General features: G+C 34.8%; 7 protein-coding genes across 14 annotated transcripts in view; 3 read left to right on the top strand and 4 right to left on the bottom strand.

The window, feature by feature from the left end:
* The first annotated feature begins 2,302 nt into the window (after window positions 1-2,302).
* On the top strand, window positions 2,303-7,855 carry LOC112737085 (uncharacterized). The gene is made up of 22 exons (XM_025786836.3): window positions 2,303-2,560; window positions 2,649-2,676; window positions 2,995-3,149; window positions 3,245-3,379; window positions 3,480-3,602; window positions 3,708-3,815; window positions 3,910-3,987; window positions 4,073-4,180; window positions 4,279-4,386; window positions 4,584-4,685; window positions 4,772-4,804; window positions 4,922-4,945; window positions 5,179-5,238; window positions 5,483-5,569; window positions 5,668-5,712; window positions 5,790-5,881; window positions 5,958-6,075; window positions 6,349-6,437; window positions 6,574-6,658; window positions 6,752-6,843; window positions 6,997-7,301; window positions 7,571-7,855. The coding sequence occupies exons 1-22, from the start codon at window positions 2,528-2,530 to the stop codon at window positions 7,600-7,602; spliced, it is 2,040 nt and encodes a 679-aa protein (XP_025642621.1). The 5' UTR covers window positions 2,303-2,527; the 3' UTR covers window positions 7,603-7,855.
* Window positions 7,856-8,575: 720 nt separating this feature from the next.
* LOC112737086 (ammonium transporter 2 member 5) lies at window positions 8,576-11,088 on the top strand. The gene is made up of 3 exons (XM_025786838.2): window positions 8,576-9,298; window positions 9,455-9,740; window positions 10,439-11,088. Exons 1-3 carry the CDS (start codon window positions 8,705-8,707, stop codon window positions 10,996-10,998), a joined length of 1,440 nt encoding a protein of 479 aa, XP_025642623.1. The 5' UTR covers window positions 8,576-8,704; the 3' UTR covers window positions 10,999-11,088.
* A 3,543-nt stretch (window positions 11,089-14,631) lies between these two features.
* Window positions 14,632-26,230, top strand: LOC112737084 (uncharacterized). 6 transcript variants are annotated; one of them, XM_025786829.3, is made up of 25 exons: window positions 14,632-15,535; window positions 16,664-17,277; window positions 17,375-17,499; window positions 17,610-17,704; window positions 17,801-18,067; window positions 18,564-18,651; window positions 19,030-19,081; window positions 20,199-20,264; window positions 21,064-21,218; window positions 21,730-21,800; window positions 21,895-22,089; window positions 22,219-22,257; window positions 22,485-22,592; window positions 22,926-23,015; window positions 23,147-23,222; window positions 23,452-23,548; window positions 23,631-23,700; window positions 23,811-23,987; window positions 24,069-24,191; window positions 24,307-24,390; window positions 24,512-24,696; window positions 24,986-25,124; window positions 25,237-25,302; window positions 25,392-25,463; window positions 25,591-26,230. In XM_025786829.3, the coding sequence occupies exons 2-25, from the start codon at window positions 16,697-16,699 to the stop codon at window positions 25,696-25,698; spliced, it is 3,129 nt and encodes a 1,042-aa protein (XP_025642614.1). In that variant the 5' UTR covers window positions 14,632-15,535; window positions 16,664-16,696; the 3' UTR covers window positions 25,699-26,230. The 6 variants fall into 6 exon arrangements, with proteins under 6 accessions (XP_025642614.1, XP_025642618.1, XP_072067258.1 ...); XM_025786831.3 differs by having other exon boundaries at window positions 15,331-15,535; window positions 16,669-17,277; XM_025786830.3 differs by having other exon boundaries at window positions 15,333-15,535; window positions 16,649-17,277.
* A 1,514-nt stretch (window positions 26,231-27,744) lies between these two features.
* Window positions 27,745-42,689, bottom strand: LOC112737082 (MAP3K epsilon protein kinase 1). 2 transcript variants are annotated; one of them, XM_025786827.3, is made up of 24 exons: window positions 42,203-42,689; window positions 41,163-41,297; window positions 40,348-40,368; window positions 40,079-40,152; window positions 39,878-39,968; window positions 39,706-39,789; window positions 38,368-38,469; window positions 37,630-37,761; window positions 37,325-37,396; window positions 37,076-37,179; window positions 36,054-36,141; window positions 35,472-35,864; window positions 34,802-35,137; window positions 34,674-34,718; window positions 33,861-34,040; window positions 33,677-33,760; window positions 32,570-32,661; window positions 32,399-32,482; window positions 31,125-31,873; window positions 30,183-30,571; window positions 29,966-30,100; window positions 29,247-29,653; window positions 28,504-28,618; window positions 27,745-28,276 (listed from the first exon to the last, which is right to left on the bottom strand). In XM_025786827.3, exons 1-24 carry the CDS (start codon window positions 42,260-42,262, stop codon window positions 28,115-28,117), a joined length of 4,134 nt encoding a protein of 1,377 aa, XP_025642612.1. In that variant the 5' UTR covers window positions 42,263-42,689; the 3' UTR covers window positions 27,745-28,114. The 2 variants fall into 2 exon arrangements, with proteins under 2 accessions (XP_025642612.1, XP_025642613.1); XM_025786828.3 differs by having other exon boundaries at window positions 38,608-39,789; window positions 42,203-42,590.
* Window positions 42,690-45,833: 3,144 nt separating this feature from the next.
* On the bottom strand, window positions 45,834-50,909 carry LOC112737081 (GTP-binding protein BRASSINAZOLE INSENSITIVE PALE GREEN 2, chloroplastic). Its single transcript, XM_029291435.2, has 5 exons — window positions 50,792-50,909; window positions 50,403-50,672; window positions 47,423-48,264; window positions 47,122-47,289; window positions 45,834-46,416 (listed from the first exon to the last, which is right to left on the bottom strand). Exons 1-5 carry the CDS (start codon window positions 50,907-50,909, stop codon window positions 46,039-46,041), a joined length of 1,776 nt encoding a protein of 591 aa, XP_029147268.2. The 3' UTR covers window positions 45,834-46,038.
* Window positions 50,910-52,042: 1,133 nt separating this feature from the next.
* LOC112737080 (uncharacterized) lies at window positions 52,043-59,366 on the bottom strand. Its single transcript, XM_025786825.3, has 18 exons — window positions 58,779-59,366; window positions 58,369-58,474; window positions 58,050-58,157; window positions 57,371-57,552; window positions 56,833-57,028; window positions 56,371-56,625; window positions 55,879-56,025; window positions 55,533-55,611; window positions 55,012-55,125; window positions 54,751-54,917; window positions 54,412-54,539; window positions 54,059-54,182; window positions 53,893-53,961; window positions 53,694-53,820; window positions 53,217-53,331; window positions 52,917-53,107; window positions 52,714-52,826; window positions 52,043-52,403 (listed from the first exon to the last, which is right to left on the bottom strand). Exons 1-18 carry the CDS (start codon window positions 59,120-59,122, stop codon window positions 52,137-52,139), a joined length of 2,832 nt encoding a protein of 943 aa, XP_025642610.1. The 5' UTR covers window positions 59,123-59,366; the 3' UTR covers window positions 52,043-52,136.
* A 9,092-nt stretch (window positions 59,367-68,458) lies between these two features.
* Window positions 68,459-69,805, bottom strand: part of LOC112737079 (alanine--tRNA ligase) — an 11,124-nt gene continuing 9,777 nt past the window's right edge. For both annotated transcript variants that reach the window (XM_025786824.3, XM_072211158.1), the window contains exons 20-23: window positions 69,685-69,774; window positions 69,362-69,544; window positions 69,013-69,189; window positions 68,459-68,782 (exon numbers count right to left, since the gene is read on the bottom strand). In XM_025786824.3, coding sequence (XP_025642609.1) covers window positions 68,711-68,782; window positions 69,013-69,189; window positions 69,362-69,544; window positions 69,685-69,774 — 522 coding nt within the window. In that variant the 3' untranslated portion in view covers window positions 68,459-68,710. The remainder of the gene's footprint in view (window positions 68,783-69,012; window positions 69,190-69,361; window positions 69,545-69,684; window positions 69,775-69,805) is intronic.

Below are 69,805 nucleotides of genomic sequence, written 5' to 3'. Positions count from 1 at the left end.
TTAAACAATCCTTTAAAATTTAACTTTCATACAAATTAGCTCTTGATGCTATTCATAGTTGAAAAAGTTCATTCAATTAGTGTAGTTATTATGAAAAAAACTAAAGCTAATTTTAAAAGAAGAAACACAAATGAATAGATAATATTCTTTCGAGTCGACCTCTAATAAAAAACACCAATCTTATTTAAATTTGAAAATTAATCATTATAATGGACATCTAATATGAAGTTTTCAAATTGGCTATCAAGTGTCGAAAGTTGAATAAAATATTATTGTGGGGTCAAATTTAATAATTTAGTGGGGGCAAATAAATATTATTATTATATACTATTCAATAAAATTCCAAATTGTAGTGGAGGCGCTTGCCCCACACCACATGAGTGAATCCGTCGCTGAGCACAACGGAAGTTACATCAGACTTTTTCATTGGATCTAATGGACCATATGAATGGAATGATCTATATATATATATATATATATAGAAAAGTTCTTTGATGTTTATAATTTTTGTGTCTAAATTGTCTAAAAGTAGAGATAAAAGAAGATGAAATTCACTCTTTTTTTTTTAATTCTATGTATAAAATTTAGGCACTATAGAAAGCACCATATATGTCTAACTTTTAAAGAGGTCAAAGATTTAAAAATATTTTCAAACGATGAAAAAAAAAATATATTTACAAAAAAAAAAAAATCAGAGACCTATTTATTCTTTTCTTTTAATAAAACTTGGTTAGTTGGTTACACTTAATCCTTTTTTTTTAGTTGTTTATGGTTTTTTTGTTATTATAATTTTGCTCTAATTCTCTGCAAATTTAGATGGGTTGCTTTTTTTGAGTTGTTTATATATATATATATATATATATATATATATATATATATATATATATTTGAATTTTTATCCGTTTATAATTAAAATATAATAATCAAATTATAAATAATGTTTACTTATTTTAAATAATTATTTGTATGATAAATATTAAATGTAATTACTTTTGATCATACAAATACATATATATAATATTTTTATTTTTAGTGTTTATTAAAAGAGATATTATTCACGTTCAAACAATTTTGACATCCAAATTTATCAAAGTAAATTTAGGTGACGTATTTTTTCCGCTTTTTTCTGTCCTCACACTTCTTCTCTTCTCCCCCGCGCTTCTTCTTCTTCTTCTTCTTCTCACGCTCGTTTACCTACGGAGCGTCTTCTTGTTCTTCGCCTTCTTCTTCGCGTTCTTCCTCCTCCTTCTTTTTCGTGTTCATTTTTCTTCACGTGTTTTCTCCTTATCGTCATTCACTCATTCTTTCGTTGTTGTTGCCTCTTTTCCTCTTTCTCTTCCTGGTGAAGAAGCAGTAGAAGGTGATGAGAAATAGTTTTGAATTGTGCAGAACAGAAATAAACGGAACATGTTATTATGGTGAAACAATTATATAGTACTAAATGAATGGAACATTATCCATTATATAAATTCAAATTCAAACAGCTTTCTGCTTAATGAACATAATCCGTTATTATGGTAAAACAATTGTATATTACTGAATAAATGTAACATAATCCGTTATATAAAATCAAATTCAAACAGCTTTCTGCTTAATGAACCGAACACATACTCATGGTGAAACAATTGTATAGTACTGAATGAACAAAACATAACCCATTATATAAAATCAAATTCGAAACACCTCTGCCTACAATTTAGAGATTATCAATTCAATTTAACAATTGCATTCCATTCAATTCAATTGAAAAAATAATCAATTAGAAAAATGTTGGTGTTATTAGTGATGACGATAATAAAAGAGAAGAAAAAGAAGAAAAAGAAGAGAAGAAGGAGGAGCAGAAGAAGAATCTACGTGCGCAGAGGAGGAGCAGGAGGTATACGTGAATTTGAAAGAAGAAGATGACGACGTATGCGTGTATTTGAAAGAAGAATAAGAAGAAGAAGCGTGGGGAGGAGAAGAAGATAAAGCGCGTGTAATGACATTTTTTTAATGAGAAATATTTTTATTGGTATTTGACCTACTTGGATAAAACTTGGATAAAAAATATTTAAACGTGTAGCATAGTCCTTATTAAAATTTAATCCTTAATATTAATACAAAATATAATGATTATTTATATGAAAATATAAAAATAATAATTAAAAATGATCAAATTACTTAATATAATATATGATTATGTTATAATTATAAATTTATAATTTTCTGAATATAAAAGCCACCAAGCATGTGGGCCAATATGCTGACTTGGAGGAAAAATATCTAACTCCTCTCATTTAGACAGAGTAAAACGCACAGCTTTGGCCGCCAGTTGCCACAAACATTAAGCCAGTTTCAAAACCCTAACCCCCTTCACCGAATACGCAGCGAGACGCACGTATTTATAAACGAAGCAGCCGTAACCTTATTCACTTCTCTCTTTGCTCCAAAACCCTAAAATCTATCAGACGTAGGGTTTTGCAGAGCCTCCATAACATCCTTTTTTCTTCCTCCAACTTCGCCGATTACTCTCTCTTCTCCTCCAACAATGGCCAAGACTAGCAAGAAATCAGCTTCCAAAGTATTTTCTCTCTCTATCACTATATCTATTTCCTTTCAATTCGTCTCTCGTGATATAACTAACGCGTTGTGTGCTCTTTTCTTTGAAGGTTGAGACTGCTCCACCTGTCAAAAAGGGTATGAAAATTCTCTCTACGTCGCTGCTTCGTCATTACGTTTTGATATTGATGGTTTTTTTTTTTTTTTAGTTTGATTTGCTGCTTTTGGTCCATGGTTTATAAAGAGTTTTTTTTGTTACTTACCTCTCTAACGTGCTTAGACTTGCTTCATTGATATGTGTTGGTATGGTTAAGGCATATGAGTATTGATGTTATGAATTTGTTCACTGGAAGTTTTTTTTTTTTTTTTCTTTCAATCGTTGTCGGTTTTTGGTTGGAAGTTTCGTTACTCATTGCTTTTTTGTTGGATTTCCCTGTTGACTGATTCTGATCACAGGAAAGAGGCAGGCAGATGAGGAACTTGAGAAGCAAGTTAGTTTAAAGAAACAGAAGATAGAAGAGGCTGCTCAGAAGCAAAAGAAGGAAGTGAAGGTGCAGAAGAAAAAGGAGGAAAGTAGTTCAGATGATTCTTCTTCAGATTCTGAAGATGAGGTATTGGATATGAATAAAATTAAGTTTTATGTCAGTGTAAATATTGTTGCTTTGTTTTCTTGTGCTTATCTCGTTGCTAACTGTTTTGGGATCAGAAACCTGCTACCAAAGTTGCTGTTGCTTCAAAGAAGAAGCCTGCTAAGAACGGCACTTTAAGCTCCCCTGCAAAGAAAGCCAAGCCAGCTAGTAGTTCTAGCTCTGATGATTCTGCTTCAGAGTCTGAAGATGAGGTACGGCACTGGCATTTACCGTTATGACAAATTATTATTTTAGGGTGTAAAATTGTCCCATTTTTCTTGCATCTGATCTTCCCTCTTTTATTGTGCTCAGAAACCTGCAGCAAAGGCTCCTCCAAAAAGTCAGGCTGCAAAAAATGTTGCTCCAGCTAAGAAAGTCAAGCCAGCTTCCTCTTCAAGTTCTGAATCGTCAGATGATGACTCCGATGAGGATGAAGTGAGTAAATCTTAAGGGATTGTTAAACAGTACCTCATGTTAACCTTTGGTATATGTTTTATTGTTAGCTAGGATGCCTATTTATTTTTCTTTCTTTGTTCAAAGGTGCCCAAATCCAAGGTGCTGCCTGCTGTGGTTAAGAATGGATCTGCTTCTGCAAAGAAACCAAGTGAAAGCTCCGAGTCTGAGGACAGCGGCTCTGAGGAGGAAAAGGTAAAAAAAAAAACTCACTTAACATATCTGTTTAATGATTATCTTTTTCTTGGATAAAATAATAATTGAGGAATTGGATGTTGGAATCATCCAGAAAGCAAAATCAACCAAAAAGGTGCCTGCTAAGAAGGTTGAAACAGAGTCATCCTCTGATAGTAGCTCTGATGAAGAAGTAAGTCTTATTATTTTTATTTTGTCCCATGCTCTAATTATTCTTTTAATGCACTCTGATGCTCATGTATAAATTTTTGTTCCAGGATAAGAAAAAACCTGTAGCCAAATCATCTGCAGTTCCAAGTAAGAAAGTTGAGACAACTGAAAGTTCAGATGATGATTCAAGTGAAAGCTCTGATGAAGAAGAAAATGTAACTTTGTGTACACAGTCTTTACTCTTTAGGGGATAAACCTGTTCACTTAATTGTAAATAACTTCTGGAATGTATTGTATCATTTATGTCATTTAGGGTGCAAAACCGACTGCAAATGCGGCATCCAAGCCTTCTGCTATAGCTAAGAAGAATGATGACAGTGACAGTTCAGATTCTGATGATAGCAGCTCCAAAGATGAGAAGGTAAATATTATAGTTTGTTGATTGTTTTTAATAAATTCTTAGTTGTCCTTTTGAGTTGAAGCTCCCTTTTGTACCATGAGGTCCTACGTGCTCTCAAAATGTGCTTAATTAGATTTTTTATCCCTAACTTGGTTGGTATTTGTATTAAGGTACCATTGTATCATTGTATGACAATAGTTAACCTTTTGGTGTTACAGAAAACTGCTCCCAAGACTGTTTCCAATGCCAAGTCAGCACCTGAGCCAAAGCCTGCCAAGAAGTCTAGTAGTTCTAGTGAGAGTGAGTCGGATGAGGAAGAGGTTAGTTGGTTTATTCTTGATTCCCATATTTACTTGTTAATGTTTTGTCCTTTTACATTAAATGTGTTTCCAATCTTAATTTACAGGACTCATCTGATAGTGAATCTGAGGATGAAAAGGTGTGTGTTTGTTTTATCTTCTTGTACTACTGTTGTAATTTGTCTTTACCTTATTTATGTATTGCTTCACTATTATTTGAATTACTTTCTCATTTTTTATTCATTGTATTGGTACAGAAAACGGCTAAAAGCTCCGGTCAGGTAATTCACCGTATACACTTGATCTAACATTGAAGTGTATATAGATATTAATATTAATTTTAATTAATGTGGCATGTTTTACAAGCTTATGTTATGGATTCATTATTGTTAATATTATCCTTTGTCGATTGAGAATTGTGGAAGATCATGACTGGTGATAGTAATAACTTAAAAATTTTAGTTAATAGGAAAACTTTTGCTGTTTGTTGAAAAGACTCACTTCTCTATAACAGGGAAAAATGGATGTTGATGAAGAAGAGAGCTCTGATGAAAGTGATGATGAGCCAAAAAAGGTCTGTCTTGATATCTAGAGTTATTACGTGATCAACTTTTCTTTCTGGGCCTTAGTTTCCTACTTGTATTATGTAGTGTTAATTTGCTACTGTTCTCTCTTCCATTATATTCAACTTGAATTTCTCAATTTAGATATCTGAATTACGTACTTTAAGACACGTGTTTTTTTTTAAAATATTTTATACTATGTGAACCATTGTTTGTTATTTTGCTGTGTTCAATTTCTTTTGCTATTCACTGCAGCCTGTGAAAGTTTCAAAAGAAAGCAGTGATAGTTCGGATGACAGTGATGAGGAAGAAGAGAAACCTTCTAAAACTCCTCAGAAAAGTGTAAGGATCTCTCTTTGTATTTTAATATAGCTGTTTGAAGGCTTGTTTTGCTTTGTCTTGTGATTGGGCACTAAATGTATTTTCCTCTTGTGAAACAGGCTAAGGATGTGGAGATGGTTGATGCTGACTCAGCAAAGAAAGTTGTATGTTACTGGTCTCATTTTTTTGTTCTTTTTAAATATTCTAATATCTTTGATGGTGATATATCTTTGCTTTGCAGCCTAAAACCCCTTCTACACCTAGTGCTGCAACAGGTGGATCAAAGACACTATTTGTTGGAAATCTGTCATTTAGTGTGCAACGATCTGACGTGTATGTATTGTATCTCTTATATTTCCTTGTTTATAGTGTATTCTTTTTCTTACGATGTCATGTTATTGTTGTTCAGTGAGGAGTTTTTCAAAGATTGTGGAGAAGTTGTTGATGTTCGTTTTTCTGTTGACGATACTGGGAGGTTTAAAGGATTTGGACATGTTGAGTTTGCTACTGCAGAGGCAGCACAAAGTGTAAGCTATTGCTCCTCAAATATCTTTTTCTTTTCTCATTCATTTTGAAGCTATTTTTTTCCAACTACTGCCTTGCTGTTTCTATGCTGTTAACTAATTGCTATTGCTTTATTGATTTGTTTTCTCCTCCAGAGTGTTGTTTGACATGCATCACTGCAATCTATTGTTTGATTACCCTCCATCCCTTTTTGCTTTGAAAAGATGTTTAAATTATGTATTTGTTGATTTATCGGGGTTGTGTATTGATAATCCTTTTGGTTTTTGTACTTGCAGGCTCTTGAATTGAATGAGCATGAGTTGTTGAATCGTCCTGTTAGGCTTGATTTAGCTCGTGAAAGAGGTGCATATACCCCTGGTGGCAGGTAATTATTATATCATCTCCTCCTTCCCTCCCATGCCTCATATCTACTTCTATAACCTTTTTCTCTACTCACTTTCATGGCTTGCTTCCACGTATTTCCTTCTCTTTATCCATTGTAATACTTGTTGCAATTTCAGCAATTCCTTCCAGAAAGGTGGTCAGCGTCAAACTGGCCAAACTATATACATAAGGGGTTTTGATAAATCTCTTGGAGAAGAAGAGGTAATTTTATTTCTATCATGTTGGCTGCTGCTTCCCTTGCATGTGTTTCTTTTTGCAATTTGTATTTGAATACTGCCAAAATTGTGGTTGCAGGTAAGAGCTAGCCTAAATGAGCATTTTGGTGCCTGCGGGGAGATCTCGAGGGTGTCAATCCCAAAAGATTTCGAGTCTGGATATCCTAAAGGGTTTGTTTCTTCAAATTCTTTCTCGTTTATTTTTAGTGAAAGATTTGCTATTTCAGTTTTTTGTGCATCCTTTTGTTTCTCAAGTTGGATGCTCAAAATGATTGTTACGTGTTGCTTTGAGTTTAGCAAACTGACACCAGGTGTAATTTACAGTTTTGCCTATATCGACTTCAAGGATTCTTCTAGCATGAAAAAAGCTCTAGAACTCAATGAAACTGAACTTGCTGGTGGTTATTACCTCTCAGTTGAAGAAGCCAAACCTAGAGATGGCTTTGGTTCAGGTGGTGGAAGAGGTGGCGGTCGATTTGGAGGTAGGAGTAATGAAGGTGGTCGATTTGGAGGAAGGAGTGGTGGTGGCCGATTTGGTGGTGGAAGGGGTGGTAGTGATCGAGGCAGAGGTGGTCGAGGAAGAGGTGGGGGAAGGGGTTTTGGAAATAAACCGACATTTGCTGCAGAAGGTATGCAACTATTTCCTTTCCATTGCTCTGATTTTTTCGGACATTGATTGTTGCCTTACGTTTTGAGGACTGAGAGTTAAGGATTTGATGGATACTTAAGTTTCAACATTCTATAACCTAATAGTTTTTGCTGAATGAATATTGTTTATTATGTTACCATTTTAGCTTTTGATTGATTATATGCATCAATGCAATTTATTCTCCTCAATCTGAATCTGTTGTTTTTTTTCCATGTCAATTTCTGATGATTTTGATTTTCCTCTGTTCAGGAAAAAAGACCACATTTGCCGATGACGACTAGAGTGGTGGATTTGGAAGAAGTTTACTATATTTAGTTACCGTAATTTATTATTCAGCTGTTTTGCCCTTCAATTTTGTTTTACTAAGATGAATTCGCAGAAATCCAGTGTACCGAAAAAGTTGTTTTAAGGGGTGGTCCAGTACGTGTCTGATTAACATTTTTGTATGCTTGCGTGATCCCGATTAGTCATGTAGAGAACTCTTTATTATATAATTATAATATTTTTAATGACAATATTTCATGTTGAGGAAAACCGTAGTGCCCATTTTTTCAGTTGAGTGTGTTTAGCTTATTCGAGGAATAATTGGTTATAAAAAAGGTTTTGATTTTGCATGTTAAAATCGGCTGATACTTTTGTTGAATCATTCTAGAGTTGTTTTAATAATATAAGTTTCCCATAGTAAAGTCATCCCAATATTTGCATCTTTCGATAGGATAAATTACCAAATTCCAAAAGTCTATGATGATTAATAATGAAATTTTAGTGATGCAAGATTCAGTACTACCAGTACATACTAGCTTCTTGCCTTTACTTTAGCAATATACAAGAATAATTGCTTGCACCCTTTCATAACTCTGCACCGTTGTACGTCAAGACAAAATGCAAATTCGTTTATTCACAAGGTTAAATTTCAGTTGTGGGTCTTGCTTTCAGCTACTCCATAGTCCATACTGGATTCCCTTCTAAAATGTCTTTAGAACACTAATAAGACTCAATATTTAAATGGTGTACCTAGACATCTTTCAGCTTTGTGATTGGCAGAGAGTGCCAAAACCGCCAAGAAATAAAGGAAATCTATAAAATGACGAGCATTGGAGATGCCGTTAATAACAAAAGCACTTGTAATACCCGTCAATGTATAGAAAAATATTATTAAGAACGAAGCGGCCTAAGACAATGTAACAACCTTGGACAAAATATGAAACAGGTTACAGCTATGTCAAGAGAATCAAAAGCAATTAAACAAAGTCCTTCAATTTATATAAAGCACCATATTACACCTCTCAAGCTTCCCATTCATTCTCTTTTTCTTTCCAGATAAATAAAGTATACAAACAAGATAGGAAAAATATATAGAAAACATAAAAAAAAAAAAAAAACATGGCAGCGACATTGCCTTCGAACATCTTGCCATCCCCTTCGAGTCCTGATTGGTTGAATAAAGCCGACAATGCGTGGCAACTCGTCGCAGCAACACTCGTCGGCCTTCAAAGTGTTCCTGGACTCATAATCTTGTATGGAGGAGCAGTGAAGAAAAAATGGGCAGTGAACTCGGCGTTCATGTCCTTGTATGCATTTGCATGTGTCTTCTTCTGTTGGATTGTGTGGGGTTATAGAATGTCCTTTGGTGATAAGCTTGCACCATTTTGGGGTAAAGCTGCCGTTGCACTTGATGAAAAGTACCTTCTTGACCCTGCATTTTCAGGGATGTTCCCAAATGCAACAATGGTGTATTTCCAGGGTGTGTTTGCAGCCATAACATTGATTTTGATAGCTGGTGCTTTGTTGGGAAGAATGAACTTTTATGCATGGATGGCTTTTGTGCCTCTTTGGCTCACTTTCTCATACACCTTCACTGCATTCAGTATATGGAGTCCAAATGGGTTCTTGTTCAAGCTTGGGATAATTGATTACTCTGGTGGATATGTTATTCATTTGTCTTCTGGGGTTGCTGGATTCACTGCTGCTTATTGGGTAAGCAATATATGATCATAAGACAGAGTGTTTATATGAATATCTTTATATAAAGATAATAGTTAAGATGCTGATATATATTATGTTAATTATCCAAGTTCCATTATTATATTTAGTTGAAGACATGAATATGAACAAATAATGCTTGTTACGCAGGTTGGACCACGTCTTAACAAGGATAGAGAAAGGTTTCCTCCAAACAACATCCTACTGATGTTGGCTGGGGCTGGTTTACTCTGGATGGGGTGGACCGGCTTCAATGGCGGCGACCCCTACTCAGTAGGCCTGGATTCCTCCCTGGCCGTGTTGAACACTCATGCTTGCACTGCCACCAGCTTGCTCACTTGGGTCATTCTTGATATCATCTTCTTCCGCAAACCCTCCGTCATTGGTGCTGTTCAAGGCATGATCACCGGCTTGGTCTGCATTACCCCTGCCGCAGGTTCGTAGGCTTTTCCTTGTAAGAATTTTAACTTTCATGGATTCCATTCATTCTCAAAAGTAAAAACTCAAGGGCAGTCAAGTCAACTTCACGTGAAGTTGATAGTTGAGAGAGTTAAATAATTTGACTAATTTGACTAAATCTTTGTCTAATAACTCTCAATTATCAAGTGAAGTTGACTGTATCTGAATTTTTACCATACTTAAAATTTTTTAATATTATAATTTTAAATATTTTTACTAGATCAGATTATATTATGATTTAAATTTTGTTACAATTTCATATTTTATACATTTAATTTTCTTCCTTTCTATTTTTTTTAATAAGTAGTTAGGTGTGATTGAGTTTTTTAGAGCATTAGAATATTCAATTTTAGTTTAATTATATTTTGGATCCTACCAAATGCATATTAGTACTTATGATACTATATATCATGAATAATGGTCACTCCAATATTTTAGTTTGAATTCAATTTAAATTTTATACAAAGTAATAAAATTTAATTCGTTATTCACCAAAGTGAAACCGTTTCTTTACATGAAAATTGATCACATTTCATCAATCATCTCTAATCTATTTCGAAATTTTGAAACACCAAAAGCATTTTATTAGAGTTCCTCTTAGTGAATCTAAGTGCTTTATAGAAATTGAAAGTGATGATGAAAAGACAATTGTTGTATCTTGATTTTGTTCATTAGGAGTTGTGCAAGGATGGGCAGCAATTCTAATGGGGATGCTATCAGGCTCAATTCCGTGGTTCACAATGATGGTAGTTCACAAGAGATCAAAGCTTCTCCAAAAGGTGGATGACACAATGGCAGTGTTGCACACTCATGCCATTGCAGGAACCCTTGGAGGAGTCCTTTCAGGCCTATTTGCTGTGCCAAAGCTCAACTTCTTGTTCTATGGTTCTTACAACAAATATGTTGGACTCTTCTATGGCCTCAAAATGGGAATGAGCAAAACAGGGTTTAGACAAATATGGATCCAGTTAGTTGGGATTTTCTTTGTGGTGACATTGAATGTGATTAGCACAAGCTTGATATGCCTCTTCATTAGGATGTTTATTCCTCTGAGGATGTCTGAGGAAGACATGGAGATTGGTGATGAAGCTGCTCATGGTGAAGAGGCTTATGCTATATGGGGTCAAGGTGATAAGCTTGAGAATGCAAGCTCTAAGTATGCAAGTTCAATGTATGATGATGTTGAAGGAGCCACCAATAAGAAAAAGCGTAGTGGCCAAGTTGAGATGATGTAGAAAGAGACACTAGTTAGTAGTATATGGAATAAGTTGATTGGAACTACTGTAATTTCTCTCAAGTTATAGATTCTCTTTTCCTCACAAAAATGTGCCTGCATGTTTTTTTTTTTTTTTTTTTGTTGGTATTATTACAACCTATTAATCAGTATAAATCGCATTTCTTATTTCATACTAATTAATACCGGTTAAAAAAAGCTTTAGCATTACCCACTATAATCATCTCTGAAAAAAGTACGATGATTGAAAAACTCTACATGATGCGAAAGCCTTCGTCTACGTGTGCTGAAAAAAGTGATGATGTAACGTTGACGAAGGAGCATTAAAAGTATAAAAATAAATAATTATTAAATATTTAAAATTTATCGCAAAAAATAAATTAAGCAAAAATTAGAAGCTAAATGATATATACTATAGAATTTACCTAATAATAATAGGCATCTTAATTTGTGTGATATATTTACCGAGTTCGTTTGGATTCCAATGACAACAAATGTTGGAGTTTCTGATGACGTGAACTTTAATGGAGAGGAGGAAAATGAAAGGATAATTCAGTTTGAGGATGAGGATATACGAGAAGGGCTGGAAAAGTGCACAAAAAACTTAGTGGGAAGACTATTCTCAGTCGGCATTTTAGTATTGGGATGCTGGAAGCCACTTTATATGCAATATGGAGACAGTCAGAAAATTTCAAGGTTTTAGATCAAGGGAAAAACCTATTCGAATTTTTTTTGGCAAGGAGATTGACCTAATTAGAATTGAGAAAGGGAAACCTTGACTTTTCAAGAATTATATCTTGAACCTGAAATGATGGAGTGAGGATATTCAAATAGTAGATGCAGAATTTACCCACACCCTAATATAGATTCAACTTTGGGGATTACCAGAGCAATGCAAAACCAAGGGACTAGGTAGGAGAGTCGAAGAGACGATGGGAAGGGTTTTGGAGGCTGATTTGTTTAATATCAAAAGGAAGGAAGAGAGGCTGCTGAAAGTTAAAGTACTGTTAGACATATCAAAGTCTCTGCGCAGAATTCTAAAAATTGCAAGGAGAAATCAGAAGGTTATTGAGGTTCAACCAAAGTACGAAATAATTGGTAATTTCTACCATTATTGTGGCTTTCTTGGACATGAAAACAAAGAAGAAATGCGGGCAGTGGTTATGGGCAGAGTGGGTTGGGAGAAAAATCGAAGAGCAGAAGGAGAATCAACATCCCAATAGATTCTCAGCAGAGGAGGGAAGGAATACAGCAAGTAAGAAGCTAACCCCAGTCAACTTAATTCGGGTCTTTGTAAGTTTATCGGTGAATGAGAGCAATACACAAAAGCCCGAAGAAGAGAAGGAATTTCAAAGCAACCAGAAAGAAAATTTGGTAGAAGAGGAAATAGAGGAGGAAGTAGCTGAAAGTGATAGAGTCTTGGAGGCAGGGAGAAAGGAGACAAATTTTCAGCGGATCTCGGATAATACAAATAATTCATAAAGCCTCTCTAATTCTGGTTCTATGGAGAGGTTGAAAGGAAGAGATACGAGGAAGAAGATATAAGTGACTATCTCCTACAAATCTTTTCTACTTATCTAAAAAGAAGATCTCAATAACTTTTCTATCAAAAGAGAGAAACTAATTTACTATCAAAGGTGAACCTATTTAAAAAGTAGTTATTGACTCTACTTCTACACTTATAAATATTCTGATAGGTATTCTTCGAATTTTAAAAGGGTTAAGTATTTTTTTCGTCCCTAACATCTTGAGTTAAAATCAAAATCGTCTCCGACCTCTTTTCGTTATTAATATCATCCTCCATGTTCAAAAACATTTTAAAATCATCATTTTCCTAATTCTTGGACCAAAATACCCTTCATCATCATCATCCTCCTCCTCACCTTCCTCACCCCACCACCTCCACTGCCACCAACATTGCCAGCGAGAAGAAGAAGAGGAAGAAGAAGGCTTCGCCGGCGAAAAACGACGCAGCAACAGTAGTGGCAACCCGCAACCCCTCCCTCGTTTGCATCGCTTCTCTCTCTTTCTTCTCAGATGAACCAGCGGCGGCAGCACCTCTTTCGCATCGCTTCTCTCTCTTTCTCTCTCTCTCTCTCTCTCTCTCTGATGAACCAGCAACCCAGCGGCAGCAGCAACCCGTCCCTCCCTCTCTTCGCATCGCTTCTCTCTCTCTCTCTCTCTTCTCCGATGAACCAGCGGCGGCAGCGCCTCCTTCGCATCGCTTCTCTCTCTCTCTCTCTCTCTCTCTCTCTCTCTCTCTTCTCCGATAAACCAGCGGCAGCAGCGACGACCCTGCAGCATCAACGGCGGCCCTACAGCAGCAACCCATCTCTCCTTTCTTTGCATCGCTTTTCTCTCTTTCTCTTATCTGATGAACCAGCGGCAACAACGGTGATCCAACGATGACCTTGTAGCGGCAATGGCAACCCAATGGCAGCGGCAACCCAACGGCAGCCCCTCCCTTTGTTATGGTGGCAGTGGATATCGTGCAGGTGGTGGGAGTGAGGAAGGTGAGGAGAAGGATGATGGTGATGAAGGGTATTTTAGTCCAAAATTTTGAAAAAGAATTATTTTAAAACGTTTTTAAACATTGAGGATGATTTTAATAACAAAAAAAGGTTGGGGACGATTTTGATTTTGACCCAAGACGTTAAGGACAAAAAAAGTACTTAACCCAATTTTAAAATTACTGAAAATCTGTCTAAAACCCTTGCTAACTTAAGCATCCGAGTCTCTTGCAGGTACCACACGCCATCTTTGCTTACAACGAATTTGGACAACTTCATCTCACCGGAGAAGACGTCGGACACAATTTCAAAAAGAGTCTGAACTCTACGTTCAAGTTCAAACTAGAGTTTCAGGTAATTTGTGGAACACTAATGATTGACAATTAGTATAATTGTGTATTAAATACCGATTTTTATATAATTATAAAGAATATAGTTTTCTAAAATAAATTGAGGAGAAAAATGTTCATACCCTGACTCAAATTATAAAGCCAGGCCTAATAAAGACACACGTCCCACTTCAAAAGATAGACTCTACTGGATACCCGACCTCTTTGAGAGGTTGGACACGACGAAAGGGACCGACTTGTATTTATCTAAATAAGTAATTGTCTCCCTAAATCTCTCATACTATCTCTATCTCATCTAAAAGATAAGATCTCAACAAACTCCTAAGATATAAGATAAGATAGAACTACCGTCACTATGGAGGTCATCAAACTCTACTATAAATACACTAGTACCTGAGGTATAACTCATGTTCTACTCTAAAAAAACCTGCCTATATCTATTGCTAACTTAAGTATCGAGTCTCTTGCAGGTATCACCCTCACCTCCTCACGAAAAACTCTTACAGGTGGCACCTTGATACCAACAAGTCGGACGCTTGACACCCAAAGGAATCTGGACATCACGTTCAAGCCCAAATCACCGTTTTAGGTAACTCTCGGAACAAAAAATATATACATATTAGTACCAGAATGTGTCATATTATTATTTTTTGTTGCTAAAATATCACTTGTTGTAGAATAATATAATGACAAATATGTATCAAAAACTCATACATACCCATGCAACTATATGGATTTGTATATATTTATTTATTTTTCGGTCAGCGCCCTCTCGGGCAAAAATGACAGAACCCACACCAGAAACCCGACCCACCCAAAGACCCGGACCCAACTGAGCTACCCCGACACCTGAATCCTGATCCGGCTACCCCTTTCCATAGCGCTTTGCCAGCTTTCCAGACCTAGGTATAAGTCGCCACCGCGTCACCAACAGCGGTTTCTGTGATACTCAGACCGACGGCGCCGCTTCTCAAGCCTTCCCAACTGCTGAGCAAGGTGGGCAACCTCTCCTATGAAGATCCATGTGGTTCTAATCCTGCTTCAAAGTCTGAGGGCGACGGTCGAACTTCAAGGCGTAAGCCCGGTTGCAATTCCGGAGAAGAACAGAATCTTGATGTCCCTTGTTGCTGCCCATGCTGCTTGATCCGATGTCGACTCTCGTTCCTTCCTCCCCGGCGAATCAACGCCGGCAAGGCCCTCACCGTCAACACCCCTTCATTATTTTTTTAGTTCAAGAGGAAAAAAAAAGATAAATTGGACCAAAGACCTTTTGGGCTACATGTATGGATTAGGATTTAGAATGGGTTTAATTTGGGCCTGATCTGGGCCTAGACTAACTGAGGACATACTAAACTAAAAGAAACCTAGTACACCAAAAAAAAAAAAAGAAGAAACCTACGGCACACGGATGGAGGCAACACTTGCAGTTAGCCACTTAGGCTTTAAACACTGCGATGAGCCGATGATGTTTAATTGCCTAATTGGGAATTTTTTGTTTTCTTTTATTTTCTTTTCTTGTGTGCACTAAATATCGTCATAACACAACATCGCAGAGGCGCTATCTCCTCTCCAGAACGCTCGTCTCTCACTTTCTTCGCTCTCTCTCTCTCTCTCTCTCTCTCGTATGGGCAAACTCTGAGCTCGCTTGCCACGAAATTAATACACAATAAAGAAGAAGGTATGCTTCTTTATTCTTCCCTAATGAATTAATGCTATCATAGAGCTTTTAATTCCGCCACTGTTTGAGTTAAATAGAGCCGTAAAGGTAGGAAAATTGGAATCCTTTACTTGTTTATTCCTTTTGAGCGTTTTTGTTTGCTGAAGTAGGGGATCTTATGTTATGTTTTGATTTTTTATTTGTTAATTGAAAGTTGAAATACTTGCCTGATTTGCTTTCTATACGCATGTGCTGATATAATTGCAAGAATGTAATTGGATCTTATGGAAAATCAAATCTACATAGCTTTTGGTGCACTTTGTCATGTCAATTCCTGTTCCTCACTCCAATCCTTCTTTTGTCTTGATTGTTTGCTTCTAGGGCGCTTATTTTGATTTTGATTTTGAATATTTCTGCGTATAAGTTTGCTTCCTGTTCATTCAGCATGTATATACACTTCATACTGGAAATGCCTGATTACCTAGAGTTTGATTTTGGTTTGTTGATTCGAAATTTGGTATTTGGCCTTGCATTGAATGGCAATGTTTTGTTTCTGATTAAACTATCATTTTAGAGATAACAAGCATCTAAATATGACAACTGTGTAACTGAAGGTATTCTCAATTATTTAGGAATACGAATCATGAATTGTATTACCTTGGCGGGAACCATAATAGACGTGAATTTATCATTAAAGATAAATTTCACATGTTAAACAATGATGTGAGCGCTAAAAACTAAAACAATGATGAGTTAAACTGTGCCTAGCTAAGAAATTTTCCTGAACTACATTTACCCGAGTATTTTCTTATTTTTTGTATTACCTTATTAGTATGGCAATATCTTGACTTCAATGTGTGCCACAGTCTTTTGAGAAGATGATTACCTTTCAATGTGAGCCAAAACATTTTACAATAACATTAGTGATAGAGTAATTATTAAACACAAAACTTAACTGAATATTAGTCACTTTGGTGCCATTATTTATGCTGAAGCTCAACTGTTGAAAATTTTTAGCTTCACAGAAATCCGTTTGATGTGTGGATTTCATACCCACGTTTAATTGCAGTTTCATCATCTCAACTTCTAGATAATGAACATTTGGTCTGATAACAATGCACTATCTAACTGAAGGTAACTGTGCTGCAGAATAGTAGGAGTTGGGGGAAGACAATAATCTCAATGTACTTGAGGAGAATACAGTGTAGGGACCGGAGATGGGCTTTCGTATTGCAGCCATCAAAATACTCTTTTAGTCCAAGATTCTCAGATCATGCAAACTTGCAATCTTTTTCCTCCAAGACCACTGTGAGAGCATATGCTTCTCATGGTAGTTTCTTGAGAAGACATCTTTTAGGTTCAGATTCATATAGCTTTGCTTCATATAGAAATAATTGTATTGGTCTGGACAAAAGGACTAGTTTATGTATAAGTACTCAGTTACGTGCATATAGTTCTGAAAGTGATGGAAGAAATGCAAGTGAGGATAAGCATGTGCACGTTAAAGATGGAGCTAACATTGATAAAGGGAAAAATCAGAAAGAGAAGTTTGACAAAGATGTCAAGTATTGCAATGAGCATGCACGACTTGGCGAGCAGGATCAAGCGGAATGGCTTCATAATGAGAAACTTGGAATAGAAAGTAAGAAGAAAGAATCACCATTTTTGACAAGAAGGGATAAGTTCAGAAATGAGTTTCTAAGAAGAATTGTTCCTTGGGAGAAAATAAACATTTCATGGGACACATTTCCTTATCATGTCAAGTAATTATGTTTACTTCTCTTCGGTCTTTTTCCTTATTATTAATTTTTGTTATCTTTAAGTTAATTGTGGATTTAAGTTGCACTTTTCCATCCATAGTGAGCACACCAAGAATCTACTGGTGGAATGTACTGCTTCACATTTGAGACATAATTCATTCGCTTCATCTTTTGGTGTTCGTCTCACATCTTCAAGTGGGAGGATATTGCTTCAGAGTGTTCCTGGTGTGCCATTTTTATTCCATTTTGAATGTGATTTTTGTAATATTTATGCAAGGGAAGCCTTTTCTAGTTCTTGTCTTTAGAGTCGTGAATATTTATGTTGTTATTTTCAGGCACTGAACTCTATCGTGAGAGGCTAGTTAAAGCTCTTGCACATGATTTACAAGTTCCATTATTAGTTCTTGATAGTAGCATCCTTGCTCCTTATGTAAGCTCTTCAATAAGCTAGAACTGATAACTTTAGAAATTTCTTAGTGTCAGTGTTTGAAAGCAAACAAGTTATCTACTTTGAATTATTTTGCAGGACATTGATGATGAATTATCATCAGACTATGAGTCTGAAGATGATAATGCAGACTCCGGGGCAGAGGGCTCTTTGGAGTCAGAGAATGAGGATGATAATGATGCTGGCAATGAAGAAGAGTGGACTAGCAGTAATGAAGTGAAGTCAGATGCAAGTGAAAATGAAAATGATAATGATGATGCAATAGCATCGGCTGAGGCTGCTCTTAAGAAGGTTAAAGCAGCTGTTCAGAAACTTGTTCCTTACAACATTGAAGAATTTGAAAAGGTGTATATAAAGTGAAGTGTTTATAATTAAGGGGCGGTATCCTTTGCCTAGAGCAAAATCTAACAAAATGAATGTTTAAAATGCGATATTGATGCTAGAGTTAATATGTGTCTATTTTCAAGTTACTTAAAACACACTGCTGGTTCAATTTTACTCAATCTGCATGAATAGACTTTTTACTTATTGTTGTTCTTTATGAAAAGAGCAAAGGATGTTTTAATTTTTGTAACAAATTATAGGAAATCCATGGGGCATTAAAATGAATTGATGGTGATATCTGTGCAAAGGCAATTTATTTTATTGTAATCTGTTACACTTACTCAAGTAGGATTGTAGGAATATTGGGGGGGGGGGGGGGGTTTATTTTTTTCAATTCCGTGAGGATAATATGGTCTAAATGAAAGTAAATGTTTCGATAATATTTCAGAATTATTGGCTTATTTAGTTACAACAGACTGTTTAATTTCTCACCCCCTGTCCCCAAATCTGCTTGCAGATATCATCTGGAGAATCTGAGAGTTCTGAGTCATCTAGGTCTAATGAAGCCAATTCTTCTGGTAAATCTGGGTGCCAGATAAGAAAAGGTATCATACACATAAGCTGGAACTTATATCATACATATGAACTTGCAAAATGTGATTTTCAACCATGTCTATTCAAGATATTCAGCAACTGAAACTTTTAACATACATATGAACTTGCTGAATGTGACCTCCCGCTTCCCCTCCGTCACCCTCTAGGATCTGGTGCAATATAGGAAGCTGGTAGAGAAGTTTGATGATCTTACTATGACTTGATATGATATTATCCCCCTAAATTCTATTTCAGTTTGTTGCATTTAATTAATGGATGAATATACGTAGTTGTTGCAACGTTAATGATTGACCTTCAAAGCTGTCCACTTTCACATGTATATATTAGCATTCATGTAATTTCTAAATTACTGGTTTGTTACGTTTCAGGTGACCGAGTGAAGTACATTGGACCATCTACTCGAGCTACAATTGATGATAGGTAATGAAATAATTCCTTATTCCCCTTCTAATCTGGAAGATGCTTACTTCTTGAACTGTTGTTTCCCCCAATATTGTATTTATGTGTTGAATGTTCTCTATTTATTGAAGAAAGCATGACCTATATATATCTTTTGATTTGGCTCAGTTGCACTTGAATGTGCCTATTTGTAGTAAGGTGGGGCTAGGCAAATATGGTTTATTTCATTAGCCAATTGGATACAATTTTTTTCAGTGAATGTATTGCAGAAATAGTAACAATGGTTGTGGTGATATCATCACAAGGTGTGTGTGTCATAGTGCTTCTTATGCTTATGGCTATTGTCATGCAACATGTGAGGTTACAATAATGGTGATTGTCAAAGAGCTAGTGTGATACTGTTGAAGGAGACAGAGGATAAACTTATCTATATTGAATTGCAAATTTAAGGTCTTATATTTTATTAGATGAAAATCCTTGCGTATTAAGTGTAAGATGCAAATCCCTGACAAGTTTTTCCTATAGTTAAGAGGACCAAAGTGAAGTTTGGCAGATGATAACCTAGGAAAATTATCAATCACTTCTATTTCTCCTTATCATCTAATATGTGGTTTGTTTTCTTTGCATTTGATGTCTTTATCGTTGTCCATGTATGTGGTTGAATTGTATATGCTAATATTTGATGAATTAATACTGCTTTCTTATCCAAACAGTGTTTATTTTTTTCCCCTGTAATTTCTAGGATTATCCACTTAAAGGTGTTTGATATGGTGCTTTGGATATTGTGTAAAAGTCAAGTACTTTAAACCACAAACATTTGGAGTTTGCATGATATTACTCAGTGAATAGTTTTTTTATATCATTAACTTTAGTACTTAATTATGAAGGCTTTTGTCTCCCATTATTTTTCCCCCTAAAACAAATTGGAACCTTCATTCTGAACCTTGAGGAAGATGTAATATAACTTGGGGGAAAGGTACAAGGAGAAATAATGAACGGGTTTTCCAATATTTTGAGTATTGGACTTGAGGTTTGGTTCTAGGAGAGCAGCCTCTAGTTCCTTGTAAAACCATTATATACACATCCCGGGTGGACTTTTAGCACTTGCTTGACATTGGCATATATAATTTTATCACAGGATCAGATTGGGGAAGATACTGACATCTGATGGGTCAACTAGTGCTTATACTGTTATACATGGCAGGTGGGTCGGTAAGTCATCCTAATGTGTCAAAACCAAGCTTCTAAACACCTCACACCTTTTTGGCATTTTTTTTTGAAACTGTTCATTAAATAGAGTCCATTGTTCTGCCAACTTCTCAGCTAATCAAAATTATACACACACCTATGTAATTTGTTACAAAAATGGGCTTGTATTTAATTTGGGGCTTGACCTTACCTGTGCCTCAACCCAGGAAAGCACACTGCCTAAGCTAAATCTTGTGGCGTTATGGAGAAAGGGCCTGTGGTTGTTAGTTGTTACTGTTGTTTGGGTACGTAGTGCACTTGGTCAGGGTTAGGTAGTTAGACAAGGATTTCAGATTGAATAATTTGCCTGCTTCTGTGTGCACTTATGTTTCATGACCTTTTAACTTTAAGGGGTTTCTTAGTTTGACATTTATATTTCTTCTTTTCCATATTTTTGTTCCGTTATTCGATTCTTGATTGTCTGATCCTTTTACATTTGTATTCTTTTATTCATAAATTTTGGTATTGTATGTTTCTTGGCTGGAACGCCGAAATTTCTTGTATTCATGTATTTTGTATTGTCCTTTAGGCAATTGTTGATTTTTGTATCTGATACAAATATGAGGATTTCTACTATTCTTAGTGTTATCTTGTGACATGCTTAATGTTTATGACTTTATTTTTGTATGTTGGCTTGTAATTTGTTATTTTGATAGATGTTTGTATCTTGCAAATGAGAACTATTTGTTGCAGAATACTCATATAGATTTCAGGTCATGCAGTTTGCACCTTTAATCAATTAGGATACTTTGCAGGCCTTTAACCACTGGTCAGAGAGGAGAGGTATATGAAGTAAGCGGAGATCAAGTTGCTGTCATAATGGATATTAATGAAGATCGTGGCAATGAGGGTGGGGCAGAGAATCTTAGTAGTGACCATCATACAAAACCACCGATTCGTTGGCTACATGGTATATTCTATATTTTTCTTATTCAGAATTATCCTATATATTTTGTGTTCACTATTCAATTGTCTGTAGGAGATATTGGTAACATTCTTATTTATTTATATTTTTTCAAAGAATTAAACTAGTCAGAATTACTGTCACTCAATATATAAAATATGGACATATGGAATTAATCTCCCTTACAAGGAATTGACGTTTGACATTTTTTCCCAAATGGCCTATTTTCTATTCTTGGGAATAGTTCTTTTTAGCCTTGCAGAAGACTAGCATATGTGTTTTCATCAAGGCATCAAGTTATTTTGATTATTGACAAATAGAAAATTAGATATTACTAAGGATTTAATAATAAATTTATTTTATGCGCTTGAAACCCCCCCCCCCCCCCCAACCCACATCCACCCACCAAAATCCCCTGCCATCCCTTGCCCTGTTCCCTTTTAGTTTTAAGATGAGTTTGGCTTATAATTCTTTCGATTACAAACAAACTGATTTTTTTTTTTTAATTTGCAAATAGTTAAGGACATTGAGAATGATCTTGATGCTCAAGCACTAGATTGCTATATAGCACTGGAGGCTTTATGTGAGGTATGTTGTTCTGGTATTCTTCAATATTTTGAACTTCCGTAATAAGGTAGCCACTCTTTTTATTGATGGTTAAGCTTGACTGCTGCTTTTTCAGGTTTTGCATTCGAAACAACCGCTCATTGTCTACTTTCCAGATGGTTCACAGTGGTTGCATAAATCAGTTCCTAAGTCAAACCGTAATGAGTTTTTTAACAAGGTTGAAGAGCTGTTTGACCGGTTATCTGGCCCCGTTGTGTTGATCTGTGGGCAAAACAAAGTTCAATCAGGATCAAAGGAGAAAGAACAATTTGTAAGCTTTAATTGTTTAATCATGAAGTAGTATCTTCTAAATATTTTTTATGATTAATGCATTTTTCATTTTGCAAATGGTAACATTTTAATTGTTTACTTTCTTCTTATTGATATGCATTTTTGACAGACAATGATACTTCCAAACTTTGGACGAGTTGCTAAGCTGGTAATGCTTGCTATCTACAAATTTATACATTCCTTAAAATATCATATGGCCATTTTGGTTAGATACATGAGAGCTTTTTTTGTGTGGCTATTTATATCCTACTATTTTAGAAGCTACTGATATTTTATTTATATTTTTATGGCCAAATCTATGGTACCCAAGTGGCCAAGTTGCACTTGTAATCACTTGGCTCTTTTATATGGTCTGATTATTGCATCTACCTGCAGCCTCTTTCTCTGAAGCGTTTGACTGAGGGATTCAGAGGTGCAAAGAGATCAGAAGATGATGAAATTCACAAGCTCTTTTCTAATGTTTTGTGCGTACACCCACCTAAGGTAATTGTTTTCTCTTTACTGGCTTATGATCTTCCTTGAAGACTTTAAGTTCCTATGATTCAATGCAAAAGTAAATTTATATGTCAATATTGATGAGCATTTCTGTTGTGGACTCTTTTTTTACCCAAGCATTAGAGTGATATATTTTTCTCAACACATTACATGGGCAGTCTTGTAATTTTCCTCGAAATTCAAGATGAAAAGATGTTATATTAGGTTGGCTCTTGATTGACTCTATGCCAAGTAAACTGTTTTTAGCAAGGATTACAGAAGTATCTATTATTTTCTTTTTATTTTCATTATGCTTACATTTGCAAATTTGTGTATCTGCAGGATGAAAATGTGCTGGTAACATTTAAGAAACAACTTGAAGAAGACAGGAAAATTGTCGTTTCAAGAAGTAATTTGAATGAATTAAGGAAGGTAAACCTTTGATCTATGAATTTTGTTGCTACCTTGATGATTCATGATACACTTAAATCATGCCATGTATGTTGCTCGAGATTTTTCACCGTCCCCAATCGGGCATTTATAGTTGGACTTTTATCTTGTAGGTTCTCGAAGAACATCAGCTGTCATGTGTGGATCTATTGCATGTAAACACTGATGGTGTTATTTTGACAAAGCAAAGTAAGAAGCTGCAGTTAGTGAATAGTGAAGTCATTTCCTTTATTCCCTTGTATACACATGCATGCGCTCTATTCCTAATTGTTCATTTGCATTTATTCTCCATTCTCTTTTAGATTGATATGACTTTAGTCTTGCTGAATATAATGCTTGCTTTTTGTTTTTGAAATGGAGAAGATGTTGATTAATAACTTACGTAATGGTTTTCTTGTCATATTATCTTTGTTCTCAGAAGCTGAAAAAGTTATTGGGTGGTCGAAAAACCATTACTTATCTTCATGTCTGCTCCCTTCTGTGAAAGGAGAACGGTTGTGCATCCCTCGTGAAAGGTTTAACTACAAATCCTATCATTTTATATGTTTTACTGTTTATTTTGAAGCTAATTTGTATTTTTTTTCCCTTTATGTGAAGTCTTGAGATTGCAATCTCAAGGTTGAAGGGCCAGGAAAATATATCACAGAAGCCTTCCCAAAACCTTAAGGTGTGGTTTATTTTACTCATAGTACATATAAGAAAGAATTTTAAATTCAAAAGTTTTAAGTTTTTTATTTTTTTTTAATCTAATATTGATTTCTATCTTGCAAATTACAGAACCTTGCGAAGGATGAGTTTGAGAGCAATTTCATTTCAGCTGTGGTACCCCCTGGTGAAATTGGGGTGAAGTTTGATGATATAGGTGCTCTTGAAAACGTGAAGAAGGCACTTAATGAACTTGTTATTCTTCCGATGAGAAGACCAGAACTCTTCTCTCGTGGTAACTTGTTGCGGGTAAATGATTGTCGATTTTTGTATGCATTATGACTTTGTCCTTTAAATTTTATTGTTTTTAATTGGAGGAAAACTTCTCAGCCTTGCAAAGGAATATTACTTTTTGGTCCTCCTGGAACTGGAAAAACACTTCTGGCCAAAGCACTTGCAACTGAAGCTGGTGCAAATTTTATTAGCATAACTGGTTCAACTCTTACTTCAAAGGTGATTTTGATGCTAGTCTTCTTAATTTGATAAACCCTTAACAACTAAAACTTCAATATTTTTTTTCTATTTCTTCTCGGTTGTCCAAGATCTCACATATTTTTTCTTGATACAGTGGTTTGGAGATGCAGAAAAACTAACAAAAGCTCTTTTCTCCTTTGCTAGCAAGCTTTCTCCTGTCATTATATTTGTTGATGAAGTGAGTGTTTGTCATTAATAAAATCTTGTTCTTGCGTGTTATGCTAGTATTAAAAAATGGTCATAGAAATCATCAAGGATTTAGCTATAAATATCTTAATACTATGCAATTTGATTTTTAGGTTGACAGTTTGCTTGGTGCTCGTGGTGGTGCTTTTGAGCATGAAGCCACTAGGAGGATGAGGAATGAGTTCATGGCAGCTTGGGATGGATTGAGATCAAAAGAAAATCAAAGAATCCTCATTCTTGGTGCAACAAACCGGCCATTTGACCTTGACGATGCTGTCATTCGTCGCTTACCAAGAAGGTAATCACTAAGGCCTTAAGAAAGTTATAAGCATGGGTTGAATTATGATCGTCTGATGTTGAGTTGAATTTTATGATGGGCTGAAATAAAAATTTGGAGGCTGGGGCTGGGGTGTCCTTTTTTGTTTTTCTTAAAGGGAAACCTTATATATTCATATAACACTTTCTTCAATTTCTTGTCCATTGTCAGTGTAGAACTTTATTTTAAAAATACGAAGGTGGTTTGTGATAAGGTCCTGAAAGTAAAACAATTTGGCTAATTAAGCTGTGTTTGCATTGCATTTGCTTAGGATATATGTTGATTTACCTGATGCCGAAAATCGAATGAAGATTTTGAGAATATTTCTTGCACAAGAGAATTTGGATCCTAATTTTGAGTATGACAAACTTGCTAACTTGACTGAAGGATACTCTGGCAGTGATTTGAAGGTAAATTTTGTTAAGTTTCTGTTGATTTTCTTTAATGAAATTAAAATGAAACATTTCATGGGTAAACTTGACATGTCATGTCTATATGATGCTTCTTCCTTATGTTTGGCAGAACCTTTGTGTTGCTGCAGCATACAGACCTGTTCAAGAGCTCATAGAGGAAGAAAACATTGCACAGGTATTATCAAGTGTTTTTCAGAACACATTTGATTTTCAGAATAGTTTCTAACAGATAGTTAACACGGTGTTATGTGTTGCATTGTACAGGGAGGGACTAATAGTACAACTACAGTATTAAGGCCTCTTAATTTGGATGATTTTATTCAGTCAAAATCCAAGGTATTTGATAATTCAGTTGTTAATTATTTATTTTTAGCACAGCAATTTGATCCATGTAGCCTACCATCTAGTGGAATAAGACTTTGATGCTGTTATTGTTTACATGCGATGTTAAATGTGTGTATAGGTGGGTCCGTCGGTGGCATACGATGCAACAAGTATGAATGAGCTGAGGAAGTGGAATGAAATGTATGGTGAAGGTGGTAGTAGGACTAAAGCATCATTCGGATTTTGAAACGAGCATGGTTTCTATGACTAATTCATGAGGCTCATGTTCCATAGCAACCTGAGAATATACCAAAGGTGGCAAGAAAGAGTACTGAATGCAGCGTACATTGTACGTTATAACTTATTCAACGGCCTCTGCATTCCAAATAATTCGGTACCCTCATTTCATATAATTTTTGAATACAAGAAGAGTTTTCCACCTGCACAAATTACTGATACAATATGATTCCGTCTTGGAGGCTTTGTTTCGAGGTCGAACCCACCCATAATCTATTTTGAGCCATTGGAAGAGTTTCTCAGAGTTTAATGTATGTAATGAAATTTAGGTAGTTTCTAATCTGGTCTTAGGAGATATTCAAATCATATGTATGATAGGGGAGATTTTCCCAATTAATTTTTTGTTATTTTCATTGGCCGTGTTTAATAATTCAATGTCATTTTAAGTGTTGTAATGGAAATAATTATGATTTCTAACTGGGGTATTATTTCAACCAAGAATTTAGTTGCAGAGAAAGTTCAGGGGCTTGTTACAAAGCAAATACAATGTGTTTTCTTCTGCCAAAATATTACACGGATATGATAAGTATCAAATCTAATACTATGCATTGCCTAAGATGAATGCATATTAATTTTAATCGTTCAAATGTTGATTTTAATGCCAATAATTTAGAGAAATCGAAACCAATGGATTAAGTGAATAGTTTCTAAACATATTTGATATTTGATTCTTAGGTCTTAACTATACATTTTAAGCTATTTAGTTTAGAATTCTAATATTCACTAAAATATTTTTAACTATGAAAATTGAAAATTGAAAATTGATACAAAATATTAAGAAATCATTAAAGTGATTTTACAATTTAAGTCAAATATTTTAATATTCTTTAGAAAATATTTTTTAGATTTAGATTTTTGTGGCAACATTTGAATAATTATTTAGAAAAATTCAGAATAAAATTTGATTTCTAAATTTTTTCATTTTTCAAATAAATGTGGTCATTCATGGTTTTATCACTTGATAAAAAATTACCAAATTTTAAGGATGAAAGGATCATTTTCTAATAATAATTCCAAAAATTTGTATCAAAATTTTATCTCTAAAGTCATTTTCTAAAATATATTTTCAATATCTATTTTTTTAATTGTGTTTTTAAATCTTTTAGAGACTTATTTGTTATTATCATTTTTTAAAATTTATTTTGTCATTGATGCAAATTTTTAGATACTATTTTAATAGTTTACTCTAAGGCTTTGTTTGGATGTAAAAAAGAAAATGGAAGGAAAGAAAATAAGAGGAAAGAAAATGAGAGGAAAGAAAATAGAAGAAAAAATAGAGTGATTTGTATGGTGTTTGGATGAAGAGAAAATTGATGGAAAGAAAATAGAAAGAAAAATTTCTTTTGTTTGGATGGAAAGAAAAGTGAAAAGAAAGAAAATCATAATAGTATAAAATTACATTAATATCCTTATCTATATTATATATAAGTTATAATTTATTAATAATAAAGGGTAAATATGTAATTTTATTTATGTTTGCAACATTTCTCTTCATTTTCATCTCATCCTTGAGATGAAAATATTTTAGTGGGTCCCACAAATTTTTTTCTTTCCACTCTATTTTCTCCTCTCATCCAAACAACAAAAAACTTACTTTTCCATCCATTTTCTCTCCTTTCATTTTCTTTCCCTCCAAATTCTCTTGATCCAAACAATGTGTAAAAAAATGTTTGAAACTGGAGAGAAAGGCCCAATGATATTAAAGGACAAGAGATAGAAACGCATGAAAAAGAATGTATGATTGGTATAATTTCCGAGGTGCAGCAGATCATATTCAAGTGAGATTTAAACTTTGTAACGACTTTTTTTTCATAGTATAATCCGAAACATGCCTGCTGGCAGTCTAGCACAACTTTAGCAGCAAATAAACTATTTGTTCACGCTAATTGATGGCGAAGGTTTTAGCCAAGAAGTCACCGCTTGGAAAACCAATTCAATACAATATATGTACCTACAAAGTATAGTAATTGGAAATAAAGTACGAATAATGTAAATCTTCAGATAACATACTTTGAACTTTTTCTTTTTAAATTTTTTGGCGTACATCATAAATAGTTATAGTTATAGTTTACAAATAGAGCGAATGGAAGAAACATGAGGAAACCAGTACTTAAGATACTTTCCCACCTCACATCCGAACCCAAAAGAGAAAACTATGCATTTTGGGAGTTCGGAGCCAAAAAAATCAGCCAACTCCCAAAAATAGTATCCATGAGTTAACATACGCCACTCAATCATTTTTTCACTCAACCAAGATAAATGATAAGCAAACCAAACAAGGGGCAAAATTATATACACAACCATAAATATTTTTTCCCCAATACAATCGAATATACATAAACAAAAATTACTATTGAACCCTAAATTTACAAAACGGTATTTATGTGTAGAGCTTTAAGCAATGAAGTAGCCATCTGTTTAACCAAAACTTGGCCATCTCTTCGTTCGCCTATTAAGTTTTGAAGTTTCTGGGGCAAATCATTCTCCACGATCAGCTTCTTCGGCTGCGGATGATGCTCATAGACAGCCTGCCACAACATTTTTTCATATATTTGGTTTATGGACAATAGATAAAGGAAAAAACAAATGTGCAGGGAAGACCATTTCTTTAAAGTTCTTGAATACAAATATTTCAATACACACTATCACCTCGTGACTAAGGCAATGCAGAAAGACGTTGACATAAGTCACGGAAAGAGTGTAAAATACCAAATAGAAATTTTTTGTATGTATAACAAAATTCTTATATGCGTACCTTTATTAGCCTGAGTAAATTAAGGCGAGCAATGGCATCTTGATGATCAAGCCTTGCAATGAGTAATGGTGTTAATCCATTAACAGCCAGCGTGGTATTGATCCTTGCAGATTTTCTGCAACATAATTTTATAATGGGACTTAATTAACAAAAAAAAGTGTAGAATAGAAGGAAGGACCAATACTCAGAATGACAAAAAGAACAATGCTCACAAACAAAACAGAAAAAAAAAAAAAATTTTCTAACATCACAAACTATTTCTGGCAAGAGGGCAGAGTTATTATGTATAGCCTATAGCTTACCCTTGTGAAAATCTAAATATCTTTGGTGTGCCATATAAATTCCTCTCATAGAATAACCCATCATATTTCCCATATGCTATTTGGACTAAAAGAAACGGGAAAAGGCAAGATAATAAGCTAAGCAACATTGCGGCTTTGGCCCCACCATATCTTATTTTTCCTATATAGCTCTATGCTACAAGGTAGTCAAGCTTCTAGGGCATCGGACCATTGATATAACTCGGTCCCTACATTTACAAGATCCTAATTCTCTTTCAACCATGCATCAATTGAACTGAAAAGTTGAACACCCTTTCATTTTACATGCTCAACTATAAAATTAAAGGGTGCAAAAAAATGATGGTTTAGAAAGAGGACTAACTTGTCAAACAATTGGAATGTAAAAAACAAATCCTTTCAATAATTGTATCACTAAAAGGTAAAGGATTTAGAATCATGTACGTGATGATTTTCAAGAATGGCTCCAATATGTGTACAAAATGCTGCTCCGGACACGACTGGAAAAACTTCACAAGCTTTTGAACTGCATCCTTTTTTAGTAATGCTTGTTCCACCTTCTTACTGTCATTGTCATGGGCTAAGCAAACAGCAATAGAATCTAGCGCTGTCACAGACCAAATTTCATCCTCAAGGAGATTCAAATAGACATCCAAACCACCATGAGCCCTTAACTGCTCTCTTGAATTGCGAGATGCATGAGCCATATCACATAGTAGAGGCAAAGCATATTGTTTCAAGGGAGAATTTGATGTGATGAATTGCATCAAATGGGGAATGATCCCATTTTCAGCTGCCTGCTCTTGTCTCCTTTTATTTATCTTGCATAAGTTAAACAGTGCATTGAGGACCTATAAAAGATAAATGAAATACAACATTTAAGCCAACTTTAGATGGTCACACTAATATAGAATCAAAAGCAATGTAAAGCTGCAAGTCAGTGCAGAGCCCAGAATAACATGAAAGACTTTGAGTACTGTCTGCAAACAATCTTCCTACGATTTATTGAATAGTGAAGCATTTTAGTTGCTGCCATAATCATTGTCAACTTAAACTGAACATAATACAAAAGAAAGAGAGAAAGCATTATACAGAATGATGTAAAGATGTTTTAATCACAACAAATTTTAAATGACAGCAGCAAGAAGATCACCAAGACTCACCTCGTGATGTATTTCTGATACAAGAGACCCTTCTTTGAGTTCAAGATTTGGTATCAAGTATTTTATAGCTTCAGCACGTTGAAGATTTTCTAAGCAATTTGGATCAGTTGACAGATGATTAATACACTTCAATATCTGGAGAATAAGCCAAATACATAAATGATCAGAACCAATAGGATATAAGCTAAGCTATTAAAGGGTAAGTTTTGGGCCATACCTTTAACAGAATAGGAGGCTCCACCCTGTTAAACATCTGGAAAAGACGACTGAGCAAGCTATGGCTACACATATAAGACTTCACTGTTGTGTCTGCTTGTGCAAACTCAAGCAGAAGGTCTGCCACCTTTTCTAGGTACTCCCGGGCAACATCTGCATTCAATGATGAAACCATGTGGGAAAGTAGCCCAGATGAAGTTGCACTACCTGGTCTAGCATTTAGGACACCTGAACCAGATAATACACCTGATGCAGTCTGCGATACAATCCCAGATGTCGAAGCAGCTCCTTCACTAGCACCTAAAGTCCCTAATTTCTTGGGAGCAACTTTGTGAGACAATCTGGTACCAAAATCAAGATTTCCATTTTCCTTTCCACGTTGAGAAACATCTGCAACACCACACACAAAACATGTGAACATACCATTGATACAGAATCAATTAAATAACAGCCAAACCACAGAAAATTTGGAGGAAAAAAGAAGCAGCAGCTAAGGTGATCTGTTTTATCTTTTAAAGTACATATGGTTAAATCAAATTTCAGGAACAATAACACTAGAACTAGGCTCAACATGCTTTTAGATATTCAAAAAGATTGAACAAAAGTACCAATAATATAATATAAAAAATTTTGGTGTAAAGATAATAACTTAATCTATGAGAAAATATGACATAGAAGATTCTAAGATGTAAGTAGTCCAATTCTTCAAACAAAACCTAGAATGCTAGAAGCAATCAAAGGCTGGTTGCTGCACAAGAGGTTTCGATCGCTTATTCGTGTTGATGTAATCATTTTTTCAAGGAGTTTGAAAGGAAAGGAAAGGAAATTATAAAAAATGAAGAGCAAAAAGCTCACAATGAACGTCTATAATTGAATTAATTGCAATTTTCTGTTATATCTATTAACATATGTTCATTGAAGGCAGTTGATGGATCCTTCTTACCTGCAAACTCTGCCATCAAAAAGTCTAGTTCACCATTTGTTTTCTTTTCAGAGGCATGTAGCAAAGGAAGTACACTTTCATGTCTTTCTAATCCAGAAAACTGACGCACATACTCAAGCTGGCCAGAGAAGCGTCCAGATGGGGGCTCTTTCTCCAACAAGCTTAGAAGAGGCCGAACTTGCTCTTGCTGTGTCCCTCCAGTTACTGATAACCCATTTGATGCAGTCTCTGATACTTTAGGAGGTCTATCTGTTGATGTCCTGTTGGCAGAGAAACTGATACGCTGCTGTCTGGATTCAACATCTGCTCGAGAAAAAGAATCCCTTGGTTCAGACGCTGCATTGCTAGATTGAGGCCTATCAACATCCAAGGAGTAAGTAGAATCTGATCTTCGATTATTGGATGTTGAAGCATGGGAAGCTTCTACGTGATGGTCAAGTACTCCACGCCTCACTTTAGGTATATCCTGCTGATCTACTGAAGAGAGCAATGCCTCATTCTGAACAATAAAAGGATGTGTAGGATCTGCCATTCCTGAACGTGGTCGTTGAGATGAACCATCAACCAAAAGTCCACCCCCAACAGACATAGAAGCTAGCCGAGTTGCTTCATTTAAGCTATAAAGGGTATTTATAAGCCTAAGGAGTATTCCATTCTTTGCAGCAATTCGACAGAAGTCATTTCTAGGAGTCGACTGTTGAAGCTTGAATACTTGCCACATGCCATCAATAGCCAGATGAACCATTTCCCTGAGACAAGACGGTTCAAAATAGACACATCTTGAGCATAAGTACCGCATACAGCAATAATGGGAAATATAGCCAAATATTTTCTATAAAAGACACATGCATCATCAAAATAACAATTACAATGTTAAAGTAAATTTTCTTGATCATGGATCCTCCTCCATGGCAAAAAGGGAAAAGATAAAACAAGAATAATTCAAAACATCAGTAAAGGAAGCACAGTCTCACTGCTTATCTATTAAGAAACCCTGATTCACACCAAAGAAGACCAAATCCTCTAAATTTAGCAAAAAACAAGATGAAGACGCTGAAAAGTTCTCAAACGAAATTTATTGAGACAATGTCATTACAAAATGTGTGGATAATGTTAAAGTGTCAACCAAGTTTTGGCATTGCATTGTAGATTATAACCTGGAGAAACATGTGGATAATGTTAAGTGTCAACCAAGTTTTGGCCTTGAATTGTAGATTATAACCTGGAGTAAAATGCGAATAATTGAATATAAACACCATTCACAAACAACTAACCTGTACTTGGCATAATCAGCCTCAAGAAATCCCACCAGTACAGGTATTCCACGACAAGCTATAAACATTTGTAATGTCAAAGAGCTGCATCAAGGGTAAACGATTTATTTAAAAAAAAAAGTATGAGAGTATGAAAGAAACCAACTAACAGTAACATAAAAAACTTCAAACCTTGACTGACAAAGCTGCTGCAAAAAATAAGCGGCTTCCATACGAATCTCTCGGGGTCGATCAGGTACAGCAAAGCTCATGACTGCAGGAATCTGCCATGGCGATTTTGAAAAGAATTAAGAATATAGCTAAACCAAGATATTTAAGGATATCTATTGATACAACCAAGCATCTACGAAGCCTAAGCACAAAATAGACTTAGACTTGTTTTGTTGTTTTGGCCTAAATTTATTCAGAATAGTCAGCCTAGAGTAAATATGAAATGCACTCAAATTTTCCTTGTTTAGAAATAAGGAGGATGTTTAGAGAATGAGTTAGGAGGATCTATCATTTTCCATATATTTATGGGGCTGATTTTAATATTGCAAAATCCTAATCAACCCAAAATTTTTCAGGGTTCTTAAGAATAGAAAGCAGTTAATGTAGATAACTTAAATCTAAACTCCGAAGAATATTTTACTAATGTTCATAATATATTTCCAAGTCATGGATCTATATTTGGGTTAACGAGTTCATCACATTTAGGTGATACGGAGTGTTATTTGAATGTTCAACCTTGAACTGTGGGAGTTTTGTAATACCAGAGTCATGAAAGAAGTCATAACTGAAACATATTCAATCCTTCCATTTTCAGCAATAAAAAACATCATCTTACAAATTAAGTAAGCCATTAATGCAACTGTGACAAACCATGGGTAGTTGATTACCCACAAAAGAAGGATCATATAACATTTGTAAAAGTCATCTGCTAGATTACACATTAGGAATATGCCCTTTTGCATAGAAGTTATTTACTGAATTCTGTGTGACGGCATGACTGAACAGTTATACAATCTTTCAATTTCTCAATTTTACCGTGATTTTGGTTAATTCCTTACAAAAGTTGAACCCATTTTTATTATTGAAGTTTCATAAATATAAGCCTAACTCAACAATAAACACAATATCAAATCAGAAAGATAAGAATGCTCATGCTGGACAGAGAATTAACTAAATGAGCGTGCCAAGTGAGCCAAAATAAACTTGCTAATTTTAATAAGAAATAAGAACGGATAATAAAATAAGAGAAATGGGAAAGAGAGGAGCATAAATGTATATATGACTTACCAATCCAACAAGACATGCATTTTCTTGAAAATCAGTGTTGTCTTTGATTATTTGATTTATAAGTTGAAGCACAGAGCATATGACCTGCAACATCCATTAAAGATAAGATGTCTTCCCACTTACTAAAATGTCAGCCATGCCCGACAACAATGAGTAAAATAAGGTATCATTGTGGACAACATACACGTGTTTTAGGAACCTCCAGTAAATCTGCCAGAGGAAGTAAACCATGCTGGGTAACAAAAACAATCTTCTGCTCTGGACGTTGGTGAAATATACCAATAAGTTTCTGGCAAGCAGAGGCAATGACTTCTTCTGATTCCTCTTGCCGTAGTGAACCAACTAATCTGCCAAACTCAACAGCCTACAACATGTAAACGACATCACAAACGCAGTCAAGAATTTGTTAAGCTGATTACAAAAATTTTCCTGCATGGAAGCAGTTTATTGGAAACAATTAAAAAGAATGGATGTCAACCGCATTGCACATATCAGCTTATTCCCTCTCACTAGTTTCTTGCCATCTCTAATCCTCTTCCACTCCTTGGACCAGAGAAGGCATATATGTAAGCAATGCACTCAAATAAAATAAAATGAATAAATTTCATATATGTCTCACTTGACAACCCTGAATTAAATGCTTCACCATGGTGTATGCCCCGCAAAATCAAAATGAAAATGAAAAGGGAACCAAATAACAAATTCAAGAAATTTCTACTGTGCATAATATGTTATACATACTTTATAAATACATAAGCAAATTTTGAAGAACAGTTTCAGCTTTGCATTTTGTAAAGGTATGCTCACATCAAATAACATACAATAAGTAAATAACATTCGTGAACATCACATAAAGTTAAATAAGAAAGTGAATACATGAGATGCTAGAACTGAGTATAACAGACCATAGTATGTTAGGGAGGTGGATATTATTCAGAGGAGAGGTACATCAGAATAACAAAAAATCACAACTGCAGATTCAAAAGAGACTTGGTACCTGCAATGGAAAAAGATTCTCTCCAGGAAGCTTCTCATCGAAGACCTGATTTATTTGGGGGGAAAAAAAGTCAAAAGGGATGGAAACATAGATTTCAAATAAAGAGCTACTGTAGACTGGTAACATACCAAACCATCAATGTCAATCACATCATCTTTTAGAACACCTATCATTACTCGGTGTAAAAGGTTCCCACCATTGTTTGCCTGTCCAATTTCACTCTCCTTCTCCCATTGTTTTCGGGCAATGGTGGCCCTCAACTCCTTGGCCAGATCATTTTTCCCACCATCATTCATGGATGCATTGCCTTTAGCCATATGTGAAGTGGATGTAGATGTGGAAGCCTCAGCAGCAGCATCGCCAGGTTGTTTGTCTTGAAATAAATCGTCTAAGTATGCATCTCCTGGAGGGTCACTAAATCTACTCAGCTCATGTCCTTCCCCTTGGGCTGGTACCTTCATTGCCTTCAAATAGCAATCAGACAAATCCATTAGTTTCATCATTCAAAGAATGAGGAAGTATTTTATTGATGAACTACAGCATCATAACTAAGACAGAAGACTTTAGGAAAGGGACCGTGTCCATATTCTAAATGGATTTACTGATAAGATGCCTTTCATTAGAGTACTGGTCATCTTAACCTAAAATACGGCTTCTTTCTTTCTGAAATGTGTGTAGTAAAAGAAAAGAAAAAGAATACTAGAAATCTGTTTAAAGAGAGAAATCATTTCGGACAGAAAGCAAATAAATGCTCAAGGGATATTTCAATCAGCAAAAGCAGAAACATGGATGCATTACCACCAGGGCACCATTATCATGACCTCTTGTTCCAAAAGCAAATGATTTATTGCCATTATTATTAGTACTGTCTTTTCCTCCAAGCTTATTAGCCATCCCTCTTGAATTTGGAGATTTGATTTCTCCATTCACCCCAACTGCATGTAGGTCTTTAGCATTAGAATTTCCATGATCATCGGTTGGCCCAGAACCCTCTACTTCTCCATTAGATGAGAGTTTGCTAGAACCAGTTTGTAGAAACGACGTCTCGGGAATGGCTAAGGTAAGAACTTGATCTGATGGAACATCATCAGCCTTCTCTGTTCTCTCATTGAGAAAGTTAGAATCTGAAGCATTGTCTTCGTGAGATTTGCTGCCATCAGCAGTCACAGTTGAAAACTCTTTTGGAGGATCCTATAAGAAACAAATTGAAATTAAGACATAATAACAAATTAAAAATACAGTATCAAAAAAAAAAGACAATATAATTGCTCAAAATATGCAGATTCCTGGTTTAATGTGTTAGATTATATTCTTAAAAGTACTAGCACCAGAAGAAATGACAATGAAAGGAGATTCCCATAGCTTCAATTCAACACTGACCTCTTTCTCCGCTGAAGATCTTTCACCAGCACCCTTGTGATCAACAGAAGAAACTTGTGCACCTGCAGAATCATCTTCCTCTATATTTCTGTAGAGGTAACACCATTACTCAAATTAAAAAGCTATAAAATTCTGGAGCTACAAGTAAACAACAATAAATGGTTCAAACAAAAGTCTAATTGTAAATGCATCCAAGAACTATAAACATACTCATTTCACAAAGTAGAAAAAATGTATCTTCAAAGTGTTAACACTACTTGGCAGTAAACACTAAAAACTGCAGATATAATACAAAAATGCATAGACAGACAAACACTTCCGAAATAGAAAATGTATTCCATATTAGATTATTCTTATTCTCAAACAATTAGAAGACGAATTAAAAGTAAGAAGCTAAGCAATGAGGACAATTAATTCAGAAAACAACAAAGTGTGATTTCATTAAGTCAAGTTGTCTGCTGTAGTATACGGAGGAGGATTGTGTATATTATTTGAAAATTTGAAAAAAAAATGATGAAAGTAACAACCACTTGGTGCCTTGTAAAATATCAATATCTGACGCACAAGATTCAAGCTACATGCTAATTGTCAATATTAGACAAACTATACCAGAAATGATAACAAACAGAAACATGTCAGCTCCTTCAAATCTTATGAATTCTTCTATCAAAATAAAAATTTCTTAAAGATTTGATTTGTTGAGCTAATTGGTCAGTATCTTGGAACATCATAAAGGAAAGACCATATTTTGAAATTGTTGATACAATCTTTTTTTTCATTTTCTTTAATTTTGAAAGAAAGAATATTAGAAAAGACAAAGTAAGAAGTACAATAACAGGAGTAAAGACCATTTTGTGACATTTAAATGTCAATTCAACCAAAATGGATGTCACCCAATATCAAGCATCAGAATAATGAGAATAAAAATAAAGTGATAACTGGATCACAAAGTACTCGTATTTAGAAGGCTACACTTGACCAAAAATAACATAATTGGACAATAATATATCATGCTATCAAACCTCAATGTTCCACTATGACGGAGTGAAGACTGCAGGACACGTCTACAGTTTTGAATCCAAGGGTGAGACAGCAGTGTTTTAGCATCAGGCCTTTGTCTAGCATCCTGTCATGTGCAACAGAACATCAGGACAGGAACAATGAGCAAAAGGGGCGAAAGGAATACACAAAGGGAAGTCACATGCAGCCGGCATAGCATCTATGTTAATACATTGTATGCATTCCAACCAATAAGTTAAGATTTGCTTTACCTTCTTAAAGCATTGATGCAGAAAATCGGTAATGTCAGGTGACAAGCTATCAGGAATTGGAGGATGCTCATCCTGAGAGAAAAGTCAAGGGATTAAGAAAAAGTTTCTTTTCACTACACGAAATATAGATCAAATAAATTTTTTCGTGGGCCTTTGAGAGCTCCAATAAGACTAAATCTTAAACCCGAAACTCTAACCACACATTGGTTACACAAGAAAGTTTGATGCCTTTATTTATCCAAATGTAAATAAAAGAAGGTCCTAGGAACCTTGAAGAAAGAGTAACTAATTACACATATACAAACCTGGACAATACGAAAAAGAGCTGGCATAGGCTGCAAATCATAATACGGAGGTACACATGTAAGAAGTTCAATAACTGTACAGCCAACACTCCAAATGTCAGAAGCAGCACAAACCCCAGACATTTCTATAACCTGAAAAATTAAAATGAACATTATCCATGAGTGTCCTTAAATAAGGCTAATACATTATATTAGAAGCCACTGCTATAATCCACAATCCTTTTTATTAGGTGGACTAACATTAGATATTTAACCATTAGTGGCCTCTATGTAACAGCTTAAACTTTTATGATAAGTGATTTGATGACATGATATTAGAGCTGCTATGACCAAAAGAGCCCTTGTTGCCCCATTCTTCTAAATAAAGAAACAATCAGCATAAAATAAACATATGAAGAATTCACAGCTTTCACGCTTCAAGTCCAAAAAAGGCTCGTGTGTGAGGGGCCACATTAGATATATAACTATTCATGTGTCTCTGCCTAACATCTTAAATTTTAAGATGAGTGGTTTTATTACAACTAAAGTGCCATCTTGGTGCTCAGCGCAACAAATAAACCATTTTTATATTATGAAAGACACAACATAATAATGAGAGAAGAGACAGAAACCAAGGGGAAGATGAGACCTTCCTAAGAAAGAAACAAAACAAACAGCACGCCAAAAGCTGTTATAGATTATTCAAATAAAGTAATGATTAAAAGCTCTAAACAAATTATTAGTGCACAGAGCTAATACCTCTGGGGCCATCCAGTATGGTGTTCCAACAACTGAATGTGTATTGACATCAGCCTCTGTTAATTTTGTCGCAACACCAAAATCAGCAAGCTTGACAAGACCCTGAAGAAAGCAAGAGTTATAATTGGTGAGAATTAATTGAACTAGATTCAATGACAAGAAAATTAATAAAACTCGTAACTAGATCATGAGACACTAACCAAGCAAAGTACAAGTTACTAAATGCAGAATAGCTAGTACCTAGTAGTTCATAATAATGCTAAAAACAAGCTAGCAAGACTGGGAACCCCTTCTCTTGTCTTCTGATTTCCAAATGCGGGCAAAAAAGTTATGTTTTGACTCACTCCTTACAAAATACAGTTAATTGCCATTAACTTAAACATAAAGGGGGAAAATCAACATAGACCAAATTAAGCACAGAAGCAACAAGGGAGGAAAACTCCGAAAAGCAAAAAGATATGGTGAATCGTAGAGGGAAAGGGGAAAAAAGGGAAAAATGCAAAATACATTTTTTTTCCGAACAAAGACGAAAATATAACAACTACAGTTATCCCACCTAATAAGATTCTACCATCTCTCTACTACTGAGCTATCCAAACTCTATCTATAATGCATTTACTCCTGCTGCTTCTATCCGTCCTAATGTGTCCACTCACCTGTCTCAACATCCTAATCCTTTAGTTATTTTCTTGTTGGCTTTTTTACCATCCAACATTCAATCCCATAGAACATTATTTTATATTTTACAGTTGATGCTTGTACACCAGGCTGCCCTTTCTTTGTCGCATAGAATGAATGCCCATAGGCTACTGCTCTTACCACTAAAACCACACATCAGTACCATCTCTCTACTACTGAGCTATCCAAACTCTATCTATAATGCATTTACTCCTGCTGCTTCTATCCGTCCTAATGTGTCCACTCACCTGTCTCAACATCCTAATCCTTTAGTTATTTTCTTGTTGGCTTTTTTACCATCCAACATTCAATCCCATAGAACATTATTTTATATTTTACAGTTGATGCTTGTACACCAGGCTGCCCTTTCTTTGTCGCATAGAATGAATGCCCATAGGCTACTGCTCTTACCACTAAAACCACACATCAGTACCCACCATGGCCAAATATTGATTTTAGATAGATTAATATGAATACCCAGTAAAGCACCAACATCTTGATTCAATCAATTAACTCCAACTGAGAGGAGGGAATATATGACACAAAACTCACTTGTATATAGATAATAACTTGAATAACAATGCATACACACCAGAAAAAAGAATTGCCTAAACACAAAGCCCTAGCACATAATGTGAGCTAGAAAAATAGAAGACTTGCCTCTTTAGTTGTCAATATGTTTGCACCCTTGATATCTCGATGAATAACACCTTGTTCATGTAGATAAACCAAGCCTTCCAACACCTAGCTCAACATATAATACATTTAACATAAAATCTTATAGCCAAATCCTTGGAAGATCGCAATGAAAAAGTCATAAGTACCCCCAAACCTGGGCAATATAAACAGCAACCAGTGATTCTGGAAAAGGACCAAATTTATTTGGCTTGATTATATTTGCAAGTGAACCATTCTCCACATACCTATTAAGTCACAAACAACACGTAGCAAAATCATGACTCCTCTAAAGTACCATTAAATTATGCTACAATGAGATTTATTTACATTGTAATACAGATTTGAGGTCACTTACTCAAGAATTATGTGCAGGTGACTCTTTGTCTTTAAGGATCCAAGATACTTTACAATGTTTTTGTGGTTCAAATTCTGTATCAGATTACTAGTAGTTAACATGATAGGTAGTGTGATTTCGAGAGTTTAAACAAAAAACATCACAGGAAAGTAGACATGTAAAGAACACATATTAAAAAAGAGGGAAGAGAGAAAAAGGGGGGGGGGGGGGGGGATACATTGTAGCATAGTAACACATTGCAGCACATATACAATATTAAGAAACAGTACCTTCAACAAATCAATCTCTTGCTGGAAAATCAAAGCATCCATCAAATCAGACGAAAGCAACAGCCAAAGCAGCACCCAAATTAGTAATGTAGATAATAGATGAGGAAAGAAAAGCAATATAAAGAGCTAAAAAGACATTGAGAGCTTCAGAAAGATTATATTGCTTTTTCTAGTTGCTTTATCTATCATACAATATATGTTGCCAAATTATGAATATGTGAAGAAGTTCTGCTCCAAAAAGAACTAGCCTAAGCAATAGACCAGTTTCTCTTGAGTATGTTTGTTGGTTTTAGGACTAGGAGAGAGGTTAACTCCTTGTGGCATTATGCAATATATGCCAGTAGTCTCTTCAATGACAGATTGTCAAACAAGATATTTTTATGGAAAATGATTAGATATTTGGCATCCTAAACCTCATGATTCATTTAGAGGACTTCCCCCTCAAGCACGTTGAGGGATTGGAAACCTACGCTTCATAGATAGCTCTTCTTTTGATTGTTTTGTGCTCTTGTATGGAGGATCTCTTATCCTCCATTTCCTTGTTTATTCTTCTCTCCATCTTAATGAAATTCTTCTTTTATCCAAACTTTTTTTTGAAAAAAAGGTGAAAGACCTAGCCTAAGCAAGGGCCATATCAGTTGAATGACATATGGACACAATATCAAGCCACCATGAGAGCCTCAGATGTCCATCTCAACCTCAATTGGGTCTGTTGAGACATAACAGACTAACTTTCTGCTTTATAATCAACAGTTAACACGATAATTCAATCTAAGGAAAAATTAAAAGAGGGATGATATGAAGACATTTTATACCATGATGATGTTGAGATCCTCCTGTGCAATATTCTCCAAAGAGACTTGTTTAATTGCAACAAAGTCTCCATTCTCCAGGTCCAAACCTTTGTAAACTCGACCATAAGCTCCTTTCCCAATCTCATCTCCCAGCATCTGCTCCAAGTCTCACAAGCAAAAATAAATAAAAAACAATAATAAAAAAATTGGCCAATAAAAAAATCAAAGCAGTTTAATATACCAATCCAACAGCAGTTTCAAAATAGAGACAATATCATATAATAAAAAATCCATGAATTACAGAATATAACATTTCAACTTTCAAGTGCATTCTCTGCCACGTGTGTACTGCAAACGCTAGATGATTTAACAAAGATGAAGGAACAACCAGAAGCAGCATCAAACAATGTAACACAGTCCCTTTAGAAAACATTTATTAACTGCTACCATCCAATCACCATCAGCAGCAGTAACATCCCTCACCACTAGATCATGTTATTAGCATTATGACCTCATTGCAACCATAGTCACATCAACAACAGTACTCTTATTTGGCTGCCTAACACCAGTTCCACATTACCCCAGCACCCTAAGTCTAACATTACCGCCAGTACAGCCCAAAGCTGCTACAGCCTACCAGCTACCCTACCATCAGCTTCATCTCCTTTTTTTAAGGTCATGGTATTGCTACCGTAAGCTTATGATTACTAATGTTACAATTCACACAGTCACCGTAATTTCAACAGTTCCCATATACTACTACCATCCACATTATGTGCCATATCGTACTACTAAAGTAAAAACCACCACCAGGCTTTCAAATTTCATTCAGAAACATCTCTTATTCCACAATGAACACAACACTAAACCCTCCACTAATTCAATTTCAGCTATATACTTTCTAAAACAAGAAATTCACGTCTTCAACCCCCAGAAAATGGGTAAAAAATCTTAAATTTAAGCAGCATTCTTTTGGCAATTGGCGAAAACAGAGAACAGAAAAGGCTGAAATCGTACGGAGAATCGAAAGTGAATTTGTGAAAGGAGAGAAAATGGCGTACATATTTGTTGTCGAGAGTCTTGGATTTAGTGAATGCCGTCGACGTCGTTTGGCGCGACATGTCTCCGGTGGGAAAGCGCAGCAGAAGCTACGATAGGAGACACGCGGAGGGAGAAAGAGAAAACAAAGAAACCCTAGAAATAGAGAAGAACGAGCCGGAGGAGGCCCATTGCGGAATTGGCTGATTCCGGCGGCGGCGTAACGGGGGCTCCGATTGGATGAAATTTGGGGAAATAATAATGGGAATATCTATGAAAACAAACTAACAAAGTGAAAAATAAATAAACAAAGAAAAGAAAAGAAAAGAAAAGAAAAGAGAAGAGAGAGAGAGAGTGTGTTGCTGTCAGGAGTGGTCAAAATGGAATGTCCTGTGTGTCTAGCTTGCTTTCTTTCTTTCTTTCTCTCTCTCTCTCAATCTATAGACATTGGTATATAGCTGGCATCTTACTGGGTTTCATACTTTCATTTTCTCTTTTTCTTTTCCTCCCTTTTTTTTTCCTTTATAAAGTATAGTATAATAAAAATTAATAACATACAGTTAAAAGAATGTGTCCAAAATAATCACAATAATTTTGTATACATTAAATGTGTCATTTTTTTATAAATATGCATCATTTTTTATAATTTATTTAATTTTACTAAATAAACTTAAAAACTGTTATAAGAAAAAAATTATTAGATTCTAATAAATACAAAATGAAAAACATCTTTTAATATATAATATTTTAAACAATAAATATAATTTTTTCTTAAAATAAATACATATAAATACAAAAAAATATAAATGAACTTTTATACATTAAGATCGATTATTATATAATAAATTTTTTATAATACTTAAAATTTATATTAAAATAATATTTTAAATTATAATATAAAAATATAAAATAATTAAATTAAAAAATTTTAACTAACTATTTTTGTTAAAAATAATATTATAATATATAATTTTTTATCAAAATATTTATAAAAATATAATTTATTTAAAATATTATATATAATACATAAAAATATTGAATTTTTATTTTTTCCAATTTATTTTAGAAAAACAGTATTTTATAAATGATTACGTCACTTTTTAATGATAAAAAATTATATTATATAATAATATTTTTAACAAAATTAGTTACTTAATAAATTTTTATTAAAATAATTTAATTATTTGTCAAAATATATAAAATAAAATTAATTATTTTATATTTTTATATTATAGTTTAAAATACTATTTTAATATCAATTTCTAATATTATAAAAATTTTAGTACATAAATAATTTATATTTTTGTGCATCTATATGTTATTTATTTATTTATTTAAAAATAAAAAATTATATATATTAATATATTAAAAGATGAATAATATTATAATTCAAGTCTTTTTGTTAACCAAATTTAATTAAATTAGTCTAACACAACAAAAATCAATTATGGTTAATATTATTTTAAATATTGTTGTTTAACTTACTTCATATTACTTATTGATGTATTAATGATTATTACTTTATTATAATCCATCAACTCTCTTCTTTTAAGATCATATTTAATTTTTATTTAATAAAATTCAATAATTTATAAAAAACACGTTCAATATTCACAAAATTATTATGCTTATTTTAGGCATATTCGAGTTAAAATATTATTTTAATTTTAAATATTCTAATTAAGTATTAATTTTATATTTAATATTTAAAATGTTATATTTTATTTCCAAAATTTTATTTTCCTGTTTTTTTCATTTCGTCTAAATTATTTTTTTTAAAAAACATTTTTTATTATTATCTTTTTTTATTTATTTATCACTCTTAAATCATTACAAATTTACAATTAGCACTATTACTACTACAACTATAATATTTTTTATTAGTTAAAAGATAATAATAATAATAATAATAATAATAATAATAATAATAATAATAATAATAATAATAGAAGCGAAAAAATTAATTTTGACGAAACAAATTGAATAAAATAAAATATTCAAAATAAAAATATAACACGCACATTAAATGCTAAAAACAGAATTAAGAGTTAGCTCAAATTTTAGGATTAAAATAATACTTTATACTATAATATAGTGTATATACTATATAGTATAGTATACCTTGAAAATATTTTGAATACCCTATTTCAAAAGGATTTTGCTAACATTAAAAAGAAGAAACAAACAACTACCATCCTCCACGGATAAATTTTCCGGCCACCAAAATTCCAGACTAATATGAGAAATTATCAAGCATAACAAGGTCTAATATAGTAATATGTCTCTTTTTATGGATTAATCTGAAAAAAAAAAATCAATTTTTCTTTTTAATTGTTTCTTAATTATTAAATAAAAAATGTTTGTTTTTATTTTAAAAAATAATATATATTTAAAATTTTATTTATTTGAATATTAGGAAAATACATTAAAACTTCCGATCAATATTCTATCCTAAATGCCAATTCATCTAATTTATCTAACTAATAAGTTGGCTATCCTATTACAATTTCTGTTGTTTGATTCTGCTAACACCGTTATTAATTATTTCAGTTGAATTTTTAAAACTTGTTTAATAAATACATTATAGATACAGTAAAACTTTATTTTTTTTAATAAAATCCTTTTACATTGAAAGTCTTAACAAAAATCCTTTTAAAAAATTACTAAACAAAGTATATGTACATTTCTTTTCTTTTCTTTTTCCTTTTAAGAAAATAGTATTTAAAAAGCAAAGAATATTCACTTCCCTGAAAATTAGCCACATAAATAAATGTTGGTGATTCCAACAAGCATTGCACATAACACTTATGGAATAGGCCTTTATGTTATAATTGTAATCCATTGTCAAGAGATTTTTTAGTCTTTAAACTTTAAAGGGGTTTGTCGAGGCACTTACCATGTAGTACAATTACAAATGGTTGATTATAAATTTAAAAGTAGAAAAGTGTAAAAAAGAAAAGAAAAAAATAAAGAAAAAGAAAACGTTCCAAAGTTTTTTCTGTGACTTGCAAATATATCCATTTAATGAAAAAAGAAGAAGAAGTAGTTATCTTTATTGCACATAACAATTCGCATACTACTAATTACTAGTATTAGTATCTGGTTCTAAACTTTTCTCTTCCCTCTTTTTGTACTCTATAAAATAATAACTCATACTTTTTGTAGTATTGATTACATTGTACAAAGCTTTTTTTTCAAAAATCTAAAAGACAAATCGACATAAAAACCAGTTTTCAATTAAAATTAATTATAATGATGATGTTAAAAGTTTAACCATCCTTCTGGCCATTTATTCATATCTAAGGTCCCTAAGATCAATTCAATGTTTTTTTTTTCTATGATATTTTCTAACTCGACAAATTAAGGACTAATCTGTTATAAATCAAAACTCCATTTAAGAATTTGCTGCTGAATAATGAGTTATTGTATGCACAAGACTTTCGAACTTTTGACACTTGCTCAAACGGACTAGTGAGTTAATCACTAGACCAACCCAACTTAGTTACTCAATATCCTCTTTATTTATATGATGATTATGATATTGATAAATTAGAAAATATACATGTAATGAATCAGATATAAGCCAAAAGATATACCAAGTCAAACGAAATATTTTTAAACAAAACTAAATTATCGTTTAGCTCATGGAGCTCATTGTAGTAATCAATTTCTATTTCTATTTTTATTCCAGTTTACAATAATTGTCATTTTAACTTTTTTTTTTGGTACAATCATGGATTAATATATCATGTATCTGGATAAAAATTAAATACAAATACATTAATTTTAGATGTATCCAAAAAAAGTCAAAATCACTTTTTTCATTGTCACATTACTGTGAACACCAGTGTTACATGCTTCAGTTAGATGTCAACATTGATGAGTCAAGATCACTCGATAATGGTGCTTTTGAGTCAACCCCTTTGGCTTTTTTATCACTTCTTTGATGTGACTTATTTAAAACTCTGTCAGACTGAGACACAATCTTGGAAACTGTGAATCCAGCAACTTCAAAGGTGTGTGATCTGTAAGGTAATAAAGAATTACGAAGAATAACATCAACACCTTCATATGTCCAAGCACTTAAAACTGCATCTCCTTTGAGTCCAATGGCAAACCAACCAAGCCCAGAAGCAGCAATGTCTACAGAACTTGACCCCCAACTGTTCCCACTAACATGGAACTCCCTTCTCACCCAATTCCCAAGCTCTTGAACTCGTTTCTCTCCAATTGGAGGCTGGCAAAGAACAGTTCAAAATGGTGTTACAGACGAGGAAAATTTAATGCAATATCATTCATGCCACAATGAAATATGCGCACACAAAAAAAAAAATCAGCTACCAAATCATCCGCTGTGTCTGTGTATAATATATGTGTTATTTAACTCATTTTTAATGTATATTTTGTATTTCAACATATATTCTATACAGGTGGTTGATTTAATAGCTGATTTTGTGTGTATATATATCATGATTGATTAAATAAAGTCCTGTGGTATGATAACAAATTCCCCTAATCCCCTTATATCTGCCATTATCAGTTTTTGGCACATCCTTCTACAGATGTATCTGGATAATTCCTTGATCTAACAATGTACCAAACGTTTTGTTGCTCTCACGTTTTAGTGCATAATGTATTTGGAAATGAATTGTAGTTATCTGGTGGATACAAATTGTATGTGGATACAATATCTATCATAGTTCCTTTTATTCGCCATTATCACCATTTGCTATATTTTTAGATCAATGTATTTTGGATACATTAAAAGGAACGAAAGGAGTATAAGATTTGTTGATAGTGTAGAATATTTTACACCGAGACTATATCAAAATTAATCTCATTGAATAAGTAGTCTCTCACCTAGAGGAATAAATAAGACTTTGTTGTTGTGGTGGTGGTGGTGGTGTAATTTTTATTGAATAAACAAGAGCAAAGTGAATACCTGTAGTTGGCAGCCAAAATGGTCTTGGAATATTTTGGGTGCATTTTCTATTTTACCCATATGCAGTGGAAGATAAGGAGATGCCCACACTGTGACATAAATAGTATCTAGGGATGTTTCTTCAATATCCAACCTCATTAGACCAGCTATGTGAATAGAATGACCAACCTGCCACAATGAATTACCGCAAGCTTTAACAAGATAACAAATATTTATTTTATTTTTAAAAAATAGTCACAGTGCAAACTGGCAATGCATATAAGAAATTCAGTACCAAGAATTAGCATCTCAGTGCACTCACCTTAACTCTATATGTCCTAGGTTTCAACTCCTTGCCCATGTTAACAAGCTTTTGCTCTTCCCTCGTCAACCGTGTTGTGATCTGGTGAGGATGAAGAAGGCCAGGTGTATCGAATAATTTTGCCTGCCTTGGAAGGACACCCTCCACTCTAAGAATGCCGAGTGTCGTCCCTGGCACAGGTGCTTCTGTCAGATGTGTAATGTTCCCCCCAACATACTTCCCTATCGAGTTTATTAATGTACTCTTTCCTGCATTCTGTGCCCCAACAGCCCAGACATTCCCTCTAGGCCCAGCTAGTGCAACTATATCGTCGACTAGGTTCTTCAGTCCCCAATCCCGTAGTGAACTCACCATGTGCAAACTAGTAATCTTGTTAATTCCACCCTCTCTCGCTCTTTGCCTAATCCAATACTCCAATGTTGTTGGTGACAATGAGCTAGGCAACAAGTCAATCTTTGTCACCACAAGTACCACTCTTGGCACATTCCCTGACTTGCCTTGCTTCCATGCAGCGGAATGATCCTCAATTGTCTTAGACAACAATTTTGCAACCTTCCGTGGAAATGATCCATCAAAATCCACTGCATCCACAACCATCAGCACCACTGATCGGGTCCCTGATGTTGATGCTAACTTCCTTCCCACCGTATAATCAAAGTCGAAATCCGGTAACAAGTTCTCTACTGTTGGGTCCTTTACTTTCCCATAGTGCCTCAACGAATGGCAGCGTGCACATACCACTGGCTTCTCTGGTTTCTTGATCAAGTTTGCATCATCATCATTAAGCTTTTCAGGTTCAATAACAATCCCTCTTTTAACAGAATTGGAGAACTCAGGCTCTTCTGCAACAGGTTCAAGATTGTTAAACAATTTATAGTTCAGGTCCTTTTCAGAGGGTTTAATAAAATACCCAGGGTGCTTAGGGTTGGAATCCTGCATATAAACACCACAACCAGGGCAAACAACAGATGGGGATGTCCCTTCATCATAATTACCCTCACGCGAGATAGGCAAATTTTGTTTCAAAGCTGAATCTCCAGGCTGTGAAGAGAAAAACCTAATCAAACTAATTGTGGGTTGTGGCAAAAACTTTGGGCAGTTTTGTATCTGGAATTTTGAGTGTGCTACCAAAACTGAAGAGAGATTTGAGTGGGCAAGGTTTCTGCACTCAGGAAGGAGTGATAAATAAAAGAGTGGCTTAAGCTTTGAAGGAGATAGCTTTCGAGCTAGAAGCATTTTTAAATGTTCAGTCTGAATCTAAAGAAGAGTTTAAGCACTCGGGAAATTGGAACTTGCCTATTAACCAACTACTATGCTATATTGCTATATGCCATTTAACTACTGCAAGCTTCATAATCACACTCGTAGTCACACACTTAGGAACCCACAAATATGACTATATGAGCAATAAAGTTACATAATTTAGAGTAAGCATTCCGTCAAACACCTTGTAAGCACTCTATTGTTCTCGGGTGTTTTCTCTAGTACTAGCAGGCCCCTTGCTTGGTCCTCTTGGGATGGTTGTGGCTATTATAGAAGACTGGTTATGCTGCAATAAAGAAGAGGGAGCAATGGGGGAAGCTGTATTGAGGAGGTTGGTAACCAGTGGCAATGAGAGTCGAACTTGAAAATGGAGGTAGTTGCGGCGGCTGCTCCGAAGAAGGAGAACTCGTCTACAATAATAACATATTAAAAAGAATTTAATTTTTGATACTAAAGGCAAAAAGGTTCTGAAAACCGGACTGGTTATGAAACCGCTTTAGTTACCGGTTCATTAGTTTATTGGTCTAACCAGTTCAACCGTAATTCAATCGAAAAAACTGTTTTTATAATAAAATAATAAATAAATTATAAGTAAACACTCTAAAACATAATTATAGTCTTATATAAATCTTAAAATGTTTTCCAAATTTAAAGTACTACATGAAATATTATATCAACCAAAGTCTTACCACATTTGAAATGGGGAGAACAGGAATAAATAGCAGCATCACAATTCACAATTACCTTCATTGCTGGTTATGAGCACTAGAGCAGGCTACTAATAATATTGCCATGCAATAATCTTAGGTGTGCCTACTAGTACTATGTTGAGTCCGTTCAATCGATTATAATTTAAAAGTGTTGTAGACTTGTAGTACACTTATTCTGTTATTCATCTCTTTTCCTTTTATGCTAGTTGTTTAATAAACCATTTGTATGGTTTAAGATATTGCATTGCATTCATTAATTTCACCCGCTGTAGCGTTAATTTTGTAGTTTTTGTACATAAGGGATATCATAGAATAAATGCTAGGAATGAATGATTCAAAAATCAAAACAAGCAAATAACCGGAGTCCAAATCTAATTTAGTTTTCATAATATAGATCCTCTAATTGACCCTTCTACATTTAACCAGCTATCTATCCTATATCTAACTCCCATAAGCAAATCTTTCTGGCATGTTACAAAAAGCTTGCATTGTATTGCTGACTGTGTCAACAAGCTGCAAGTATTCATCAGCACTATCAACCAGACACCGCAATTCCACGAACAACTAGTGAGGAATCGTAAGCATCACAGAATAACAATGATGCATTTGGGTAAAATTTTTAAGTTCTTACAAAGGTAACAGAAAAATATTATGTGGTATTAGTGGTGTATAATTTCTGAAAGCAAAAGGTCATTTTGTAAAAATATTATCCATAACTGAAATCGATAAATCATTAAGAGTTTAAGACAGTCACACACACAATCTAAACATAATTAACTCACAAAAACAGTAAAACACAAAGCAGGCTACATCACACAGGCAGCAGCTCATCACTATCTAAAAAATCACAAAACAGAAAAGTAGAAAACACAAAACAGTAGCAGAGAACTACTCAATAGAATCAAATAATCATCCCAATAAAAACACAAAATATTCAATAATCATTCAATGATTTCTGAACAGAGCATACAAAAAAACGAAGAACAAGTTAGCTCGGAGTCACTGACCTTCGATCGCAGAGGAGGACGGACAGCGACAGACGAAGACAACGCACGCCGAGCTCGAGGAAGAACCTGCGCGCCAGAGACTGATGATTGCGAACAGATGAAGACTTGAACGCCTGCGACGCACGAAGACTCGAGGAGACAATCCCCTGAATGCGACGGACGGCGGCAAACACGGCTCCTCCTTGCGGCGGTGGTGGAGGCTAGGAAGGAGATTGGAGAAAGGGGGCGAGTCGCGCACGCTTTTCTGATTTCTTCTCCTTTTTTTTTGCCCTTTTAAGAGGAAAAACGGCGTCGTTTTCTACAAACCTGCCGGTTCCCAGCCCGATCCGACCGGCCGGTTCAGAGTTTTGATTGTTTTTGAATTGGCGGTTTCCAACAATAAACCAAACCGTTAATGTCTCTGGTTTGCAGTCGGATCAGTCTGACCGGCCAATCTAGTCCAGTTTCAGAACACTCTGCACCTGTCAGTATAGTTATCAAAATCGAATCGGTAATTGATCCGGTCATACAACCAGATCATCGTGTTACTAGTTCAATCGATGAGTTATTGACTCACTCGATTGATCTAGACATAATCCCTATAGTTTCATTAAATTTTTAATTAGGTCTTTATACTTTTTTTTTATTTTCAATTGGGTCCTTATATAAATTTTAATTTTGTAATTAGGTCTTTTCATGTTAACAATGTTAAAATTAACAGAATATTTCTCCAAAAAATACATACGGTTAAAGGTCTAATTAGTTTCTTAATTATGAATACCTTTAATTTGTAAAGAAATATTCAATTAACTCTAATATTTTTTACACTAGAAAGGACCTAATTACAAAATTAAAAGCAGTCCAGGAATCCAATTGAAAAAAAAAGTATAAGACCTAATTAAAAGTTTGGTAAAACTATAAAGATCAATAGAGTAATTAAATCTAAATAAAAATATAAAATTATAAAAATAAAATTAAAATCATAAGTTAAAAACTTAAGATACATGTCTTCACAAAAATATTAATAACAATCAAGTATTAATTATTTTAGAAACAATAAATTTAACTATGATAATTTTCAGCACAAAAAAATTTAGCTAAGAGCAAGATAGTAACAAATTTGATGATAATCGATAACAAATTCAACTTGCCGATGATTTTTAGCAAAAAAAAAAAAATGTAACTAAGTGATTATTCAGTAAGAGAGAATAAAACTCAATGTTCAATCACTAAAAAACTCAGTGACGATTTTCAACAACAAACAAATTTAAGCTAAGTGATTATTTTGACTAGACAACAAATTCAAGGTGAAACTTTACTCAAAAAAGAATTAGCAAATTAGATTTATGTAGGGTTTTTTTATTGAGTTAACTACAAAATAATGATATTCCTTCATCTTGCGCACAAAATTAATGCTCATTAAACTGAGAGCGCACAAGATTTGTGCAGTCTCTTCACAAGTGTCATTGCGTACCACCTTAACTAACACATTGTGAGGACTAGTGAATTTGAGTTAACATGGAAATTGATTCCTGAAAAATTATATGTTCATCACTTTGAATATTTTGTTAACTTCCTTGGTGTAAGGCTTAAGGGCTTGTTTGGGTGTGTTTTAGAAAAAATATTGAGTGATATAAATTAGTAAAATTTGGTCCACTGAATGAGTAAAAATAAACAAATAAGTTGCTACTATCATTGCATATAAATACTATCATCCGTATATATATATACACAAGAAGAAATGTCAACATAAGCTCAGAAGGTGCAATGATCTTTTAGAACTTGTCTAGCAAGATCAAGAGCTCCACTCTTCTTGTAGATCAAGTGCAGATTGTGAGCAGCCTCTCTGCGAAGATCACAGTAACCGGGTTTATGATTTTCAGCAATATCCGGTGTTTCATTGAGAAGTTTTGGAATGGGATAGTCCTTCTCACGAATAGCAAGCACTTTCTCATAATAGAAAGCTGCCAAAGTTACAAGACCAACATGATGGAACGCCCTAGCTATGTTGTACAATGATTCCTGCAAAACCTCAACAATTTCTTGCTTATTAGTGTTGCATTAATTTATAGATTTAGAAAAATAATAACTCATGTCAGAAGAAAAACCAGTCATTTCAGCCCTTCATAATTTTTACACAGCCAGAAAAAAAAAATTGAATTCAAAAGATGACTCGGTGCTTGAGGCTCCAACCTTAACAAGGTCTAGATAAATGTCCACAGCAAAACTATAATCAAATTTTCTCACTGGATACAAATAAAGCTAACCTTTGGTTTCGTGATTTTTATTAACAAGGTATTTTTCTTCTTAAGAGATGCCATGTGGCACAAACCTGGCTGTTGTCGCAGATCCTTAAATTGTTATAGAGGAACGCTAAACCTTGTACAACACACTGATGCTTATTTTGAAGTCTTAAACCCAATGCTAGGTTGATCAAGGCAGTTCCTGAAGAACATTTTGAAGGAATGAGTTCAATAGCTCATTCTTGGCCTAAGCAAGCACTACCCAGATGCAGCACAAAATAAAAGAACATACCAACGCAAAGATTAACCAAGGGATTCTCTGGCAAAAGTTTATAAGCTTCTAAGTATTTCCTTGCAGCATCTTGGTGATGGCTAATTATAGTATACTGATTAGCAGAAATGAGAATAGGAGGTACACAATCCACGAACTTTCCTTGCATATTAAGTATAAACTTGGAGTGTCTTGTATCTCGATTTTCCAATCTACCAGACAGGAGAAAACAAATAAATGAAATATTAGGGAAGGAAAACTAATATGAGGCAACCTAATGTTTTACAAAGAAACCGGGGATCTTTGCATTCACAAATTTACCTAGACATAACCTTGTAGTAGCAATTCCAAGCAGCAACACTGTACGGATGTTGCTGAACAATGTATTTTACACAATCAAACCCATGCTTAGGATCCGTGGTGTTGTATGCCATTTCTGTGAAGAACAAAAATTTACTTTATTAGCAAAAAACAAAATAACTACATATTAACTTTCACTCTCTTTAAAAGACCTCCATATTGTGAGCTTCAATACAGAAATACCTAAACATAAAGAAGGGGAGAGTAACAATAATAAACGAGCAGTAAAAGCAAATATGATCCTCTAAAGTAAAGATACATGTAATTGGTCCAAATGTGATTGATCTGTCACTTCTAACTCTATAACATCCCTCACGTCAGAGGATCTAAATCCCAATAAAATTCTTTCACTTTTCAATTTTATTTCTTGCAAGCAGAAAAGTAGGAAGCAAATAACTAATCTACAAGAAATACAAGTAGTTGGGGCTCAGGAGTTACGAGCTCCAAGAGATCGAAGTTCCTCTTTCTTGTCAGCAGAAAGTGCAGAATGAGTCAATCTGAGAGTAATATTTATAATCTCCAATGCTTCCCAATACCTTTGTAAGGAAGCTAATGCCTTGCACAACTGTACAAAAGAATTAATAGGTCAGATAGTATGGAGAAAAGCATAGAGATAAAAAGAGATAAAAGTACTAACATTAATTATTAGCTGGTGATGCTCTTCATCCTTGAGAAGATTACATAATGGAGGTTCTTTGTGTACTCTCTGGAAACATTCCATGCATAATACAGAAGGCGGTTATTACATTATTGCTCAACTTGTTTGTTCTAGAGGCAAGATTGGACATCACAGAACTGATCACCTGAGGTTCAATATCTGAATCATTGCTCAGCCAGTCAATTCCAGCGGCCAATGCCTCAGCTTTCTTTTTCTCCTTCTCAATTTCCTTCTTTTGAAGCGATCGTTTTGCCCTGGAAGCTTTCCACCTGAATTTATTTAAACAAGAGTAGAAGTTCTTTAGCAAGGAAGTTAAGTTTACAACTATCCATTGTTTACACTATCATAGAAATAAGCATATAACACTTTTTTTTCGGGATAAAAGAAAAGAATTTCATTAAGATGAGGAGAAGGAAATACAAATTGGGGGATCAGAGGAAATACAAATTGGGGGATCAGGATCCTCTATACAAAAACAAAAGGAGGCAAAATACTCACCGGTCAGACCTATCAGAAGGAGTAGCTATAGGCCTGAATCCTTGAAATACATTATCCTTTTCTGGAGCATTCATTACCCTAACCCTTTCAACCAGGTCTCGTGTAGAGAGGCGTTTTTTCGATTTACCCTACAGTGAGAACCGACCATGACAAATATTGACTGTCATTTTAGATGAAAAGAAATTAGATAGATTATAACATCAGGAGGAGGCTATATCTTGGCATAGAACAATGTATAAGAACAAGTAGAAAATGGCATGCCAGAATAGGTCAAGTCAAATATTTCTATTGCATGCACATGCTAGAAAGATTTTAAGAAAATATCTTATAAAAAATTACCCTTTGTCGAAGGGTTGCGACGTACAATGATTCACGTATCATAGGAAAAATTGCATCCACAAAATCATCTAGCAACCCTTTATTCCAATATATATTGCAAAGCTTCAGTTTTATCCTTTCATTAACCCACCATTTATTTGGCTTTACAGAATGTGCTTCAGCAGAGTCTGCAAGTATCGCATGTTAAAATCTTTCAGAGAAAAAGAGACAAAGGGAGGGGGTGGGGGAGAAAGCAAAAAAAGAAGAGTTCATGGTATTTACCAGAATCCTTTGGAGGAGAAAGCAAAGAAATGGCTTCATCTTCTTTCCCTTCTTCAATCAAAAGGGAAGCCAACGTAATGCGTGCATCAACATCATCTTGTAGTGTTTCTAGGGCTATAATATAAAAGGTTGTTCAGCAACAGAGAAACATGAATATCAACATGCAATCAATAGTAAAAGAAAAAACTTATGAACTTGAATATCACCAGCACTTGTTAAAAAAAATGTAATGTAAATATTTAAGCTCAAAATATGCTCTTATAGTAACCCAAATCAATTATTAACTCTAACTCAGCATTGGATGTGACAAATATGCCAAACTTGAATCATAAGATGCTTAGCAAACCTCCCAAGAGAAAAATAATTGTAGCTAAACTTGATATTGTTGGCAACATTCATTCTAGAAACTAACAAAACAGATTATCCAGTATTTCAATCCATGCAATAAAAAAGGTAGACATAAGTGGTTCTAATAAATTGTCATTTTCCTGAATACACTCTTAACAAAAATGAAAGCTTGCCTTTGCTAAAAAAGTGAATTGCTTGTAACCTTTCTTTCAAGGATAGATAACACCTAGCAATTTTCAGATACAGAAGACCCTGCAAACAAGAAAAAGGTATATGCAATATGGCATCAGATTAAAATTACTTTTTGGGGAGAAGAGAGAAAAAGGACTTTTGGGGGAGAAGAGAGAAAAAGGATAGAGTTTCTTGTAGACTTTCTTTGAAAGATATATATGTAGAGCTCAATATCAGATTGTATGACTTGTAAAGGGCAAGTCAACCACTAAAGAAAAATAGTAAAGTACCACTATAAAAGTGACAGAGTGCTGCAATACGGCAATAGACAGGAATAAGTTACCATACATGTTCATTTCCACCATTGCCTTCCAACATCAAATAATAACTCAATGCGGAGTCATAATGCTCAAGTTCCATTAAGGAGTCTGCAGCCTCTGTGACCAACTCAACATGTTCAATTGCATTCTCTGGTTTTATGTCACTGAAGCAAGCCTGTTAATCATGTAAAATGCTGATTAGCATACAAATAATGCAGAAACAAAGGGAAGCTTTATATATTTCCATAGATTTCCTAAACTCCACATAATGATGATATAACAGAGGATTTAGATATCTAATGTGTAAATAAAAAAAAAATCTTAACAGGACAATAATCCCCACAATATAGGAAATTCAGCAAAAACTACACGCATTTCTCTTTTGTAAAAATTCAAATAAGTATACAATACATGGATATATCATAAAGGAATCTCAACACCCAGTAATAGATACCATGATTACTTACCATCTAAGACCAATGATATTCTGAGGTTCAAGCGTGTAAGATTACATACTCACCTGAGCCCTCTCCATGTTTCCAAGATGAGCATGGCAGATTCCAGACTTAATTTTCAGGTTCAAAGGCATTTCTTCCCCTGAATTTACTATTCGAACATGCTCAATATGCTGAAGAGCTCTGTCATGTGCCTTAGTTTCCATGTATATAGTAGCCAATAGGTCAACTAAGCTTGCATGAGCTTTGTCTGGTTGACTCCTTAGATAATCTTCAAGAATTTGGATTGAACAGGCAACTTGACCACATTTTTGGTAGCACTAAAAGAAAGCAGTAAAAGATAAATTCAACAATGAAAGTCAACTTCTAAATAAATAATTGGGTTAAAATCAGATGTGATCAAATAATGAAAACGTAAAGATCATAATCTCAGCTGAGGAAGAGGAAGTATCACTGTTGTTAACAATATACAGTGGCAACAAAATAAGCAGCATCTCTGACTCAGATAAACAGAGCTAAAGACAAACCTTAGCTGCATCTGTTAGTGCTTCAACATTCTCAGGACAAAGGTGATGTACTTGCTCATATGCAGCAGCAGCTTTTTGATAATCTCCAAGCTCAACATAAAACATTGCACGTTCTTTCCTAAGAGTCTCGTCCTTGGGATCTGCTGTTATTGCTTTGGAAAGGCAGTAACTGGCTTGACCAATATCACCTTGTTCTCTGCAGTTGGAAAAGGTTCTCAATTCAGTAATTAAACTTCTCTTCGGACAGAAAAGCATTTTAAAAATGAATACATTGATTCAGGTACTTTTAAAAGGTGACAAACTCCAATGAGGTAAAACTAATAAAGAGATATTTTGAAGTGGAAAATTGAGTTTTTTATGAACCATTTTCCCCATTATTATTTTGCCTGCACAGGTTATTTATTATGTGGACATAATATTAGATGAAATTCTAACCACTTTCATGATTCAAGTGGGAATGAAAATTCATGCAGCTGAATAGTTCCGGAAGCATAACTAATTAAGAATGAAGATGCAACAAAATAATAAACCATCTCACCTGGACCAGTCATAAAGCATTTTCCAACGGGATGAATCTTTAGGAGTCAAATGAGCAGCAATCATGTAAAAATCCATCGCCCTTTTGTAATCCTCAAGGTCATAATATACAAGTCCAAGGGTGTGATACGAATCAGCCACATTTGGTGCCAGCCTAATAACTTCATGTGAGACAGCTATAGCCTGCAAAAAGCCAACAAAAAATCTAAAGAAAAAGGAATAGACGAAGAGAGCATGCAGGAGAGAGATCCAAAAAAGAAAATGTTAACATCCAGCTTTTGTGACAAATTGCAACTTCCAACCTTTTCAGTTTTTCAATCGTAGACAACTTGTATATTGGTAAAGTAGTGTAATTTTGAAGCCAGATCTGAAGTAATTAAGTATGAATGCTCCTTCTTGTATATTAATTTTTTAGCCCTATCTCAATTAGTTATCATAAAAGAGAAATACAGAAGCATCTACTGCCCCAAGTTGCATCAGGTTACTACATCCTCTAAGTTGTAGAATCTATCTGAAGGTGTATGGCGGAAAACCATCCTCATGAAAGATATGAATCAAGTTGGTAAAAAACTTATTTATCCTCTAACTTTTCGCTCAATGTACTTTAGAACTGTGACAGACAGGAATTAGACATCTCCAATGCCAGAGGCCAAATATTTCCACATGACAGAACAATATACCTGGTCATAACGGCGACAAACGTAGTGAAGCGTCGCATCACCGAGCATTCTTGTTATCTGTGGGTTTAGCTTATTCCTTGATCCTTTTCGCCTACCTCTTTTCTTTTGCTGCATCAGTCAGATGAATAATTGTGAAGAATGAGATGCAAGTTATACAAAAAGCTAAAAGCAGCTTGTACCATCCATAGGTTGTAACTGAAAATGCTTAAAATCATTCATCTACATCATTTCAAGGACAATCATTGATCAAAATAAGGGAGAAAAATATTAACAAAAAAAGAGTAAACTATTGAGAAACCAATGATGTACATATCCATACCTTTCTTGATCTCCTGCGTGCGCCAAAATTCATTGCTTCCATTATCTCAGCCATGGTTGCCCCAGGATTATCATCTTCCCTCCCCTTCTTTGAAGGAGTCTCTTCCCTGCATGCAGACGAATCCAACAGCACAATGACCAGATACATCTTAAACACTTTTCAACATCCATAATAGCTTACTAATGCATGGTCTATAAAAATAAGAAAACATTCAGTTTATCCAAACGCAGCCGGAACGTTTTAAACACTTAATTAATCCACTATACAGAAAACATAACTAGAACATGAAATTTTACAGAACGTAACTGAAAGGAAGCAACTATAAGATAGAATTGATAAGAGAAGAAGAAGAAGAAGAAGAAGAAGAAGAAGAAGAAGAAGAAGAAGAAGAAGAAGAAGAAGAATATTACTGATGAGAATCTGAAAGTGAAAGGGCTTTGCGCTTTCTATCAGCGAGAGCTTGATGCTCAAGGAGCTCGAATTGCTGGTAACGTTGGACGTCGGAATCGTTGTTTCGAACGAAATCCAAATGACTCATTCCGTTGGTGAATCTGAAAGTGTATTCGCCCTCTCCCTCCTCCTCCTCCTCCTCGGCCTCTTCTTCTTCTTCTTCTTCTTCTCCTCCTCCTTCATCGTCATCATTGTCTTCTTCTGCTTCTGCATCATCAACTTCGGTCTGATTTTGCTTCTCTTCTTCTTCGAAAGCAACATTTACTTCGTTATCCGTGGCAGCTTCTCCTTCCTCTGTCGCCATCACATACACAGCTCGGAGCTCGCTCCTTCCCCTTCTTTTCCTGCCTTTTTTATTTTTTGAATTTAGATTTCAGTGTGTTTGGAAAGTTTTTTTTACGGTAAAAGAATTCTAACTCTATTAAAAAAAGAATTTTATTTTTAATTTAAAAAAAAAATGATACATCATTTTGATTAAAAAATTGAATGTTTTTGTAAAGATATTTTGAATTTTTTTTATTTCTAAAATTATAACTGAGAATAAAATTGAAAATCAAACATAAAAAATTCAGATTTATAAAGAAATAAATATGAGAACTAAAATTTTTATTAAAATTAAAATTATTTTTTATTTGTTTTAAAATATAAAAAAATTTTCATTTTTGAATGAATTCTGATCCTTAATTTTTCAAACAAACTCTTAATTGTTGGAACGAAAACATATAAGCTTTAAAGTCATATTTTTACATTGCTGTAAATTGAAAATTTGTATAAAAAATATTTTAAAATTTTTAACACAATTTATCTCATCCCATTGTTATTAAAAATAAAATATTTTTTCAATTGGTTTGATTTGAATTGATAATCCATTATTGAGTTTGGATTCTTTTGAGCTATGATGCACACACAATGATACGGACACGGGACACGACACGATATGGAATACACTGATACGCGAATTTTAAAATTTTATAAGACACGGAGACATGCATACATATAAAATATAAAGTATTTTTTAGATAAATCGTAATGATATTTTGATATTTTATTGATATTAAAATATAAATTAATTTTTTAATTATTTTTAATATTTTATTTTAATTATATCAAGTATTTAAAATATTTTTTGTTTTAATAAATAATAAAGTTAAATCTCAGAGTGGTCCCTGAACTTGCACTCGAGTCTCAAAGTCGTCCCTAAACTTGCATTGGCCCCAATATTATCCCTGAATTTGACACAGGTGGCTCACGGTCGTCCCTGAAGCATTTTCCGGTGACGAAAAGATGACTTGGATTGACAGATGCCACGCTGGAAGCCAGACTTGACTTCAAAAACGACGTCGTTTTTAATTTGGCACCCAAATTGCATTGAAACGTCGTCGGTTAGTGTTTACAGAAGGGATTTAACATGCAGTGACTACTTCTCTCTCAATCCAACACAGTCTCTTCCTCTTCTCCTTATTTTTTTCAATGGCGCCACTTTGAGAGGGATTTTGGGCTTTTGGCTGGCCTTCTCTCTCAAGGAAAGGAAGCATATTCTGATTATCTCGTCTCTATCACGCACATAGTGGTCTGACGGGAAGCATCTTGATTGTTAGAGGTAACCAAAATAGAAAGGAGAAACAAAATAGCTACCATCCACTCCTCTGCTTGTGTTGATCATGGCTTTTTGTACATTGTTAACTTGTTATATATTTCATTCGTTCATCGTTTTCTTATGTGATTTTTTTGAAAATTTTTGTTAGGATTTTTTCCATATGTTGTTGTTGCATTTTTATTGATTGTTTTTTGCTGTAATGATGGTAGCTATGGTTGTAATGTGCTGAAAATAGAAGTATGTAGGATGTCTATGTATGCAGTTTATGTGTGTTCATGGAGGGTTAGGAACTGGGGTTATTGTGCTTTCCTGGTTGATGGCAATTTTGATGATCATTTGTTATTTGCAGATGGGTCTCATAACTATTGTGTGTCACCATGGGGGATCCTTTGTGACGAGTGAAGACGGTGTTGTGTCATACACCAGGAACCATATTTCAGAGATTCCGAAACTTGACCCTGATCGACTAGATGTCTTTTTCATAAGGAATTACTACAAAGAGTTTGGGTATGATAAGGCAGAACACTGTTGGTGGCTGGTTCTAAACAGACCCTTAGAGACTGGCCTAAGGGAACTAAATTCTGATGCTGAGCTCCTAGAGATGTGCTTCCTTGCTGAAAGCAACCACGGAGAGGTGCAATTGTACTATGAACATGGGGTATCTATTCCAACGTACTTGGAAGAACCACCATTCAAAAAGGGCAAGGAGGTGGTGGTTGAAGTCCCTACCCAACCAGTTTTGCTGAGAACAGGACCAAGCTCTAAGGCCATTCCTCCACACCCAGTTCCAAGCCTATGTATCAATCACCCTAAAACTACCGAACCCACCCAGGAGGCAACCTCTACCATTCCGAACCCAATTTCTATGGCTGCTACCTCTGCTCCAGCCAACCAAGACATGGACCATACTGAAGTACCAGCTGCAACCACCAAATCAACCCCAATTCCCAAATTTACCATTCCGACCCCAATTTCTATGGCTGCTACTTCTGCCCCACCTCAAGTACCAGCTGCAACCATCAAATCAACCCCAATTCCCAAAAGTACTCCAACACCAGTGCCTAAGCCAAAATAGGGTAAGATTTTCCAACCCAATGTGCCCTCAAAGAATGGGACAGAGAAGAAAGGTGCTGCTTTGAAAAAAACTGCAAAGAAAGGCAAACCAAGAACAACACTGAATAGGAGATATATAACCAGGGGTCTAGCCAAGTGTTTCAAATGCTCCTCCACCAGCTGCACCAACTTCAATCCCTCCAGCAGCAACCAGTGCTCCTCCACCAAGTGTTTCAAATGCTCCTCCACCAGCCACTGTTCCAATTTCAAATACTCCAACAACTGCTCGTATCGATCCAATGGTTGGTGCATTTGCAACTACAGCTTCAAGGTTGCGTAATGTCATGCGTTTTGTTTCAACTTTGAGGTTCAAACCACCAAGAAAATTCAAGAAATGAACATTTTGCTATTTTTCTGTTAAGATATTTTGTTGTTAAACATTGAACTTTATGGTTTTTGAGTTCCATGTGTCAGGGTGTATGTGTTTTGAATTATGGTAGTTAAATACTCTATATTGTCTTTTGATCGTGTCTAGTTTGACACAGACAAGTTTGGAAAACAATTTACAATGTGTGAATGTTGTTGTTGAATGTTTCAAATTTTATTACACTTCTTTAGCTTCATATTTCTTAATTCCTAAATTACAATTAGCAACAACAATGATAAAATAGAATTACACAAATCTATTCATTTGTTCCTCATAGGGTACATCAATCACAACTTTTGTTTTACACGATATCTACATGGCCTTCACTACTTCCATGCTACACAAACAACAATCACAATTACTACAAGAACAACCAACAACACACAAAATGCTAGTTTTAGAGCCCTAACTTCAAACTCTAAGCTTCCAAGCAAATTTCATTCTCCACTCCTTCATTTCAAAGCCAGGATTATCTCTGTCACTTACTTCTTCTTCATTAGCAACTTTGTCAGCCCACATAAAGAGACCACACCACCTCTTGCCAACACTCTGCAACCACATTTTATGCCCATGAAGAAAAAATATTACAAATTGAAATGAGCAACAACGCTAGGTATATACATTAACAAAAATCACTTACATTGTAGTTAGGACAACCATAAAATGGTCTTCCTGGATTCGCCTCTGTTCCTGACCACATGAGGACGGGTCGGCTACCACATCCATACCTATCTGGAAGTCGTTCGTGACTACTCCTGGTGGTTCTCCTCCTACAGTTTCTGTCGGATCGTCGGTTACTAGAGCTACTAACATGGTTGCTGCCTCCACCCATCATGACCCACTCAAATCAAGCTCAACAGTGTCAGAGAAGACGAAGGAGAGCAGAGAAGAAGACACAGTCTGGTTTCTAATAATAAATTGGGGATTAGGGTTATAAATGATTTCAGGGACTAAATTGAGTTAAATAAAGATAACAGCCACGTCAGATAGTCGTTACCTCTCCAACATGGCGTCTCTCCATACACGTCATCGCGCCGTTTAGGAATATTCCCCGAAAAATGTTTCAGGGACGACCGTGAGCCACCTGTGTCAAATTCGGGGATAATATTGGGGCCAATGCAAGTTTAAGGACGACTTTGAGGCTCGAGTGTAAGTTCAGGAACCACTATGAGATTTAACTATAAATAATAATATATACTATATTTAAATTTATTTCAAGAATATATTTTAAGAATAAAACTGGACACGCTGACACGTGATAGTATTTAGGTGTGTCCAAGTGTATGAAGAATTTTTTATTTTTTATTAACACGCGTGTCGGACGAGTGTCGGTGAGTGTCGTGTCCGAAATGTGTCCGACATGCAGACTCAGCAATTCAGTGAAGTGTCCGGTTCATAGCTTCTGAGTAAAATAAGAATTCAATTGGTTTATAAAGAATTATTTTAATTTGAAATTTAGAATTATTTTGATTTGAAATTTTGAATCGATGTTTATCATTTTGTTCTTTATTTATAACACAATCCACCCCACTAGTAGATGAAAGTTATTTATTACTGAAAAATTGTAGTCGGACCTCCACTGATTCAAGGCCTAAAGTGGCTTCTCATATTATACTAAAATAATTCTTAAAATTTTAATATTGTACTATATTAGACCGGAAAATTGAGTTTTAATATTATATTTAGTAGTGAGATATTTTTTATTCTCAAAATTTTAATCTTTTTAATATTTTTAAAAAGTAAAGAGACAAAATTAAAATACTTGAAGATAAAAATTAAAATTTTAATAACATTTTATTCTTATAATATTTTTATTCAAAATTTTATATTTCAAGTCTACATTTACTCTATTCTCACCCTACCTAACTACCACACTTCTGCTATCACCAAATTTCACCATCACTACCACCACTAATAATACCAACAACAATCTCAACAACATATATCAGAATCAGATTCATCAACTCATAACAAGAGGACTTCAAACTCAGAATATCAAAGAGAAGAATAATAAGAGAGATTGAGGCGTGCGAAAATGGAACTAAGGCGATGCGCACGAGCACAGCAGAAAATAGAGGCAGTACAACGAATTTGAATACGACAGTACGGTTCAAACAAAAGTGACACGGCGTAACACAAAACTGTAACGAAAGAGAGAGCACGCCACGACGGTACTGGAGAAGGCGGCACGGTGCGGAACTGTAACTGGAAAGAGCGCGACACAGCGGCACAACACAAAACGAGAGAGAGAGAAAGAGAGAAGAGACAGGAGAAAGGGATAGGGTTTTATTAGTAAGGATAATTTGGTAATCTCACTTATTTAAGTCTCAAATAAAGTACTGAGACATAACTTGGTCATGTATATTTTATACTAAATACAATATAGAGATTTAATTTAGTCTCTGTATCTGTTTTAGTCGTAATCTCTCTTTCAAACGTTACTTTAGCCCTTCTTCCATTAAGTGACTCATTGCATCAAATTATCGTAGTATATTTTTATCAATTTTAAAAGTAATTAATATAATTGAGATTTAAAGAATTGCTTTAGTAAACAAAGATATTTTGAAACCAGTTTGAAACTTGACTCACTTTAACCTTCTCTTTTTCTCTCTAAATATTTCTCTTTTATGTTAATGATCGTAGAGTATTTTTGCTAATTTTAAAAATGTAATTAATAATTTAATACATTTAGAATTTTAAAAATTATTCTAGTAAATAAGTATATTTCAAAAATTCCTTTAAAATTTGACTCACTTTTAACTTTTTTTTTCGGGAATATTTTCTTTAATATTAATATTTAATAGATAAAAATGACTTGTTTTTTTAATATTTTTAACGCACTATCATTTCAATTCTAATTAATTCTTCTAAAAAATAAAACAATTTAATCCTAATTATAAATTTATAATGTAAATCAAATTAAATAAATTCTTATTTTATATTCCAAAGAAAGAAAATTAATATAAAAATAAAATTAATTCCAATTTCCTTATTGTTCCTACCCTGATCTAACATTATGGCTGAGGTCCAAATCCACCAAAAATGCCCAATTCAAAGATTGGCCTTTGTCACCCACCAACCTCCTTAGAAGAGGTCGGATTCGACACAAACTCCTTCCCAAAGAAGTCGGGTTTGATGGATAGTTGGCAGATAACACTTTTTCAAATAAGTAACTGTCCCTAAAATCTTTCAACCCACTTCTAGGAGTCATAACTCAACTATCCTAAAATAAATGGACGGTTATCCACCTTGAAAGGAGGAACTACACCAACGGTGGTTATTGGATCACCACTATAAATACACTGACACCGCTTAGGTATCTCTAAGTTCCAATACTCTCTAAACCTGCTTACCCTTTTGCTAACTTAGGCATCAGAGTGTCTTTGCAGGTACGACCCCCCATTCTTTCATATACACAAGTCGGACAACGGCTCCCAAACGCAAACCAAGTCGGAGACCACCTCCTTTTTTACGTTTGGACCAATTCTTCAAGCCCAATCCACCAGACTCAGGTTACCCACGTAACATTGGCGCCGTTGCCGGAGACCTGGAGATTAACTCATGATGGTGGACGACTTGAACGAGGATGGAAACACAGCGTCCGATTCTGAGCAAGAGGATCAAGACGCTAATAAAAATGACAGAGCCATAGTCACTCACCAAGGGGCGACCACCCAACACAAGGAAGGTCCCTCCGGAGTGAAAGACCCAAGGGGAACCCCCTCTGAGGGGCACGAATCAGAAAAGAGAGGGAAAAGTATTTATAACACGCTAGGGGCATAAGAGTAAATCAACGCGATCATTAAAGAAACGCGTCGTTAGCAATGTAACTGTCCACACGTGTAAATACGAAAATCCCAACGGACGCGACGTTTGATTAGACATGACGGTTGAGAAATTTAAATCACGTCGGTTTCAAAAATCACGTCGGCTACAGACCCGAGTTCAATACTCGAATCCAACTCATAAGCAAGAGAGATCGGATTCAAGTATGGGCACTGTTCCTACCATGACCCAACACTATGGCCCAAGTCCAAATCCACCAAAAAGGCCCAATCCAAAGATTGGCTTTCGTCACCCACCGATCTCCTTAGAAGAGGTTGGATTCGACACAAACTCCTTCCCAAAGAAGTCGGGCTTGATGGATAGCTGGCAGATAACACTTATTCAAATAAGTAATTGTCCCTAAAATCTCTCAATCCACTTCCAGGAGTCATATCTCAACTACCCTAAGATAAAGGGACGGTTATCCACCTTGAAAGGTGAAACTACACCAATAGTGGTTATTGGATTACCACTATAAATACACTGACACCCCTCAGGTATCTCTAAAATACTCTCTAAACCTGCTTACCCTTTTGCTAACTTAGGCATCGGAGTATCTTTGCAGGTACCACCTCCCATTCTTTCATATACACAAGTCGGACGGCGGCTTTCAGACACAAACCAAGTCGGAGACCACCTCCTTTTTTACGTTTGGGCCAATTCTTCAAGCCCAACCCACCAGACTCAGATTACCCACGTAACACTTATATTCCAGACATTCCCCTCGAGTATATCTTATGTTCAATTGCCAAAATGTAAGGTCTATGCATATATTTGTGCACACGTCTGAAATTTAGACATTTTGTATCATTTTCATCAAAGTAAAAGAGAATGGTTTTCTTCTTTTCTTTTTCAACTCAACCTTAATTCTGATTCCAAAAACCATAGTATATTATAGTTGTACCGCATAACAAGAAGCAGAAAACGAATCGAAAGCCACCGGGACAAGTGGACAACCTGTTTAACCCGCCAATGAAATCGAACAAGACTTAGTTATCGTAAAAATGTATGTTTAACCAAATATGCGTAGCTACAATTTTTTGAGTTAAAAGTCAAAATCGTCCCTAAAAAATTACTCAATCTTCATTTTGGTCTTCGAAAGATAAAATTAATCAAAAGAGTCCCTGAAAGATAACCGTGTTGGTGGAGTTTGTCCTTCCGTCATCTCAGTTGATGAGTTAGCTAACGTTCGCTAAGGTAGAACGTTAACTGATAGCGTCGCACACCTCAAACGTTACAATGTTAATGCTGACAAGATAAGTTTGTTAAATTAAGTCAAATCAGTCCCAAAACCCTAATCCCGATCTCAAACATAAATAAGTCTTCTTCTCTAGTTGGATGACCTTATACATTCTCTCAGCTAGCATACCTAACTTCAATGCACAATAATGAAGATACTGATCTTTCATCCCTAATCTTGGCAGAAGCACAAACTGAGATAACAAATAGTAGTGTAAGCTCATTCAATTCCAGTGCAAACTTAGATTTCATCATAGAAATCAAACTGATACACCTATCAAAGTGGCCTATTTTCGAAAACCCAGAAACCAAGGAGTTCCACGACACAAAATCCTTGTTGGGCATTTTAGTGAACAGCATCTGCATCATGGATAGAACCCATATTGAGATAATTTGATATACCAGTTGATCACCGATAAATCCATCTCCAAAATCCAGAGATTTTTTAATTACACAGGCATGGAAATAACTCTGAGAGACTCAACCCCACCACATGGTAGTACTTCCCCACCGCTGCCACCACCGTCAACATGGAGGAGAAGAGTTATTTATACTTGAGATTAGGATTAGGGTTCTAACATTAATTCTAACATCCAGGGAATTAAGGAGTAACAATAACAAGAATGCAAAGGTTGACTTCACTTACCAAATACTAGTACTGAAGAATAGATAGGATCTTTTCAGATAAAAATTGCATAGAAAAATTCTAGAAGGGAAAAATAAAATACAGAACAAATGAAAGAATAAAACTTTTGACAAAATCATCACCACAGAAGAAAATAAAACCCAAAGAAAAAATACAGTCGTAGTAGCTCATGTCACAGTAACCACCATTGCCACCATTATTAGACCTACGTTGCCACCGTCGCCACCGCCTCCGTTCACTTGACACGTACCCATCTCGCAAAAGGGTCACCGAACACACTCCAAATCAGGGATTTTGAACGCCGCAAGATCTCGCAGCGCTACCGCCGATTCACCACCTCGAACACAAGCATTTCACGCCAAAAAACAAAGATTTTGGAGCGAAACAGAAAGATGGTTGTTATGAGAGGTGGTGATGGAGAGAAACATTTGAATGTCCATTCTGAACATCAAACAGTGTCGTTTCAACACTTGGAGGGGAAAAAAAAAATTAAAACTACGTCATTTTGTGTGCACCCTACTATCAGTTGATGTTCCACTTCACCAACCATTAGCCACATCATTAACTGAGATGACAAAAAGACAAAATCGTTCACCAAAAAAAAAAAAAAAGACAAACTCTACCAACACAATTATTTTTCGAAGATTATTTTGATTAATTTTATCTTTTAGGAACTAGTATGGAGATCGAGTAATCTTTCGGAAACGATTTTGATTATTAACTCTACATTTTTTATTATCGTTGCATAATCAATATTCTACAGTATAACCCTATGCATGAGGAATGCGTCCTAACTAGTACAAATTAAGTGTTGAATTGGTCATAGGAAACAAAAACAAAGATATACAAGTGCTTTTATAATAAATGACCATTAAAAAATCTTTGATATATTGCTCGTTTAGATCAAGTAACTGCTATTCTGTGTGAGAATTTGTAATTTGAGAAGATATAAAAACTGAATTTTACTCCTCATTTGTATCAACCCAAATAATATTTTACTAAAATGTGTTCTATTAATCAAGATCTAATTGTCAATGCCTTCCCTCCAGACAGATCAAGGAATGTATCAAGTTTGATCACACCAAGAAAGTAATGCAATTGACCATTAAGTCAATTTCATTGATGCAAATGATGTTGCAAGATCCATAGCCTCACTTACATGTGATGCATCTGTACCCTGAAAAAGATGGACTCACAAATCAGTCTTGCATGATTCCAAAAAAACATGTAACTACTTGAAAATTTTAATTTCTAAGCACTATTAGTGTGAAAACACTTTTAAATGACTTTAAATTAGGTATTGTCAGAGATGGAAACAGTTAACTTCCACTCCCACTGTTGAAAAAGGAAACCATTTTTATCTGCATGGCAAAACATTAGATGCCAATGTCAAAGTTTTATACTAACCTGGCCTGTTGCAAGACCACCTTTTCCTTTACCGCATCTCCCTTTCAGAGGCCCTAAAGCGTTGGTTAGCCACTCTGTAACATCCAGCTTGCCTTTATCACCTTTCTCCGGCACGCCAGCACAAACTACAGCCTTGTTTGTAGACTTGTCAGTGCTAAATACCATAACAGATATACCCTGTTCATTAGCCATCACCAGTACAAGTTATTAGTGTTTGATTTATCAAGGACACTATGATAATTAATTCGTGAAGCATAAGAACGATAACAAATTAAGATCACAAAATCTGAGCTTCAATAGTGTAATAGGTGCCAAAAAATCAAGGAATAGGTTTCAAATTAATAAATACCTTCTGCTCCATGACTTTTGTAACTGCTTCACGTACTGCGTTTACATCCAGACCAACTTCAACCTGGGACACGCAAAATGTTTTCCCATCTGATGCAGCAAGTTCAGCCTTCTCAGCTGTAATCGTCACAGCTTTACGTTTATTTTCTTCAGCAATTTGCTTTTGTGCTTTTCTCACCCGATCCTACCCAAAAGGGAAAAAGGAAAATGTTACTAGAAAATAGGACTTAGGGCATGAATGAATGCGTAAGATAAAAGAAAAGGATTTCTAAAAATGAATAAGAAAAGAGAATAAAGGCTGCAAATTTATTCCATGCAAGACACCTGAAGTTGGACTATCTTGTTCTTTATGTCAGCTTTCTTGGCTGCAGGAATAGATAAGGTTTCCACATTGCTTTTCAGGTACAAAACTTTCTGTGACAAGGAAATAGAATATCCAATGATT

The sequence above is a fragment of the Arachis hypogaea genome, chromosome 13, assembly GCF_003086295.3.
Source record: "Arachis hypogaea cultivar Tifrunner chromosome 13, arahy.Tifrunner.gnm2.J5K5, whole genome shotgun sequence".
NCBI classification, from domain to species: domain Eukaryota; kingdom Viridiplantae; phylum Streptophyta; class Magnoliopsida; order Fabales; family Fabaceae; genus Arachis; species Arachis hypogaea.
Note: the sequence above shows the minus strand (reverse complement) of the source record. Positions and strands in the feature narration are given on the sequence as shown.

Excerpts from the sequence above, each read along its gene's own strand:
- LOC112737085 (XM_025786836.3), top strand. The coding sequence starts at position 2,528 with ATGGCCAAGACTAGCAAGAAATCAGCTTCCAAA. Across the intron at positions 3,988-4,072 it reads ATAGTAGCTCTGATGAAGAA|GATAAGAAAAAACCTGTAGC; the intron begins GTAAGTCTTATT and ends TTTTTGTTCCAG. Across the intron at positions 5,570-5,667 it reads CTAAAACTCCTCAGAAAAGT|GCTAAGGATGTGGAGATGGT; the intron begins GTAAGGATCTCT and ends CTTGTGAAACAG.
- LOC112737086 (XM_025786838.2), top strand. The coding sequence starts at position 8,705 with ATGGCAGCGACATTGCCTTCGAACATCTTGCCATCCCCTTCGAGTCCT. Across the intron at positions 9,299-9,454 it reads GATTCACTGCTGCTTATTGG|GTTGGACCACGTCTTAACAA; the intron begins GTAAGCAATATA and ends CTTGTTACGCAG. Across the intron at positions 9,741-10,438 it reads CTGCATTACCCCTGCCGCAG|GAGTTGTGCAAGGATGGGCA; the intron begins GTTCGTAGGCTT and ends TTTGTTCATTAG.
- LOC112737084 (XM_025786829.3), top strand. The coding sequence starts at position 16,697 with ATGTACTTGAGGAGAATACAGTGTAGGGACCGGAGATGGGCTTTCGTA. Across the intron at positions 22,258-22,484 it reads TTGGACGAGTTGCTAAGCTG|CCTCTTTCTCTGAAGCGTTT; the intron begins GTAATGCTTGCT and ends ATCTACCTGCAG. Across the intron at positions 24,192-24,306 it reads GTTCAACTCTTACTTCAAAG|TGGTTTGGAGATGCAGAAAA; the intron begins GTGATTTTGATG and ends TTCTTGATACAG.
- LOC112737082 (XM_025786827.3), bottom strand. The coding sequence starts at position 42,262 with ATGTCGCGCCAAACGACGTCGACGGCATTCACTAAATCCAAGACTCTC. Across the intron at positions 39,790-39,877 it reads TTGCTGTTTATATTGCCCAG|GTGTTGGAAGGCTTGGTTTA; the intron begins GTTTGGGGGTAC and ends ATGTTGAGCTAG. Across the intron at positions 35,865-36,053 it reads GATCTTCAGCGGAGAAAGAG|GATCCTCCAAAAGAGTTTTC; the intron begins GTCAGTGTTGAA and ends TGTTTCTTATAG.
- LOC112737081 (XM_029291435.2), bottom strand. The coding sequence starts at position 50,909 with ATGACCGGATCAATTACCGATTCGATTTTGATAACTATACTGACAGGT. Across the intron at positions 50,673-50,791 it reads GCAAACCAGAGACATTAACG|GGCAAAAAAAAAGGAGAAGA; the intron begins GTTTGGTTTATT and ends TCCTCTTAAAAG. Across the intron at positions 48,265-50,402 it reads GTCCTCCTCTGCGATCGAAG|AAGAGCCTGAGTTCTCCAAT; the intron begins GTCAGTGACTCC and ends AACCTGTTGCAG.
- LOC112737080 (XM_025786825.3), bottom strand. The coding sequence starts at position 59,122 with ATGGCGACAGAGGAAGGAGAAGCTGCCACGGATAACGAAGTAAATGTT. Across the intron at positions 54,540-54,750 it reads TCGCAACCCTTCGACAAAGG|GGTAAATCGAAAAAACGCCT; the intron begins GTAATTTTTTAT and ends TTCTCACTGTAG. Across the intron at positions 53,821-53,892 it reads ATCACCAGCTAATAATTAAT|TTGTGCAAGGCATTAGCTTC; the intron begins GTTAGTACTTTT and ends TCTTTTGTACAG.